The sequence below is a fragment of the Neomonachus schauinslandi genome, chromosome 4 (genome assembly GCF_002201575.2).
Source record: "Neomonachus schauinslandi chromosome 4, ASM220157v2, whole genome shotgun sequence".
Taxonomy (NCBI): Eukaryota; Metazoa; Chordata; class Mammalia; order Carnivora; family Phocidae; genus Neomonachus; species Neomonachus schauinslandi.
In genome coordinates this window covers 11,303,407-11,368,751 of record NC_058406.1, presented here as the reverse complement: position 1 = coordinate 11,368,751, position 65,345 = coordinate 11,303,407, and the positions used below count along the sequence as shown (strand labels likewise).

Here is a 65,345-nt window from a genome sequence, read left to right as displayed (position 1 = left end):
AAATTCTTTAAAAAAAGGTGAAGCAGCCACAGGCAACAGGTTAACAAATGAGCATGGATATGTTTCAATAAAACTTTATTTACAAAAACAGGCCGAGGGCCGGGTTTGGCCCAAGGATCAGTTTGCTGACAACCACTCTAATCCCCAAGACAGCTGAGACTTGTCTGATTACTCTCAACTGTATCCTGTTGTTTGGGCAGACAGCACATTGCAGGCACAGATTTTTTTTTTTTTTAAGATTTTTTATTTATTTGAGACAGAGAGAATGAGATACAGAGAGCATGAGAGGGAGGAGGGTCAGAGGCAGAAGCAGGCTCCCTGCCGAGCAGGGAGCCCGATGCGGGACTCGATCCCGGGACTCCAGGATCACGACCTGAGCCGAAGGCAGTCGCTTAACCAACTGAGCCACCCAGGCGCCCTGTTGTTGCTGTTATTAACTCAAACACCTGAATCTGCCCCAAGCCCTCACCAATGGCCCCACCTGGGTCAGCAGGGCTCTCCCCCACTGAAGATGGGCCTGTGATGACCGCAAGAAAGCCTGTCCGTGGAGAAACTGGGGGATATCTGTCCAAGTGCTAAGGACACCTAAAACCACCTGTTTACTCACAGTCTGGAAGCTTCTCCAGGGCAGGGTTTGGTCTTGCCCCAGTCTCCCCCATGCCCAGCACAGTGGCTGTGTCCCCTCCATCAGACTGGAGGCTTACCTTTCTCTCTCCTTACCCCACCTAGTCCAGCTTGCTGGAGAGGTTGGGGTGACTCTGATCTGTCACCACACTCGAGTGGACATATTCTGAGGTCAGCCTGTGGCCTTCTTTCTTAGGCACAGCCTGGTCTCAGAGGTAGCACCTAGCACCTGAACCCTCCAGCCGGAGCACAGAGCCCCCCTGGCTGTGGGGTCCAGTCCTGGCTCTGCTCCCAACAAGCCTGGGTTCCTTTCCTGGGTCTCAGTCGCCGCATCTGCACAGTAGGGGTTAGGACCAGGTGATGTCTGAGCTCAGAAGTGTTGCTAGCCTATACCCCCGTATAAATCTGGGTGGATACAGCCCTGTAGTGCACAGCTTAGTAAGGAGATGACATCTTTGTGTTAAGAAAAAGGCACCCCATATAGGGGCAGACACAGCCCATGCCAGAGCTCAAGGCTTGCTGACCAGAGCATGGGAAGGATTTTAGTGCCCTCCCCCTCAGCTGGGCACCTTTGTGCAGGTCGCACGATGCATAACCTTCAACCGTGGCTGGGTCTGAGCTGCCAGCATGGTACTTTCTGGGTCAGTCGGCCAAGGGTGGGAGGAAAATGAAAGTAGTCAAGAATAATGCTGTCTCAGGCTGCCCCCTGGTGGCCACCTGCTGTATGACACTCACAGCTCAGAAACGGCATCTCCAGTGTCTTACCTGTCGTCTGTCTTGGTCCTAGCAGGGGGCCCTCCTACTTACCTGCAGAGATCCAACACCCAGGAGTCAGAGTACCACCCTCTGAACCCTGAGAAAGGATCCTGTCATGAAGCAGCCACTGCGGACCAAGCCCAGCACAGGCACTTTGGAGATGAATTTAGTGTACCTGTTTCCTCACCAGGCTGGAAGCTTCTCCAGGGTAGGGGCTGGTCTCTTCCCAGTGCCCCCGGTGTCTGGCACAGGGGTTGTGTCTCCTCTGTCAGACTCAGAGCTCCCTGAGGACTTTTTCTCCCCTATTGGACTTTCTCTCTCTCTCCCTATCCCACCTAGTTCAGCTTATTGCCTGGGGGTAAGGGATGTGGTGGGGAGGACTCGGGCCTATCACCCCACTCCAGCTAGAAACCCTCAGTCCCAAGCGTGGAGCTGAGAGTGGGCACATTCTGAGGTCAGCCTGTGGCCTTCTTTCTCAGGCTTCCTGGAAAGGCTCCAGCCCTGGGCTCCAGCCCCGTGGCCCTCTCTCCCTCCTGGGGAGGGAGTCTGTCCCTTGTCCTGCCTCCAGACTGTTCAGACTGTTGCCCATGCCCTTCTGGCTGCCGGGCCAAGTCCCACTCCCCTTTTAGCTGTGGATTCAGTCACTGTCACTTCTGCTGGACGTTCCCTCCGCGCCTGAGGCTGGATATGGCCCTTCTCTTCCACACCGTCGACAGCTCTTTCCTAGCGCTTCTCAGGGGTGGGATTCTCAGGTCACCCGGGTCATTACTAGATCAATGCCCACCTCCCCCCAGCTCTCCTCCCTCCCCCAGGGAACAGGAACCTGGTCTGTCTCGTTTATGCTTAGAAAGTGCCACACAGAGCTGGGCACACAGCACGTGCTCAATAAACGTTTGTCAGATGAAGGAAAGGTTGCATCAGTCGGCCCTAGCTGTAATCAGTTTCTAGATATGTGACCTTGAAGAGGTCTCACTTTCTGGGATGCAGTCAACAAATACTTACTGAGCATTTACTATGTCCTATTCTGGGCAGAGGAGTCAAACTCAGATCTGCTGGGCTTCCAGTTCTGTTCTTTCTGCTTATCCAGCTCTGCCTTTCCTGAGAAACCAAAGCCGAGGAGCTGTTGGAGGCCTGGAGATGGGCAACCGCAGCCAGAAGTCTTGTCCTCTCCTGCTTGGCCCCCCAGACATCAGATGCTCTGGTCCCCTGTACGCCCCCCAGCACCCCTGCCTCCATAGCTTTGTGCACACAGAGCGCTCCTCCTTGTCTGCCTGCCAATGTCCCACTCACCCTTCACATTCCCAGGGTCACCAACGCCTCGAAGCCATCCCCATGACCCTTGGCAGAAGCAACTCTGCTCTTACAATGCTCAGCTGGCATGGGATGCACCACAGTCCACACTGACCCAAGCTATTTACGCACATGGCTCCCCCAAGCCACGCCAGCCCCCCTTCCAGGAGCGCCTGGGCTTAGACTGAGTCTAATTCGTCCCTGTAAGGCTCCGGGTGATTGATCTTTCTCCCATCAGGCCCCGCAGCGTCTGCTTTCCACGCTCCAGGGCCCAGCCCAGGTCCAGGGACTCAGGGTTGTGAGTCTAGCCAGACTAGTGAATGTCTGCGGCTGCCTAGGAACAGTGGGGGCAGGCCACAGGAGCGGGGGCTCTGGCTGGATCCCCAAAGTCAGAATGGGAGAATGGGATTCAGGGCACTGCCTGGGCACTCCCTCCCCTTCTCTTCCTCCTCCCCCATAGATGGGTAGAGCCAGGAGGGCATTGGGGGAGGGTAATAGAAGGTCACAGGGCAGATGGATGGTGCGCTGATCTAGGAAAGGACAGCCTGCCCCCGGGGAAGGACAACCACACATCTTAGAGCTGTCTGGGAATCTGGGAATCGTCAGCTTCAGCAGAATTTCAAGGACTGGGAAGGTGAGTGTGGGCATGCAAGGGGGAGCTGCCCACCCCTGCAAGGCCCAGTCTTCAGTCAGTGCCAAGTTGGGCTGACAGGCAGGACACCTGGGTTTGATTCCCTACCCATTTGCTGTGTGACCTTGGACAAGCCCTTGCCCCTCTCTGAGCACCAGTCTGTACAATGAGAGGATTGAGTCAGTGTGGAGCTGCTCAGCATGAATACCAGAGGCGGGGAGAGCCAGAGCCCCCTCACCCCACCCTGGTCCCTTCTCTGGGATGGTGAGCAGGGGACTGTGGGTGGGGCCACTGCCCAGCCTCATCCACCTGTCCCTGTCTTAGGCTGAAGGGGACACAGTGGGCTCCCCAGGCGTCCTCTCCTCTGTGAACTGCCCTGTTCTCTGCTGGGGTCCCCCTCCCAGTCTCCCCTGCCCCCAGAGCTGCCAGGCTGCCAGCTGGGAACATCAGCAGCTGTGACCAGTGTCCTGCGTCATGGTGAGTCAGAGCCATCCCTCCAAGCCAAGTCCAGTCACCCCACCACAGGAAGAAGAGAAAGGACACAAGGGTTGGCACATCTCTCTTGTTCATTCCAGCGCATAGTAGGTGCTTCACACACAGTCATCGAATGGAGACTCTTCAGGCTTCCCGTGGGTGTAGGGAAGCTTGGTGAGGTAATAATGCAACATATCTGTGTTCCCCGTCACTGGTATTTATTTTCAGCCCTGAGTTAAGTACCTACTATGTGCCAGTCGTTTTTGCATATATTTCTCATTAATCCTTACAGCAATCCTGTGAGGTGAGATTTTTTTTTTTACTCCCAGTTAATAGATGAAAAAAACTGAGGCTCAGAGAGGTGAGGCACCTTGCCCAAGGTCACACAGCTCTGTGCGAGCTGAGCCAGCTCTCACACCGGTCTGCGGGCATCGGGGTGGCTGGAGCCACTCCCTACCTGACCCCTACTTCAGAGAGGGCACCGGGCCTGGGGGAAGAGAACCAGGTCAGCACCCGCCCCCAGCCCCTGGCAGTGCCACCAGGCCCAGATCCTTGCCCTGCTGGAGGCCTCCAGCTCCATGCCAGCCTCCTGCCTCAAACCTTATTCATCCCTCAAAACCCTGCCCAGGCCATCACCAGGGTTTTGAGGGGAGCCAGTGAACCTGGCTTCCTCACCTGTAAGAGGTGCACAGGTAGGTGTAGGTGTAAAGAGGGAGATGTGTTGGTGCATGGGAAGGTCTGCTCGAGAGCTGAGTGTGTGCGTGCCTGTGTGTCAGTGTGAATGCAGATGACACATCCGCGTTTGGGGGAACCCATCACCCCCAAAATTTAGTGTGTGCACTAGTGTCTATGAGTGTGTACGAGTGCGTGGGGGCACGAGTGAGAGCGTGCTTGCAGGTGTGTGCCTGATGGAGCCGCTGTTGCCCAGGAGACAGGAGACCCGCGGCTGAGAAGAGGCGCTGGGCCTCCGTTCTCTTCACCCTGGCTGAGCCCAGGGAGCCAAGGGGTGATTGATTCTTGTCCAGCAGTGAGGCCGCTGTTACGGCCCCTCTGTACCTCCCTCTGTACCCCCACCCTTAGCCAGCGGGCCCGAAGCAGGAGCTGACCGTCAGAAGCCGCTGTCCCTCACAGCCAAGGGACCTCAGGCAAGGCATTGGCATCTGTGAGCCTCAGTTTCTTCTCCTGCAAAATGGGCGTAATGGAATTAGTGTTACTGCGCTCCGCCAGGTGTCTGGTCCAGGTTGTTAAACTAAGGTTGTGTGCTTTGTGCTCCAAATGCTGGAATCTCCGCGCCTCCCCCCCTCCGCCCCCTTCCCCGACCTTCAGCCCGGGTCACCAGGTGGCGAGAAGGGAGGGCCAGAGGGTCCCTCCCCTCTCCCCCGCTCCCGCCCCCCTTCGCTCCTGCCCCCCCCGCCCTCCTCACCCCGCCCCCGCCAGCCGTCACCCGCGCCCCCCCTCGGCCCTCCCGCATCCTCCTCCTCGCCCCGCCCCCCGCCCACTGACCCCGCCCCCCAGCCCGGGCTGCGGCCCCAGGTGCGCGCGGCTCGGGCTCCCCGACTTGGGGCGAGCGCTCCCCCGGGCCCCCCCCGCCCGCTCGCCCGCCGTGCTCCCCGCGGCTGGCAGGAGCGGGCGCTGAGCGGGAGGCGACGGCGGCGGCGGCGGGGACGACCCGGCGGGAGCCGTGGGGAGCCGAGCGGAGGGAGCCCCAGCCCCAGCCCCTGCCCAACCGCCCGCCCGCCCGCCGCGCCGGCGCCGCTCGTGAGCCCCGGGCCCGCGGAGACATGAACGCCCGGCGGCCCGACGCACCCGAGGCGCAGCGGCCCGGCCCCGCGGCCCCGTGATGGGCTCCTGCGTGTCGCGAGGTGAGGGGGCCGCCGGCCGGGTGGGGGTCGGGGCCCGGGGCCGCCCCGGAGGAGCCTGGGGGGGTGGGGGTGGAGGGGCGACCCGGCCTTCCCCGACCGACAGCACCCCACCCCGTCCCCCACCGAGCCCCAGGGGACACGGTGCCCCCCCCCACCCCGGGAGGACGGGGGGTGGGGGTGACAGCGCAGAGAGAGAGCAGGGGGAGGTCGCCGCAGCTCCAGCCGGGCTTGGAACCACACCCAGGCAGGTGGCGCGAAGCAGGGTCGCTTCCAGCCCAACAGCCACACGCCCCCTGTCGCGTGCTCTGGAGACGAGGGAGGCTTCTGGCTGCTCTTGGCTTCTCTGGAGGGCCGGTGGCGGCCCCGGGAGAACAAGCCGACTCTCCTTCCCACACTTCCCCAAGACACAGGCCTGACTTGCTCAGCGCCCCCACTTCTGTCCCCTTACCCCATGCGCTGTCTTCAGAGTCTCTGAACCCCCATGGACAGCAGTGAGTTAATGGAGATGAACAGGTTATATGGAAGGTATCCCTTCCCCCACTCTCATCCCTAACTCCCCACCCCACCCCCATCCTCAGTCAGGGGACCGGAAGGGACAGAGAAAGCTGATGTTTCTGGGAACTCCTGGGCCTTTCTTCTGTCTTGTGCAGGCGCCCTCTGCTCTCCTCTTGCACTTCCCAAGGTGGTACCCCAGGAGTTGGCGGGAGGTGCCCTGGGGGAATGGCAGTGGAGTCCTACACAGAGCAGGGGGGCTGGGGGTAGAGGTGATTGAGGCCTTGGCTGCAGCTCTGCAAACCCACTGACCCCCAACCCTGGGGGCTGCCACCCCACCCATCACCCCCAAAACTTGGGGTGTGAGCAGGCCTTGGGGAGGGGCTGCACAGGCCCTGGGTGGGGGGGCTTGTGCTGGGGGATGCTGGGCAAGGAACACAACACCCCCCCACCCACCCCTCTCTGGCCTCTAAGGGGCTCACCAGTCCATGTGGGACATTCAGGTAAGTGGCTTAGGATGTCTCAGGAGGGTGTCAGGGCTGGAATCATGGGTGGGAGTTAGGTTGTGTGAGGTTCATTCACTTATTCATTCATCAACCTGGTATTAGCCTGGTACTTACTGTGTGCCAGACACTGTGTATATGCTGGGCATCTAGTGGGGGTGAGTCCAGCACAGCCCCTGCCCTTGTGAGGCCGACAGCTTGCCAGAGGGGAAGTCAATTTTAAGAGGGAAGAGTATTTAGGGTTCTTCAGGACTAGCAGGCGCTCAGTGTGTCTCCAGAAACCCAAAGGCTCTGGGCAGGCTTTGGGTGTTGGGGATCTGGGATTGGGTGTTTCCTTGGCGACCGCGTCCCTTCCCTGTCACTTGGCCATCCCACACCCGGGGCCCAGCCTGTGAGCCACAGACCCACTGAACACAGTCCAAGGGCCAGGAGGAAGAGCTGCCTGCCAAGGTCAGGCTGGTGCTCCTGTCCCTGGACCCTCCACCGGGGCTGGCTCCCTCTGCTGTGCCTGCTTGAGGTCACACAGACTGAGGATGGACTTTCTTCGCCCTTCCTTCTGTGGCTTGAGCTCCCGAGTGCCACCTCCAGATCTAGTTGTGTATTCGAACCTTGTCCCCTTCCTGAGGGGGTGGCACTTACAGTCTCGACATGCAGCAGGCAAGCTGGATAAAGGTAAAGAAGGGACAAGATACTGGAGCAGAGGACAACCGTGGTCTCAGCGACTGAACCGCTAAGTGGAGGGCACACCCCCCTCCAGTTGTCACTAATACTCTCAGAGCGCTTCCGGCTTACCAGGTGCTGGTTGGAACATTTTAGGCACAACTAGCTAAGTTGGGGTAGGTACTGTCACAGTCCTCATTTTACAAATGGGGAAACGGAGCGGCGGGGGGGGGGGGTAGCTGAGTGCCCTGAACAAAGCTGGGCCTGTGTCCCGAGCCTCTGCACTGTACCCCCAGCCCACAGCCGGTTGCCTGATCTGCTCCTCTCCAGGGGCAGGCTTCCATGAGCTTCTGAGCCCTGGGCCTGCTCTCCACACCTGCACCCAATGCCAATAACCACCCCACTCTCCAAGCACTTCTCTGGGCCTGGTACGCAGTCCTGAAGCCAGGCCAGGGATTGCGAGGCTCATGCTGATACCGAGCCCAGAGCCTGCACCCAGCTAGGGCCGCCCAAGCCCCAGGTACAGGCCACACCTGGGAGAGCCTCCGCACGCCAGCATGGGGCGGCTGTTCGCTTCTCTGTGCCAGGCCTTAGAGGTTAGGGGTGCAGACTCTGGAGCCAGCCAGCCTAGGTTCCCATCCACCATTCCCTAGCTCTGTGACTTCAGCAAGTTACTTAACCTTGAATGTGTATCTCAGTGTTCTCATCTCTAAAATGGGACCAATACCAATGTGTATCTCAGTGTTCTCATCTCTAAAATGGGACCAATACCAATATTGAATGTGTATCTCAGTGTTCTCATCTCTAAAATGGGACCAATACCAACCTAGGGTTGCTGGGCAGGGATTAAATGACTTAATTCATGTAAAGCACTCAGACCGGTACCTGGTACGTTTAGCTATTTCTTTCATTTTAAATTTGTTGTTATTACCCTTCTGTGCAGACAGCTAAGCGAGACCCTCTTGGCTGAGAAAGGGGACACTATGGAGGCTTCCAGCCCCATCCTGCCGCATGGATGCCTCATGGCAGGCACTCAAGGTGCTGAGGACTTGGGGAAAGTGATGGGGACCAGAGTAAGGCAACACATGCTGTTTCCAGGAGCTGTTTTGTGTTGTCATCTACTTTTTTTTTTTTTTTTAAAGATTTTATTTATTTGAGAGAGAGAGAGAGCAGGGGGAGGGGCAGAGGGGCGAGGGAGAGGGCTAAGCAGGCTCCATGCTGAGTGCAGAGCCTGATGCAGGGCTCGATTTCATGACCCTGAGATCATGACCTGAGCCGACATCAAGAGTCAGACCCTTAACAAACTGAACCACCCAAGTGCCCCGTTCATCATCTACCTTTAAGCTACTGTTTGCCAGGAGCTTCTCCTAAGCCAGGCTGAGCCTTTTTACTCTTCTGACCTTCTCATTCAACCCTGGTAGGGCTCAGAGACGGGAAGAGTCTTACCTTAGGTCACACAGCCAGGACACAGAAAGGCAAGATTTGGATTCAGGTCTGAGTTAGCCCAGCGCCTGAGCAGGGAGCCGCTGCCCTTTGCTTTCTGATGCACCTCCTGGAGACAGGTCCTGAGTGCATGGCCAGTGCTTAAAAAAAGCAACCCTCTGGAATAACTCTTGTGGTTGGTATTTGCTTGGGGCTTTGCTGCCCCAAGGGAGCAACATGTGTAGGGAGCAGGGGGAGTTAATATCTATTCCCCTCTCTCTAGCTCCAGGGTCTCTCGGGGCCCGCCCCATGCCCCTGGCACTGGAACCTCTCCACCTGCCCCAGCCTTGTCCTCCAACCAACCCATCAGCCTCCTGGCCTCACCGTGGGGGTCTCAGTGCCCTGGGCCCTGGGGCTTGTGAGGACAGAAATTGGGGACTGAAGTCTTTCTTCTGGAAGGTCAGACATCTCTTATGTCTGGGAGAAGACTCCAGCTCTGTAGGGGCTGGCAGAGCACCCCACAGTACCCAGGGCCAACCAGTACCCCTCCCAGCCTCCTAGCGCTGTCTCACTTTGGCCCCTGCAGAACCAGTGAGCCGTCTGACACTGAAGAAGGAGTAGATGGGGCCTTCCCCCATCACAAGGGAGCTCAGTGTCTGAGGAGAGAGATATAACCTTGCCCTAGGGGTAGTCTAATGGGGGAGGCAGGACACGGACATGGACACACCCACAGAAAAATAGCCTGAAGAGATCAACACTGGCTAGTGGTTTGAGCACAAGCTTTGGAATTTCAGACTGGCTTAGGTTTGAACCCCATCTCTGACACTTATTAGCTAGTGACTTTGGAGAAGTGATTTAATTTTTTCTGAGCCTCAGTTTCTCCATCTGTAAAAACGGGCATAATGATACCTACTTCGCAGGGTTTTAGAGTTAAACAGAGATAATGGATGAAAAGGCCTAAGACAGTATCCCACACATAGTAGGTGTTCAATAAATAGTGGCAGCAAATCATTGCCAGCCAGACTTTGCTTATTAAGGCTGTTGGTGGCCTATTACAGCTGAGGCCAATCTAGGCAGGCTGCCTGGAGGAGGTGAGGTTAGAGCAGGACGGGCTCTAGGATAGCTTGTCAAAGAGACTGAGCCCCGGGATGGCAGAGGAAGTAGAAAGGAGCTGAGGTGTGTGGAACGTCCTGGAGAAGAGCCTGTTGTCTCCCTCTATCCTTGGTTGGGGATAGAAACGGACCCCCTTGTGCTGCATCAGCTCCCTGATGAAGTTACCACTGTGAGCCTGGTGACCTATAAACAAATGTCCTAGGGAGCAGGAGGGCACTTTGTCCACTCGAAGCCAGGCCTCTGCCAAGCTCAGAGGGACGGCCTGCTGTCATGGCAGTGACTCACCAGGCAGAGAGGCCAAGGGCTCACTCTTGGTGGCCTCCCTCTGCAGAGCCCCCAGGGTGAGCACCAGTCTGAGGGGCAGGACCAGAGGTCGGCAAGGGGCACTGAGATCTGTCCTGTGGCCCAGAAAGAGGACCAGGTCCGGGAGCTGAGCGGGACAGAGCAGATGCTGTGGCAGGTGCTTCATCCTCTGGTAGCCCTTCCCCAGGGAGCGCGGGCGTCCTCATGTCACAGGTGAGAGCCCTCGGCTCGCAGGGTCTGTGCCACACGCCCACAGCCCTGGCTGGCAGTGACAAGCTGGGATGAGACCCGGGGCAGGGACTACGAAAGGAACACTGGGCCCGCTGGGTTCTCCTCGGAGGCAGGGACAGGGCCTGGACCTCGGTGGGCCGGCAGCACACACGGGGGTGGGCGGGGGGGGGGGGCAGCTGGCTGGAGGACTGTGTGGTGCACTCAGGGGTCCTGAGAAGCTTAGAGGGGAGGCCTACAGCTGTCCAGGGAGGGGAGGGTGAGGGGCTTCGGACCCAGGCTACTGCTCTGTTACTGTGTGCTTTCAAGAAGAAGTTTACCCTCTCTGGGCTACTGGGAAAGAACAGGGTTAACCTTGGGCCCTCCCTACCCTCCTGGGGTGCAGAGCCCTGGGAGACACTCTGGGGGCAGATGGCAACCCCAGTGTCTAACGGGCTGGGACTCGAGCACCAAAGAACAGCTAAAGGGGCTAGATGGCTCGGAGACAGGGGAGAGGAGACTGAGCTGCAGACTCACCCAAGGAACAAGCAGAGAAAGCCAGGGTGGATGCTTTGCAGCAAGGGGGGTTTAGGTTAGACATCAGGAGGTACTGTCTGGGTGGTTGGACTTGACAGCAGAAGGAGGGGCTGGGGTGAGAAGGCAGGAAGCATCCCTGGTAGGCAGAAGAGCGCTCTGCTGGAAGGCAGAGGGAAGGAGGAGACAGGAGACAGGAGACAGGAGACGTCTGGATGACACTCCTCTCCTTGAAGGGCCGAGATGGCCCCCTCCAAGTTGCCAGGGCAACCGGAGACTTGTCACTGCTGTGGCCAGGGGAGGTGGGGGAGGGAGCAGGTCTGAGAAGGGGCCTCAGACCTTGAGGTCAGAGGAGTAGGGTGTGGACTAGGGAGGAAGGGGGCACCCACAGGAGCCGTGGCCAGGGGTCCCCTCAGGCTACCCCCAGTCCCCACCCCACATGAAACACTGTGTTTTTCCAGCTGCTGCTGGTGACGTGGCCGCCGGTCCCAGCTGGGCGAAGAGCAGCCTGTGATTTCACCCTGGGCTGCTCCATTACCTGACGTCTCCATGGCAACCAGCCCGTGACATCACAGGGCCAAAGTCCTCAGGGGGAGAAGGCGGCTTTGGCGGAGGCTCCTGCACCCCAACCGAGGCCGGGGAGGGGTGGCGGCCAGGAAAGCTAGAGAGGGGCTCAGAGCCAGGAATCCTCCAAGCCAACCTTGACCAATGACCTTGTTCAAGTCATGTGTGCTCCAGGCCTTTGACACTGCCTACCACCTTCCTCGGTGCTCAGCTCCCCTTACTCCCCGGCCGGCAGTCCACAGTTTTAAAACAGCTTCAGGGACGGCCAGGGGCCCTAGAAATATTCCACACCTCGCAGAGTTCCCAGGGACAGCCTGGAGCCAGCACCCCTCTGCCCGCACCCCGGCGGGCCCCTGCTTATGTGTGCTGGAGTCTCAGGAGTGGTGACTTTTCAAACGTTTTTGACTAGAACCCGGAGGAATGCATATATTTTGCATCACGACCCGGCACCCTTAGAACATTCTTACCACAGGTGTGTGTGTGTGCACACATTCATGTGGGTGCATGGGGGCCTGTGCAATTTAAAACCGAAGTTTCATGAAACAATACTTAACCTGACTCCTCAATAGGTTCTGGTATTTTCTGTTCAATTCTATTTTATTTTTTACACATATGACCTAGTCAGTGGCTTGCATGGCCCACTGAAGGATGTGCCCCCATCAGCTTGGACACTGCCTTTGAGGGGACTGGAGCCTAGTGTTTGTACACATGGAGACTCTGAAGCTCAGGGAGGGGCAGGCCTACCTCAGGGGCACACAGCCCGGACTTGGGATAAAGAGCAGATGTGCCGAATGCTCTGGTGCGTAAGCACATGGCTCAGCCCACACCGCTCTTGGCTCCTGGGTTACTGAGCTCTGAGTTCAGGGGTGGGGGCGTCAGTCCTAGCTCTACCTGCCTTTTCTTGCCCTGTTTCAGACAAGCTCATTCAGACCTCCTTCACTTGCCCGCCGGTAACAGTCTCCAGGTCAATCTCACAATTCTCTGATCCCTTAGGGATCCTAAGTCCAGTCCAGTGTGGACGGAGACTTCCACCTCATGTCCTTTTTTTTTTTTTTTTAAAGATTTTATTTATTTATTTGACAGAGAGAGAGAGCACAAGCAGGGGGAGGGGCAGAGGGAGAGGGAGAAGCAGGCTCCCCGCTGAGCAGGGAGCCCGATGCGGGACTCGATCCCAGGACCCCGGGATCATGACCTGAGCCGAAGGCAGACGGTTAACGACTGAGCCACCCAGGCGCCCCTCCACCTCATATCCTGTTCAGTGTTCGCTTCGGCCCTCCAGCCAGGACTGGCCGCACCTTCTTCTGCTGGCCTCCCTCCTCTCTGGGTCCCGTACTCTGACACGCTGGGGTCTGGCATGAGGAACTTGAGAAAAAGTGGTCAAGAAATTTTTATTTATCTGGAGCTCTGGTGGTTCGTCTTGGCTGCCACTGGCTCCCTGTTGAGGCAGAGTTTGATGAGCAACGGGCCAGGCCCTGCGGCAGGTGCTAGAGCTATGGTGGTGAATAAAGCTGACGAGGACCAGCAATCAGAGAGCTCATGGTCTAGTGAGAGACGGTGAACAAGGAAACGGACACATAAAGAAGGAATGTCACCATGAAGAAGGACAGAAAATCAGGAGATAGGAAAGGATGGGTGCCATTAAACAAGGTGGCTGGAGGCCTCCCTGAGGTTCTAACATTTGAGCAGAGGCCTGAATATGGTGAGGGAGTGAACCTGCAGCTGTGTGGGAGGAGAGTGTTCCAGCTGGAGGAAAGGTGCAGCCAGTGCAAAGGCCCTGAGGCAGGAGTGTGCTTGGCGTGTCTGAGCGACCAGTGTGGCTGAGTGCAAGAGGGAGAGTGGTGGAAGAGGAGGTGGCAGGGGGGCCACGGGCCCCAGGTTAGCATGTGTGAGTTCTCCCAGGGGCTGTTTTGGGGGGGGCCTGCCCGCAGCAGAACCCCTGTCATGAGAGATCTGACCTGGTTTGACCTTTTCCCTTCCCTGCCCAACTCCCTTGCCCACCCTCCAGCCTCTGGGGGCTGGGGTCCCCCTGCCCTGCAAGCGACCCTCCTAGGGGGCACCAGCAAAACTCAAACATGGCCCCGTCCTCAGTGTCCTATTGACCCTTGAGAAACTCACAGTTCTTGCTGTGCAGGGGAAGGGAAGGCAGGCCGCTCCACCGCCCCTTCCCGTCTCAGCTGTGCAGACATCCGGCCCGGGGTGGGGCGGGTGGGTAGGATGCTGGCCTCTCCTTTGCAGGCATCCCGGATCTCTGCAGGGGAGTGTCTGAGAGCCCCTCACTTCACTTGTGGGGAGCAATAGGTGGTCAGAGTCCAAGGGATGGTGGGTGGCTGGAGTAACAGAGCCTGTTTGAACCACCTTGAAGAGGGTGTCTGCTCCCCCACCCTTGACAGTGGCTTTCTTCCAAAGTGGGGCACACAGTGCCCCCTTTGTTCTGGTTCGGATGCTAGTAGGCAGTACCTGAAGAACAAGACCAGTCAACTGCCCATTTTACAGATGAAGAAATGGAGGATCCGAGCGGTAAAATCAAGGTCCAACAGGTAGTAGAGGGCCCAGCTGGGATTTGAACGGGCCCATCTGGCACCAGAACCTCACCCAGTCTCTGGAGCAGCGACTCAGGAGCAGACCCTGAAATGAGGATTTGGGTACAACTGGTATGTGAGGGAGATCCTCCAGAGGAAGGAGTGGAGAGAGGAGACAGGCCACAAAAGCATCTATCGCCCTGCAGGGGTGGCCACAGCCCGATCCCACGGGCTCAGAGTTTTCCAACCCCCAAACCAAGGATCCCGGGGTCCTGCACCTCCCGACACTGCTGGAGGGCAACATAAATTCAGCTCCAGTTGCTGGAGGGCGGCAAAGCCCATGGGACAGGGCCGTGGGTTCGCAAAAACAGAGAAGGCGATCTGAGGGCATGTGGGGGGTCAGTGGGGCACCCTCGCTGTCCTCTAGCGCTCCGTCCTCCCCTCCATGCTAACACCTTCCCAAGACTTCTAGTTGGTGCGTCAGCCCACTGCCCACGCCCCATGAGCGCCCAGCTCTGCCTCTGGGGGCACCTGACACCTCCCACCTCCAGCCTGCAGACGCTCCCTGGTCTCCGCTTCCTCCAGGAAGCCCTGCGTGCTTCCATGCTGTCAACTTCTGCAGCTCTGCCCATGGGTTGTCAAAGCCAGGGAAGGGTGGTGGGAGCCTGTGTCCAGCGCAGGACAGGCTGCAGGCCAGGACCAGTGTCCTGCAGAGGCCTCACCTCCCTGCCACGGCCCAGACACCCCTGCGCCTCACATCTCCCAGACCTCACGATTTTGTGCAAGCTGCACACCCCACCCTCCCCTGCCTGCAACACCCCTCTCCTGGCACCCTCTCCTGGCTAGCTCCCCCATCAGCTCTCCCTTGCAGCCCCTGACCCCCACAGAACTCATCAAAACTCCTTTTGTGCTTTGGAAGAGAGTGAGCCTCGGCATCAGAATAACAGGGCTCAGACCCTGACTGCCCTCTACGGGCTGTGTGCCTCGGGCTAGTGAATCTAGAAAGCTGAGCTATGGATTCCTTCCTCTTTAGGTCGATGTGAGGAATCGGTGCCATCACACCAGGAGAGGGGGTGCTACTGTCCCCCCGGGGTCAGCCTTGTGTTTGAATGAGGGGCTTTGGGGCTGGTTTCCATCAGACTGGGAGCTCCCAGAGGGCAGGGATGGAGTCTTAATCCCACCTCGGCCCCCATACGCTTGCACGGTATGGACAGTACATGGATGCCCATGGGGTGAAGGAATGAACAGATGTTTAGGAGAATGAATGAACTAGAATGTCTCTCCCACTAGAATGTCAGCTCCGTGAGGGCAGAAACCATCTCTGTCTTGTTTGCCACGGTGTTCCTCGTGCCCAGGACAGTGCCTGGCACATAGTGCTCAGCGAATACTTCTGAATGCGTCAGAAATAGATGCTTACTCCTCTGGCTGTGGTCTCTGTTCCCATGGCCTCACATTCACCATGCGGGGAGGGACTGGACACTTCACGAAAGCTTGACTGTGATGGGGAGTGACTGGTGCCCGCTGTGGGGACAGGGAGGGCCTGTCTGAGGAGGTGACCTTGAGCTGAGACCTGAATGACACGGTTCAGGAAGATCTGGGGATGGTGTTCCAGGTTAAGGGGATAGCAAGGACAAAGAACAAGTGGGCTGTTTGAGGAGCAGCAGGGAGGCCAGCGTGGCCTGAATAGCGGGCAGCCTGGCGTGCAGGCCCCTGAAGGCCCTGGTGAGAGGCTGGCTCTCCTCAAGTGCAGTGGAAGGAAGCCAGGGGCAGGTTTTCAGCAAAGATGCAGTCTGACCTGTAGCATCCCTGTGCGGCGGGGTGGAGAGTGAGCTGTAGGCCAGGAAAGGAAGCAGAAGGCTGTGGTCGGTGGCCTCCAGGTGAGAGAGGGTGGTATCCCCAGGTGGGGAGCGGCGGTGGGGATGGAGAGGGCTCAGTCTGGAATGGAGGTTGGAGAGAGAGCCAGTAGGACTTGCTGGTTGGGGGAAGGCAGCACTCAAAGAAAACTGGATATTTGGTTGGTACAGTTGGGTGGGCTGTTGCATCATTTTCTAAAATCGGGGAAGTGGAGATGGACCTGGGTTTCCCTGAGCCGGCTGTTGGCTGTCGGGCATCCAGGAGGAGAGTTCAGTCGGGGGCTCAAGCAGTCAGGGCTGCAGGTGTAAATGCGGGCATCAGCCGTACATGGAGATGTCCTGGGAGAGACCCCCCTCCCAGGTGAGAAGGTGAGATGCCAGGCTGGAGAAGAGAAGGGGGACCAAGTGGGGGGGAAGCCCCAGATCTGAGATGGGCGTGGCTTGAGGGGGAGGGAGGGAGCGATGGGAGGTGTCCCAGTGCAGCTTGAAGCCAGTGAGAAGACAACGGAAGTCCCTGCTGGACTGTCTCAGGAAAGGCTGCCTGAAGAGGGTGGAGGAGAAAATGGGGGGAGGAAGTAGAGGTCATGCACAGCTCTCTAAGTGTGGCCAGGAAGGACGCGGAGGAGTGGGCAGGGAGCTGAGGGGAAGCAGGGGTCGAGAGGTCTTTTTTTTTTTTTTTTAAGATTTTATTTATTTATTTATTTGAGAGAGAGAGAGAGAGAAACAGCACGAGAGGGGATAGGGTCAGAGGGAGAAGCAGGCTCCCCGCCGAGCCGGGAGCCCGATGTGGGACTCGATCCCGGGACTCCGGGATCATGACCTGAGCCGAAGGCAGTCGCTTAACCAACTGAGCCACCCAGGCGCCCCGAGAGGTCTTTAAAGGATGGGAGATGCTGGGTTGCTTTGGTGGGTGGGGGGCTGACCCAGGGGTGAGGGTGGGGGGCAGGGATGCAGGTGAGAGTCCGGACTGGAGAGGCACTGCAGCACCTGCTGCGCTGGTGGCCAGGAGGGAGACAAGAGCAGACGACCAGAAGAGAGAGTGCAGGGCCCCTGGTGGGGGGCGGTTCAGGCTGGGGGGTCCCCAGGGTGGGGGGCTGGTCTTGGATGGAGTAGGGACAGTTCTTCCTTTGTCACAGGAGGGAAAGCAGATGGTGTGGGCAAAATGCGGACACGGCAATGATTTGAGGTAGAAAAATGGGGCGATGCCCGCTGAGGGCTTCTGGACCTCCATGAGGGATGGGGTGGCAGCCAGCAGCGGGGTGTGGGGAGGGGGCTGCCCGGGCTGCAGGTTTGAGAAGGAAAGCCGCATGAGGTGGTCAGCCTGGTGGGAAGCAAACTTAGCGGGAACTGGAGACCTGTAGAAAGTTCCCTGGACAGTGTCCTGTGTGAGGCCGGGGACTTTCTCCAGCAACATGCTGGAGAAGGGTCCTGGTGTGGAGCAGGCGGAGGGTGAGACTGGACAGGGTTGGGAGTTGAGGGCGTCTGTGAAGGAGACCTCCTAGGCTGTGCCAGGGAGTGGGTGCTAGAATTTACGAAAATGGAGGAACAGGCAGATGGGCAAGAATTCCCAGTCTGGCTGGACTCCTCACCTTCTGTGGGCTTGGGTCTTTGTTTTCAACAAAATGACATCGGGTGGCAATAAAGTAGTGCCCATCCCTCGGGGCTAGCTTGAACAAGCCCCGTAAGTAGGAGAGTGTAGGGGGTGGGGGGATGGGGTTTCTAAGTTCCTCCTGTTGTCATATTTCCAGATCTGTTCACAAGTGCCCACAAGGACTGCCCCATGCCCCAGGGCACGGAACCCCTGAACCCGGACTTGACCTCCAGCCACCCCCCCACTGTTGCTCCAGACCATGTCACTGGCAAGGTAACTGGTCCCACTTGATCCTCACCTTCACCTGCCTAGGCCCTGGTTCCTGGGATGTCCCCTACAGCGTTCCACAGGGAGCTGAAACTGTTCCAATCTTCCCTCCTTGGATCAGAGCCCCTAAGGCTTGGTATGCATTTGGATGAAGGTCTGAATCGGGCTGGGCATCCAGGGACTTGGACCAGGACCAGAAAAGAGAGTCCTGCCATGGAGGTCTTTTCACGCAAATTACCCCAGCCTTGCAGATAACAAGTTCCCTGACCAGCCCACCACCCCTTAGCAGCCTGCCCTGCCTTCTGGAGGGTAAAGGAGTGGCTTTTTTTTTTTTAAGTTTAGTTATTTAAGCAATCTCTACACCCAACATGGGACTCAAACTCACAACCCTGAGATCAAGAGCCACCTGCTCTGCCGACTGAGCCAGCCAGGTACCCCAAGAGTGGCATTCTTAGTCTGCTGCATTAGGAAGAGCTTGCTGGGGGCCTCAAATCTTGGTGCATAATTTCCACTCCACCCCCAGAGCTTGTGGCTTGAACCTATCGATTGATATAATTACTTTTTTTTTTAGCACATACCACATGCTAAGCGTTATGCTAGACACTGTCGACGTCATGTCATTTGCGTCCCCACAACCCAAGATAAATGGCATTTATCACCATTTTACAGAGGAAGAAACTGATTTTCTGAGCTCTTAAGGCCCTAGTCTAAGGATACCCAGGTAGAAAGGGCAGAGTCAAAGCTCGAACCCAGGTCCGATCGACGCCCTGTGCCTGCTGCTTTCCTGGCAGAGCTACCACGGCCCCCCCACCCCCGCCCCATGTCTTTCTCTGCATGGCGGTGAGGGAACCCCAGGGGGGCCCGACCCAGGAGTAGGCAGAGGGAATAGCAGAAGGCTGACCCGCACCACCACCCGGGGCTCGAGGACTCGTGCCATCTGCTGGCACCATCTGCCAGGCCCTGCCTGACCCTCTTGCTCCTCTCGTTTTAGGACAAACAGATGGATTTCTGTTGGGATCCTTGGCAGGTCAGTGCGCTTTGCCCATCCCCTGGTCTAGCCAGCCACCGCGGACACCGTCCCCCTCGCTCTGCGGCGCCAGCCTGGGCCCACAGCCCTGCCAGCCCTGGGGGAGGGGGCCTCACAGGGATGGTAGTGGCCGGGAGATGTCCTCTGGCTGGCAGGTCTGCCCCACTCTACTCACCCCTCCTGTCCTTCCAGCAGAGGTGCTTCCAGACCACCAACGGCTACCTGTCTGACTCCAGGTCCTGCTCCAGCAACTACAACGTGGCGGCTCTGGCCACCTCGTCCCTTGTGGGTAGGCTCTGACGGCCCTGTCCTGCCCTGGGGTTAGCGCGGCCCAGCCCTCACCCCTTGCTGCAGGCAGGGCAAAACAGAACTGCAGCTGGAAGGCGTGCAGCCCGTCGGAGCCAACATTTCCTGGATCCACATTCCACGCCGGGTTCTGCAGGGACGAGTGACTTAGGGTTCCCGTCCCCCCACCCCCTGTTAAGTTGTTGGGGGTTCCCGAAGCTGTGAGGGAATGGCCCCAGTCTTTCAGATGTCGGCCTCCCCGGCTTCTGCGGCAGGTGCAGTCTGCCCATCACCCCGCCGTGGGTCGGGTTCCCCAGAAGCAGAGCCCCAGACGGGAATTGTGTGAGCGATTTATGGAGGTATTGTTCTCAAGGGCAAATTGTAGGAGTGAGGGCATCGGGACCGGGCAAGGGAAGGAGCTCGGCAAAGATGGGGCTGCGGGAGGAATCTGTCCCAGCCCAATCCCTGGGGAGCTCAGGAGCCCAGATCGAACCACAGAACTTAGGCTGGTGGCTGCTTGGGTATCAGTCCCCCGTTGGTCGGTGGTGGCCCCTGGGAAGGCTCTCCCTGGGTGGGGCTGCTCCCATCAGCTAAGGGCAAGTCTCTGGAGAGGGCTGCCGGTGGGAAGCAGCAGCAGCTGGGAGGTAGGTACGCAGGCCAGCAGAGGGGTCTCCGGGGGCCGCCTCTGCCTCTGCCCCCGTCACCCACAGCACACCTTCCGGGCCATTCTCAGCTGGCCAGCTCTTTGCCCACCACTCTGTTCCCTGTACCTCAGGCTCACGTCTCATTAAATCCCTCACAGCTCCTCAGAGTGCCCGTGCTCCCCTCCCTCCCATTTGCCTCGACTCTTCCCCCACCCCTTCCCTCTGCCTCACCTGCCCTGCAGGGGCCACTTGAACCACCTCCTCTAACCACCTCCTCCAGAACTTTCTCTGGTTGCCCGCACTCCTAGCTTGGGAGGAAGGTCGGGGGGGTTCTCCCCCTTCTTCCTCACCTCCATCTTTCCCATTTTCTCAGTATTGTGTCTCTAGCTTCCTTTGTGGGTCCCCCATCTTGCTTAAATATTGCCAATCCTCACGTCACAGCTCTGAGACCCAGTGTCTGTATGCTCAGCCTTGGTTCAGAGAGATGCTGAATCATTCCTGACAGCCCTGTCTGTCCACTTCCACATTGAGGTGGTCTACTCCTGAGAGCCCCTCAGGCCCTCCTCCCCACTGCCCAGCCCCTGTCCTGTCTCTTGCTGGATCCCTTCAATGGCTCCTGATGGTGCCTGGTCTCCACCCTTGGCCCCATCCTCTAATTGGGATGCTCTTCCTAAACAACAGATCTAACCTGTCACTCTCTTGCCTATTACCCTGTTGTGGCTCCCCATTGCTAGAAGGAAAACTCTGGAGTCTTTAGCTTGGCTCTCTCAGCCCTAAGTCTTGCCCCTGATGGGCTCCCCAGCCTTTTCTGCCATCCCAGTCTTAGTATTGCCCCCCTATCTCACCCCTGGCAGTCCCGGAATCATGCCAGATTCTGCCATGCCTTCCTCCTCATCTCATCTCTGAAATAGCCTCCAGTCTTGCCTCCATCTGTCCAACGCACCTACAAACCTACCGATTTACATGTAAAGTTCAACCCCGGTCCACCTCTTCCAGGAAGCCTTCCCGGTCTGCTGCATCCCACACAGGTCTCCCTCTCAGCAGAGCTGGCACTGGCCTTGGCATAGGGGGTGCTCTCTCAGAACTGGCTAGTGAATGGATAAAGGGAGAGGGCTGGGCGGATCTTGAGTGGATCCTTGAGTGGATCTTCTAGGACAGAAGGGTCTGAACCCGGTCAAAGGGAATGAGGGATGTGGCAGGTCTGGGGGAGAAGCACCAGGTGGAGGGGAACATTGCCTGGGAGTGGGATGTTGGGAGGGCATGGGGCCCCTGCATGGGTGGGGATCTAAGTAAGGTGGGGCCTTGGGGCTCGGGGAGGGTGTGGGGTGCAGAGTGGACATAGGCACTGGTCGGGTAGGAGCACTTGCGGAGATAGATTCAGGGCTTTGTGGGTTTGGGGCTGTGAGGATCCGGCATGGGGCGAGTACAGAGCACTGAATGGTTGTGGGGTGCAAGCCACTGGCTGGGCCTGCGGTAGCGGGGGTGGGCCCCTGGGCAGGGTTTTGGGTCAGAGCAGCCTCCCAGCTGCCCTCAATGCTCCCAGGGGTGGTGCAGAGCATCAAGGACCACATCACAAAGCCCACGGCCATGGCACGTGGCCGCGTGGCCCACCTCATCGAGTGGAAGGGCTGGTGTGCTCAGCGGTCACGCTGGGAGCTGTCCCCCGCTGAGGATGAGCATTACTGCTGCCTGCCCGATGCGCTGCGTGAGGCCCGATTTGCTGCAGGTCAGTGGCTGGGGGCGGGGGAGCCTGGGGACGGGGACTGGTTGGGGCTCTGGTCCTTAGGGGACCGAGGGTCGCCACATGGGCCTTGTCGAGGCAGGGCAAAACAATGCCATGAGGTGGACAGGGCGTTCGGGGGGCCATCTGATCACCGGGGCCCGGATGGTCAGCCCAGCAAACCGCTAGGCTGTTGGGTGCCAGGCCATCCTGGCGCTGTGCTGTCCACCCCCCCGCCGTGTCCCTGCTGAGCTGGGTCTCGCTGTCCCCCCCCCCTCAGGGGTTGCCGAGCAGTTTGCTATCACAGAGGCCACACTGAGCGCCTGGTCCTCGCTGGACGACGAGGAGCTGCACCTCGAGAACGGCCCTCAGGACATGGTCCAGCTCCAGGGTACTGCCTGGGTGGGCGCCCGGTCGGGGTGGGTGGAGCAGAGCAGGGGCTGGGTGCCTGCCACCAAATGCACGGTGACCTTGGACGAGCCCCTCCTTCCCTCAGCCTGGGTTTCTGCATCCGTGGGCTGGAGCGGGGGATCCTTGCCCTGCCCACTGCCCACCGGGCGCCGTAAGCGTAAAGGAAAGAACGAGTGTGGTCACGGGCCAGGGAATGAAGTGCTTACCGAGTTCGGCGTTTTCCTGGCCACTTCACATCATCCTCACCACACATGCAAGGAGGAGGCCCTGTTATTATCTCCATTTTACAAATAAGGGAACCTGAGGCACCAGGAAACTCACCCTGGGTTACAGCTCGAGTCATCAGAGCCAGGATCTGAACCTTAATACCAAGCACAGCCAACCACCTTTCCAGAACCCCAGGTCATTACTGAGGGCCTGGGTCCTGGGTGACCTGCAGGCCCATTATCTTAATCCTCCCCGCCGGCGCAGCCTGCTGTTAACTCCTCCAACTCGCTCCACCAGCCCTGTAACCCCCAGGGAGAAACTGGGGCTCAGAGAGGCTTGCCCGAGGTCACACAGCTCGGCAGTGACCAAGCAGGATTTGGAGGCCAGTCTTCTGCCCCTCACCTTCCCTCACACACCAGGAGAGGGTGAGGAGCAGGGTCTGGGACTCCGTTCCTCACGCTCCCTACCCCTCCTGTTGGTTTTCCAGACCTGGAGAGCGTCTACCTGCAGGACAGTCTTCTGAGTGACCCCTCACAGGATGACAGTCTTCTGGCCTTCTCCTCCCCTGGCCTCTCTCCCGACGGCTGGCCCTCACCTGACGAGCCCCCCATCACAGCTGTCGGCCCCCAGCCCCCCAGCCCTGAACAACAGCATCAGCTGCAGCTGCCTCGGGGCCTGGGGCCTGAGGGTGGGGCCCATCTGCAGGGTTCCCTCCCCTCGGTGGACAGCATCTCCCTCCCGGAGGAGGAGGACGAGGTGTTCTATAACTGAGGTGGGGGCTGTGTGCCTCGGAGCCTCCTCATACTGTGACCTTGCCTGGTGGGCAGCCCAGGCAATCAGGATGTTGGGGTCTGGGCTGGGCATTTCTTGACCCCTCAGGGCAGGCAGAGGGTGTGTGCAGCAGGGATGGGGGCCAGCACTCCCTGTGGACCATTCTGTGCCTCCATGGACCTGCCCCAGCAGTGGGAGCCATAATCCCCCTTCTCCTTTCTTTACTTGGCTCAAGTGGGCACCTTCCCCTGTGGGGTTTCCGCCATCCGTGAGCTCGAGGACTCTCAGCAGGCACCAGGCCCAGCTGCCCAGAGGAGCCGGCCGCTGGGCCCCCGGGCAGACAGCCACAGAAGGACCTGGGAGACCCCCTTGGAGTGGGGCCTGGGGACCCTGCCTTGACCCTGGGGCTCAGTACTCCCCCCTCCCTCTGTGTTTGTGCCCCCCATCAGAGGCGGGACAGCCTCTTGGGTAGCTAAGCATCTGCTCCTCGGCTCCCTTCACGAGGATCTCTGTCTTTGGAGTGTCTGTCTGTCCCTTACTCTCTGAACCTGTCCCTGGTGCCCCTGCCCCCTTCCTTGCACCCTCCTCCCACCTCCCGGAAGGTTCTCTGCAGACATTAAAGTGTGGGATTCACCCTGGATGAACCTGGCCTAGTCTCTGGGGGAAGGGGTGTCCGCGAGCCCCTGGGGTAAGGGGGTTCTAGAGGGATTTAGGGGAGGGCCCCTACCCCCCCAGCAGACATACAGGTGGTCAATCTGTGCCACCCAGCCAGGAGAGGACCATGGAAGATGCCCAGGGTTGTGTGGGGCCCCTGGAACCACACTTAGGGACGCTGCTTTATCAGCCCTGGCTCAGCCAACAAGGAAGCTGGGGTGACGGTGACTGGGCCACAGGGTCCTTCTTATACCTGAGGACAAGCATCATAAGACCTGATGGGGGACCTGCTCACCTGCCCTATCTCCCTGCCAGGAAGGGGGCGCAGGAGGAGCGGTGGGAGGCCAGGGACCCGGGCCCGCGAGGCCCACGTGGCCACGAGGGGGCGCCAAGAGCTCACGCAGGGCCAGCACAGGTCTGTCCACACCCTTGTTGCTGAGAGAGAGTCTACAGCTCTGGGAACCAGCTTTATTTTTCTCAGGAGCCTCTGGTTGGGAGTCCTACAACCCCAGAGGGCATCTGTGCCTGCCCTTGCTGAAAGCCATATGCTAATGTCTTCCTTGTGAATTTGGTGAATTTTCAGTAAGCCACCCACTGTCCACTGGTTTTCCGCGGTCTCGAATCCTGCTCGGTCCAGGGTGGGATTTGTCTTTTACGGTATGGAGCGCTTGTTCCACCCAGGATGGAACATGGTGAATGTGGGGCCCCCTTCGGGGCTAGGTTAGAGCTGCCTGCTTCACCGAGGAGTTGAGCTGGGCTGCAGGGGTGTGTTGTGATGGGGAAGAGAGGCAGGGTCTCCTTCACTTGTTTCATCTTGCCAGGCTGGTTCACTTTGGGGCTGGTGGGTTTGTCAGGTTGGAAATTGCTTTCTTCAACTAGAACAGAGAAAGAGGGATTTGGGGGAGGGAGGGTGTAGAGGAGGCTGAGAGTGGGGATTCCAGGGTTGTCTGGCTGCCCTAAGGGTTGATTCCGGGGTAAATGCTAAAGCCAGTGCCTCCCCACAGCACAGATGGCATCATTTAGGCCCAGAGAATGGCAGGCACAAAACAGTGGCCAGGCACTCTGGGCCAAAAAGTGGGGCTCAGCAGAATCCAATGAGTCCTCTCTAAATTTGGATGGGATGATACTGTGCCCCCCGTCTCCCAGTCTGCTCAAGCCTGGCTCTTCTGCCTTGCTCTGCCCCGGGACCCTCGTACCTCCACCCAAGACACGGAGCCCACAGCTCTGCCCAGGGACGTCACGGGGAGGGACTGAAGGTTCAACAGCTCGAAGAGGTTGTGTGCCTAGAGGGCGGGGGTTGTTAGGAAACATTGGAGGATAGATGGTGTTCAGCCCATCGGGCTTCAATCTCTCCCTAGCCTGGGGGCTGTGAGCTGGGGTGGAGGCTCTGGCCAGGGCTCTGTCCCAGGGGTGCCCACCCGCCTGTCTCAAAGCCTGGGAAAGGGGTGGGGCACAGTAACAGTGGGTGGGACACCAGGACCTGGGCCTGCAATGTCCACTGTGACCACCAGGGGTCTCCAGAGTCCACACAAGGGACCAATGGAAACGACCAGTTTATTTAGCATGATCCAGCATCATCCAGCAGCACAGAGGGGCTGAGGCCACCTCCACGTCCCCAACCTGCTTCTGTCCCTCTCCGACCCCATGTGCCAAAGCCCCTGTTTTGCAGGGTGGGAAGGGGTCAGCATTCAGAGTGATTAAGTAATTTGCCCAAGATCACACAGGGAGAATGTGGTAGACCTGAAATTGAGACCCATGTGTGCCTTGATGCAAAGACATATTCTCAACTACTGTCTCCACCCTGAGGCTTCTGCTCCCCCAAGCTCTCCCTCTTCCCTAGTCTTTGCATCATCCCAAGAACCCTAGAAATGAGGGACGGGGAGAGGACAAGGACTACTATGCTCATTCTACAGATGAGGAAGCCGACCCAGGAGGAGCAGAGAGCCACAGGGTACCAAGAAAGCTGGAGCCTAAGTTCCCCTCTTGGGCTCTTCCCTTCTATCCCACAGTCCTCGTCTGCCTGCATGCCCGAACCTTCCCCACTACCTGGTGAAGGGAGGTCTCCGGAGACAGCTGCAGGGTCACTGGCTCCATGGGACAGCCCCCAGCCAAGAGGTCCCGGAGATGCTGACAGTGATGGGGGGAGGATCATGGAGGGCTGGGCCAGCCTCCGCCTCCTCCAGGCTGTCCCTCTCAAACCCCCTTTCCCCGAGGTGCCCCCCTCACTCCCCTGCTGACCACTCCCCACCCTGACACCCCACAGGAGTACTCACCCGGTGCCCTGGAGCCCAGGAAGGTGGCTCAGCCTGGAGTGCCTGCACCAAGTGTGCCCTTCCCACAGTGCCCACCAGTATCTGAGACTCTGCACACGTGGAGAGGGAGAGAGCCACATGACATTTACTGGGCAGCTACTATGTGCCAAGAACTGTACTGGGTGTTCTCATGTCAGGACCCTACAGCAGCCAGTGGGCCAGGAGCTATTACCACCGATTTTATACAGGAGGAAGCTGAGGCCCAGAGGCACAGAGAGGTTAATTATCTTGCCCGAGGTCACTGAGCTTCTGATGTGGAGGTGTGGTAATGGAAGGCAGCTGGGTAAGGCTGCGCATCCTGATTCCCCCTGTGGCAGGCTCTCCAGGCAGGAGCAGCTTTGGGACACCTGCATGAAGATGTCTGTGGGTCAGGGCTAGGCTTTGCCCCTCATTTCCCACAGGAAGTTCCACACCTGGCTCAGCCCAGTGAAAGTGTGAACCCAGAAGGCCCCCATGTCCTGAGGTCCTAGTGTGGGCTGAGGGCTTGGCATGCCTCACTCTGGGCTATCACTGGAGTTGGCAGGTGTTGGGGTTTGAGGGGGCAACCTGGCATTTTTCCTTCTTGTCAAGTAAAATCAAGACTTTACAACTAGACATATAAATGCTCTCCCTTTAAACAACAACAACAGTTAAAGCTATTTCTTGGGTGCGCAGCAGGGTCCCACAGCCTGGGCCTGTGCTGGCTGGGGGCTCTTTGCTTTCTGTGGCTCCAAGGGTAGAAGTGGTCTTTGTCTTGGAGGCCAATTTTGTCTTCATTCCAGGAGGTGAAGCCTCTTGGAGGAGTCACCCCTATGCAAATATTTCCAAATGGCGTATTTGGTGTAGTCTGTGGGATCATGTTAAAGGTATCCCAATTTGAGTGGGGAGAGGGCATGGCATTTGGGATGAGAACCTCTGACAACTCCACGTTGGTCCCTATTTTCCAGGCGGGGAAACTGCAGTTCATAGAGCTTAAGGGGTTTGCCCGTGGTTCTGCTGCTTGTATGGCTTTATGGGCTCTTGGGTGGGTATGGGGGTAACCCATAGGGTTTTGCAGGTTGCTCACTAAACAAGGTACCTGCCCAAAGGATGAGTAGGAATCAAACTCCTGCTGTGCTATGCTTGACAAGTGTGTACCTTGTCTCGTTTGCATATGTGGGCTGACAATGGCCCTGAGTGGACATGGCTACCTTCCCCCCCGCAAATCTTTCCTACTCTTACTGTACTTGTGTCCCAGTGGGAAATGATGCTCTAGCTAGATCCTTCCCCAAGATGCAGCTTATGTATCTTTTCACAAGGGCATCCATTCATTTTTCTTTAAAAAGACATTTTTCTTGTGGCAACAGGGTTTCAGGAGAGTTGAGTTAGCTGGGCAATGAAGGGGAGGCCCAGGTAAGGAGTCTTCTGAGACCTTACAGTGTTGCCATCATTTACCCCCACTCCCAAGCACACCAGGCCTGGCTTCTAGAATTCCTAAAGCTATCCATAGAATGCCTTACAAGACTCCTCACGTCTCATTTAAACGTGTCAACCACCCCAAGCTAGGGAGGTCCTTGTCTCCATTTTACCAGTGAGGAAACTGAGGCTCAAGGGGAGGAAGTGACCTGCCCAAGGTCACACAGTTGCAGAGACAAGAGTCAGATTGAGGTGACTGAGAGGTCCAATGCCCTGCTTCCCCTTTCCTGGACCCGACCCTCCAAGGCCGAAGACAAAGGTAGAGCGAAGGCCCCCTCCCCACCTATGCTCCCCCACTCCTGCTGGGTACCTGTGCTCTCCACCAGGAAATACTTGGCCAGGTCTGTGGAGGTCACGACCCTGGCCACTTCCTCCAGAGGTGTGTCCTTGGCCAGTGTGGTGATAGTACAGTTCATGAAGTGCCCCACGATCACACGCTGAGAGCTGGAGGCAGAAGGGTGCTCCCCTCAGGTCCTGGAGTGAGGTGACCTCCAGACCCCAGGTCAAGGCAGGGGTACCTGGGGGGAGCTGGTTCTTGGGTGTGGGCAGGTGCTGAGAGATTCCTAGGTTCTAGCTTCTAGAACCCCAAGGTGGGGAGGAGCTTTAGCACAGCTCACCTATGGCCTAGCTCTGGATTCCCAGCCCCTGAACTCCTATCTCCTCCCCCTTACCCCCCACCTCCAGACCGGCTCCATTTTGCTCTGTTTTACTCAGAAGCCTTCCCCGGAGAATTTCATTTGAAGGAAAGTTTTATGGCAAAAGAAAAATAAAAAAAGCTTTCAAGTTTGAAAATCACTGGAGTAGCCACCCCCATTTACAGATGGAGAAACTGAGGTCTGGACCAAGGTGACGGCTTGCACATGTTTGGAGCTGGACCTTGGACCCGAGACTCTCAGAGCCTCTTAGTCCTGCTTCTCTGGGAACAGAGGCTGCTCTGGTCCTGCCTGGCCAAGGGAGATTCCAGCTCCCAACGTGCCAGCAAGGACAGCAGGGCAGGAGTGGGAGAGAGGAGGGGACCTCCCGGATCTGGCGCTGCCTCTTTGTGTGATGGGGAGCAAACCACGGCACCTCTATGAGCCCCGGTTTCCAGCAAATGGGCAACATCTGTCCTCCTGTCATGCAGACAGACAACTAATAAGACACTGGAGCCCGGGAGGCCAGGCATTTGCCCAGGGTCGTGCAGGGAGCTGGAGAGAGTGGAGACGAGATGGCTGTGTGTGGGCCCCTTCCACACTACCCACGTCCAAGGTCAGCCACAATGAGGGTCTTTTTTGGGGGCCTTCACCCCAGCCCACCCAGACCCATCACCTGCATCAGCCAGCCCAACGTGGGCACCACTCACCTGATTTTTCGGCCTCGGATCCATGGAAGGTATGGCAGCTTTTTGACGATGATGGTGCCGTCATAGAAGGAGGGCTGGCAGCTCTGGGCGATGGCGTTGGCTGCCAGAACAGCCATCAACACGGGCAGGGCGTGCACTATCTGGCCAGTCAGCTCGAAGGCCAGCAGCGCCGTGGAGATGGTGTGGGTCACGGCCCCTGAGAAGGCTGCAGCCCCTGCAGGGGGCAGAGCCAGGCAGGGGCAGGGGTGGCTCAGGCCAGGGGCCAGCCTCATGTGGACGGCAAAGCTGCCATGGCCGTGGCCATGTGCTAGGTGGGAACTGTCCAGAGGCCACGTGCTGGCCACTGCTGGAAGCGCCCCGGAGCCTGGGCTCGGTGAGGGGCAGCGTGTAAGGGAGAGGATGGGGTATCAGGGACAAGACGGGAGCTAGAGACGGGGGCTCGGGGGGCGGGGCTCAGGGAGGGGTCTCATTGGGAGGCTCAGTGATCTCTCCATGCCCCGATCCTCTGGGTCCAGCCAGCCCCCCGACAAGGTCTGCCTCTCCCGTGGGGACCCAGCCCACTCACCTGCCAGGGCATACCCCCCAGGCATGATGGGGTTGGTGACTCCTCCAGCCACAATGCCCTCGGGGAAGGCAAGAGCGAGGGCCTCCCCTATGAGACGCCCGATGGCAGCTCCTGGCCACAGACAGGGTGAGGAGGGGAAGGCAGGCTGACGCGGCCCCCACAGCCCTCCATCCCTGGGGACCAACCTCAGCACCGTCTGAGGAGGGAGGGAGAGAGCCAGGAGCCGTGGCCCTGCCCCAATAACCCTGAAACTCTCAGGCCCTGGGAACCCCAGACTCACCAAAGATGAATATGGGCATGAAGTACCCTGCAGGGATGGGGATGGTGGTAGCCAGAATCAGCATCCAGAACTGGAGGGGGGTAGGGGGGAACCCGGAGGAGCCGAGGTTAGAGGCAACTGGACAAGAGTGGGCAGGAGAGGGAATGGGCAGGGGACAGGGGAGCTTCCCGGGGAGAAGGAGGCCGCCCAGGCACAGGCCCATTGCCAGCGTCTGGTGTTAGGAGGGCACCGACCAAGGGAAGGAAACCCACCCCGACAAAGAGCCTACTATGTGCCTGGCATCGCGCCAAGGGCTTTCCTTTCTTCCTGCTCAACCTCCCCTTGGAGGTAGACACAGCAACGGCCCCATTTTAAAGATGAGGAAACCGAGGCTCAGAACTGAAGCAACTTGGCTGGGGGTCACACAGCGGGCAAGAGTGAGATCAGACAGCCTGGGTGGAAGGCCCGAGCGCTGTGCTACACTCAGTGGGAAGCATTGCTCCCCATCCCATCCAAGGCCGGTCTCCACTCTGTGCACGACTCTGGTGGGGGGGGCCCCTGGCACCCACCTTCATAACCAGAAAGAAGGCGAGGGTCCCAAAAATGGTGAACCGCGGGTGGTACCATTCAAACCACAGGTTCTGAGGGTCGAGCTCCTCGGGCCAGGGAGGGGACGAGTTCCGGGTCATCAATGCCCACGAGTGGTTGTCAAACAGTGAGTCCAGATGCTCCTTCATGGACAACTGGCTCAGGGGACAGGGGACACATCACTGCAGGAGGGGGCTGGGCAGCAGTTGCTGCCACCCCTTCACCCTGACCCCACCTCAAGTCCTCCTCTGCCACTTCCCACCTTGGGAAGGGCTCTGACCTCCCAGGCCTGCAGTGTCCTCATCTGGAACATGAGGATGACCCACAGGCTTCCCCTTACAGGTATTGTGGGGATTAAATGAGATGACAGGCACAAATGTGGGTGACAAATGGGGGTTCTCCACTCCCACCCCACCCCAGCTCAGCGCCCCTTACCCGAGAAGCTAGGAAGTGGCCCACGCCAGGGGGGTAGGTGATGGAGGCGAGAACCAAGGCCGCCAGGGCGGAATACAGAGGCTTGCTGTGGGGCGTGGGGGTGGGGGGTAAGCTCCAGTGCTGGTCCTCCTCTTCCCCCACCACACGGAGGGGGAGACGGGCAAGAGCAGGCTCCACCACCCCGAGGGTCGGCACTGAGGCAGAAACTGGAGGAGTGGGGGCCATAGGCCAGCCCCCCTCCAGGGGAGGAAACCTGTGGTGAGAGTTGGGGACAGAGCTCCACCAGGCCAGGGTGGGCCATGCATGGCCGGCCTGGGGCAGGTGCCAATGCCAGGGGGCAGGCAAGGTTTGGGGAGGAGAGGGGCTTGGTTAGGGCTTCTGGCTCTGTGGGAAAGTAGGGCTTCGGTGGCGGGGGGGGGGGTGCAAGCTCCGTGATAGAGTGAAGACTCAGGAGGAGTGGGGAGAACATGGAAGGGTTGGTAGCCCAGCAAACTGGGGGTGGGGGTGTGGAGCAGTGACTGTGGGGAGCTGGAGAGGGGTGTTAGGAGGGAATAGGGGTTCCTTAAGTGGAGTGTGGGCTAGGAAGTTTTGGGGGGCTCAGTAGGAGGATGACAGTGCAGTCAGAGGGTGGGGCTCTCTATCAAAGGGAGCTATGGGCTCAGGAGGCTGAGGAAGGGAGGGGGGTTGTCCTCCCTGAGAGGTCCCCAGTCCCTGTCCAGAGCCCACCTGGTGGCCAGCAGTTTGGAGATGACCCGGTTGGTCTTGACAAAACCAAGGAATGTTCGTTGACAGAAGAGGTAAGCGCAGCTCAGGATGCCGCAGATGGCCCTGGGGAGGGAAGGTAAGGCCAGAGCCCCGCCCCAGAAACAAGGGCAGTGGCTCAGGCCTGGGCGAGGCCCCCAGTTGGGCTCTCAAGGGACCCGAGGTGCTCACTCACCCCAGTGCCACAAAAAAGAAGATCTCCGGCAGGTCGAACGGGACATCCACCCTGAAACTGGTCTTGTAGAGGGAGGTGATGGTCTCTGGGGCAGGAGGGGAAAGATCAGGGACCATACCCTGACCCCAGCCAAACCCAAGTCCCAGACTTGACAAACAGCAGTGGAGGTGGCGCTAAGTCAGGTCAGGAAGGAGAGGAGAGAGGGAGAAAAGATGGGGGGGGGGACGGGGAGGGAGCCAGGGCTGGGGTCTGGCGGTCTAACGGGGACTCACCCTGCTCGCTGTTGAAGACCGCCAGGAGGCGGAACATGAAGGCTCCGCATGTGGCAGCGAAGAAACCCCTCCAGTAATCCCAGACAGAGAAGTGGGAAGACATGACCTCAATGCTGAACAGGACGCCTGAAGGTGATGCTGAGCTTAGGCGGAGCCCCACCTCCATCCATCCCAGAGCCCTGACCCCTCCCGTCCTGCTCTCCTACAGCCCCCGCAGACAGGCTCCCCCCTCTCTTTGGGCCTGAGCTGGAGCAAGGGAGGCCAGGCAGGAGCCCAGGGAGTGTACCCGCCTGTGCCCTCCTGGGCCATCTCAATCCCTACAACAGCCCTATGGCGTGGGGCGATTAGCCCCATTTTACAGACGAGGAAACGAGGCTCAGAGAGCTGAAAGCTGAACTCACTGGCCCAGGGTCACACAGGGGAGCGGGATCTCCAACCCAAGTCTATGGGATGTGACCCTGAGGCGTCTTGACACCCACCTCCACCCCACCCTGGGGTGGATGTGCCCCCAAAGGACTGCAGTAAGCCCGCACCCCTCCTCTGGGGCCCTCAGCAGGACAGAGGAGTGAGCGGCGAGGTCGGCAGCGCTGGGGGACAGGAGTGGTGTGGGGGGCCCCAGGGTGCAAGGGAGGGGCAGGATCTCACCACTGAAGGGTGCTGCAAACACCGTGGCCACGCCCACAGCTGCTGCCGCCACCAGCATCTCGTTCTGCTTGCTCTTGTTCTGGGGGGGACCCCGAGTTGGGGGCTCGGAGTCAGCCGCCACCCTGCCCTCCCTCTCGTTCCCCCAAGGGGGGCCCTCCCTGACCCCCTTACCTCAGATTCCCCAATGGCCTTGGTGTGCACCCGGCCCAGGTAGGCTGCGATCATCACAGACAGGTGCACGAAGGGGCCCTGCCAGGGAGGGGGCGGAGTTCAGAGCCCTTACTCCTCCCCCTTGGGGCCCAGGGCTGGGGGGCAGAGAGAGCCTCATCCAGACCTACATGGCTGCCCATCCGCACCCTCGTCCTCCGTCTCCCCAGCTCTTTTGTCACACTCTGGGGACCTAGCCTGCCCCTCCCCAGGCCTGAAGCCCTGAAGGCAGGCACTGGCCTGAGTCGCCACTGATCCAGCTTCTGTGGGGCAAGAGGGAACAGGCAGAGGGGCGGGGTGGGGCGTTCTCACGCCTGCCGTACCACTTTGCCCAGGAAGACGGTGCTGCCGGCGGCCAGGGTGCAGGTGAGGCCTGCCACCTTGGCCCCGAAGTTCTTGATATCCAGGTAGTCCTTCAACACCACGCCTGACAAGATAGTCTTCAGCTCTGGGATTCCAGAACCTTGGCAGGGGATGGACAGGGGGCAAGAGGAGGGACGGTCTCTAGATTACACTCTCAACACTTCACCCTGCCCAAAATGTTTCACATCATGATCTTGTCAGGTCCTCCAAAACCCTGAGTTAGGATCTGTAAACTCATTTGCAGATGAGGAAGCTGCAGGTCAGAGAGGGGACGGGATTGTCCGTGTTATTCCAGCTGAACCTGAGCTACGGCAAATGTGGGGGACCCAGGATAGAATCTCAGGCCACCCCTGGCTGCACCCCTGGAGCTCCCCAGTGCTGGCCTGGAGCTGGATGCAGAGCTGAGAGGCCTGGGGGAGCTGTGCCCCTCCCTCAGCCCCTCCCTGGGGACCCTGCCGCCAGGGCTCCCCGTCATCAGCCAGAAGCACCCTCAGAAAGGAAGCGGAGCCAGCAGTGACCCCAGAGTCCTTCTCACGGTGTGACTTTGGGGCAAGCGACACGACACTTCTGAGCCTGGCTTCTCTGGCTGTGAAATGGGGTCACTGCCTCCTGCCTGCCCCCACCAGAAGCCCCGAGGGATACGGAAAGACTTTGGTGCCAGGCACACAGGCACATGGCTCACCTCCAGAGAAGGGCGTGATGCTCTGGGAGAAGCCGGAGGAGAAGGAGACCAGGGCCACAGGGTACACGGTCCAGGAGAGATACCGGAGCAGGTGGCTGTCCCCAATCTCCCGGTATAACCACTTGTGTGCTGGGGACACCCCGGGAGTCAGGGAGCCATCATAGCCTTGGCAGCCCTCAGGTGTCCGCTGACTGGAAATGGAGGCTCGACGAGGGGAGGCCCAGGGCCACCCAGTGAATGTCAGATGCCCAAACAGAGGCAGGACTGGGACCCTGGATCCACAGCCCAGTGTTGCTACTACCCACTGAATGATCTTGGGCAAGTGACTTAACCTCTGTGAGCCTCCATTTCCCCATCTGTCAAATGGGCTAGTGATGGCAGCTCCCTCATGGGGTCATTGCGAGAAAGCACTCAAATGATGTCCAGTGCATGATGCATAGCAGGTCCTCAGGATGGCACCTGAGCAAGTCTACCAGGGGGGTTTTAGAACCTTCTTGCCCATGCCCCCTGTTCCTGGGAGAGCTCAGGGTGGAGAGAGCCTGCTGAAGCATGGGGAAAGAAAGTTCTATGTCTGGTGGTCTAAGCAAGTGCCCTCCCCTGTTACTGAACTGAAAGCAAGGAGGGAGGGAGGAGAAGGAACAGGGGCAGCAGGAAGAGGTGGGCATAGAGCTCAGAGGAAGAAGGGCTCTTGGGAACATTCAGGTCTCTCTTGCTCATTGTGCAGATGAGGAGACTGAGGCCCAGAGAGGGGCAGGAGCCTACCCAGGGTCACACAGCAAGTCAAGAGCAAAGCCTGGACCAGACCCAGGCCTCCTCCCTTACCCCGAGCCCTCCTCCACCCGCGATGCACCTGGCGGCCCATCTGGCATCCCAAGAGCGTGCATGGAAGCCTGTGTTCAGAGTAGGTGTGCGTGCCAGGGAGGGGTTACCTCGGACCACACGCCCGATAGCGAAGTTCATGGTGTAACTGATCAGGGCCATGAGCACCCCGAGGGTCATCAGGAAGTACCAGTCCTCCCCCACGCGGAACAGCTTCTGCTTCAGCCACTCCAGGCCACCTGGGGCAGGGGCACTGGGTCATAGCCCAGGGCCGGGGGTGGGGCATGGACAACCCCTTCCCTGGAGGCCTGCCCGGGCCAGGGCAGGGAGGGCAGGGGCAGTGTGGGGCTGGGGCCATGGGGTCAAGTCCAAGGTGGCTCAGAAGGGGTTCTGCGCATGAGGGGCAAAGCAGGAATTGTGGCAAGTGGAGGCAGCAACACAGTGGGTGCCAGGCCTGTGGGCCCTGCTAGGGGACCTTTGACCTGTGCACCCTCCCCACCCCACCCCACACTGGGTACTCATGGAAGATTGATGGAGCCGGCAGGGGCTGGGGAGGGTGTGCTGAGAGCTACGGCTTTCTCCAGTGTCTCCACAGGGCACAGCACAGAGAACACAAGTCTAGCAGGAACCCCCTTGTCTCCAGACCTGTGGGCCTATCCTACAGGCCGCGCTGAGGTCAGGCCAGGCAGCACACACTGGGCCCCGAGCAAGGCCCCTAGCACGGCCATCAGGCTTGGGGGCTGCTTTCCCCGAAGGCAGAGAGCAGACCTCTAGACCTACAGGCAGATGGACTGGCAGACAGGTCCCTCCCCTCTCTGCCACCCGGAGATTGTGGGCACATGAAGGCCGGGCAGCTCTTGGGTTTCAAGGTGGGTGGGGGAGGTGGAGTCCGGGTAGGGGCGATGTCCTGAGGGGTCTTCGACAGGGAGAGGAAGGGGGCCTAGCTCTCACCTCGAATGCCTCGGCGGACGCGGGGACACGGGCCCCATAGCTCCCGAAGACTCACAGGGCTCCCCGAGGAGCCCTCACGCAGCCCCACCAGCTCTTCCATTGGGTCCCTGAGCAGACAGACAGATAGACCCTTGGTAAGCTGCTCCCATACCCTTACCCAGCCACCTGGCCCTCCCAATACCGCTACTTCCCAGATAAAAAGGAACAGAGGTGTTTTCCTGTGCACACATGTGCGTGCATGTGCGAGTGTATGTGAAGCTATCCGGAGGGGACAGAGGTCTGATGTGTCCTCATCACAGAGGGGGTGTCGCCGAGGGTGCGCATATCTGTGTTAGGGTGTGGGGTGGGGACTGGGGTTCCTGTGTCCTCTGTGTCCAGCCCCAGATTGGTCAAGGTGGGACCCCGGTCCTCAGAACTCCCTTCCCCCTGCTGTGGGCACCGATCCTACCCTCAACGCTTGGCTGCCTCCACTGCACAGAGTGATCTCCTTTCCCAGCAGTCACTCACACTGTGGGGCCCCCCATGCCCGTCCCTGAGCCCCCTCTCCTCTGCTCAGGCCACAGAGGCAGGTAAACGGCAGGCCCAGAAGGACAGCCCAGGAGGGTTGTAATGAGGTGCCGGCTCCCTGCCGCCCAGCCTCCTCCTGCCCCGCCTGCCCTGGCCCTGGCAGGTTCTACCCAAGTCCAGGGCCCCGCTCCACACCCAGCAGCCCCTCACCTCTATCCGTCGGCCCTGCTGTGGCCCCAGCCGGCCCTCCTCTAACAGAGACTCCTTTGCCTGCAGCCCAGGTGCTCCTGGACAGGTCTGTGCTCCACCAATCCACATCCTGGGCGCCCCCCCCTCCGTCGGGGTTTACCCTGGCCATTAAGAATGTCCTTGACAAACCATCCAGAACTGCCCAGGCCGGTTGAGCCATGCAGGCCAGAACAGCCAAGGGGGGCCAGGAGCTGGAGCTCCCTAGAACCCAGGAGAGCCATGCAGAGAGTGGCGTTCGACCACGCTGGGGCTCCCTGCTGCAGGCTGGGGGACATGGGGGGAGCAGAAGCTCCTGCACACAGCAGCACAGTGAGGGGTCCTCTGCAGGGGCTGGATTCTCAGAGCTGGACACGGAAAGGGTTTGAGGAAGCAGAGAAGGGAGAGGGGAGAAAGCCGACGGAGCTGGAGGAAGAGCTTGGGCAAAGGCGAGGGGCCCCATCACTACCGCGCCTCACTGTGGGCCAGGCACTGTGCTCAGCCATCCCCAGAATCAGTGAGTGCTCACAGAAACCCAACAAGGTGGGAGGTACTATCCCATGTTAAAGAAATTGGAGTCTCTGAGGGGTGATGCTGCTTGTCCAAGGTCACAGAGACCGAGGGGCAGAGCCGGAATTCCCAGCCAGGTTTGCCAGACCTCAAAGCCTGCACACGGCTCCGCCGCCCACCTTGCTCAGGGGTGGGGAGGAGACCGACAAGCCGGAGCAGGGGCGGTGATGTGGGGCCCTGCAGGCCTCTGAGGCCTGGGGAGGAACTTGAACTTGATCCTCAGGTCCAGTCCCTCTAGCCTCAGAGAACTACCCCTCAAACCACAGTGCTTCCCAGTATATGCCACAGACGGTCCTGCCCCAGCAGAGGGTAGGGACGAGGACATGAGGGGGAGGGAATGAGCACAGGTTATGTGCCAGCCACACACCGGGCCCTTTATGTCTGCAACACAGTTCATCCTCCCGCATCCTTGTGAGTCAAGGGCAGCATCACCATTTGGCAGATGATAGTGGATCAGAGAGGTGTAGTGACTTCTCTAAAGTCACACAGCAGAGGCTGAACCCAGACCTAGACTGTCCGGCTTTTCCCCTCCCCAGAGCTCCTCCAGCCCCCGTGGCTTTCATCAGTCAGGCCAAGGGTTTGGGCACAAAGCAGAGGATTTGGGTCTGATGTCACTTTTGGAAAGATTTGGGCAAGAGATTTGGGATAACTCCTCTCTCTCCCTCCCCCGGACAAATCTCCTCTCTGAAAATCATGATGGCCCTTCGGGGACTTGTTAAAATCCTGGGACCCTGAGCCACCCTCTGCCCCTGGGTGCCTGGCCGCGCCCATCCAAAATAGGAGCGCGTGTGTATGTGGTGGGAGGCGGGACGGGGCTTGCAGCTCTGCATGGGCTGGGCCCACTGTTACCTTGCCACACCCAGCTGGTGACTGCGTACAGTAACAGGATACCTGGCTGCCCTGTTGACATCCCAAACCCCAGTATAATCCCACAGCCAGCATCAGCTGCCCAGCAGGTGCTGCATGTCCACGCCCTCACCTCCCAGCCCTGGGAACACCAGGAAACTGGGGAGAGGGGAGCAGAGCCCCTCCCAAAGCCACTTTCCTGCATCAAGCCCCAGCAGCTGTGGAGGGTAAGAGCAGGCTGGATGCTAGAACAGCTCTGTCACCCCAACGGGTCCTCCACCACTCAGAACCTTGGTGTCCTCTTCTGTCCCATGAGGAGAGCTGGGGAGTCATGCACGCATTCCTCATTCATCATGACTCCCCCAGAACCTAGAACAGGGCCCCCCCCACAGAGCAGGTGTTCCGTAAATATCTGCCGAGTGATGAGCAGTTTCCAAACGCTGGCCTGCCGGCTGGCTGTGTACAAACCTGATGGAAAGAGATGCCTGCTCGCTTCCCAAGACCGTAAATCAGAATCTTGGGGTGCAGAGGGAAGAGTCTGTGTGTGTTAAAAGTTCTCCCAGGTGATTGGGATTCAAGGCATTGGATCATCTCGGAAGTTCCTTCTATCCCTGTGATCTGGAGGGAGAGCATGCCCAGAGACAGGGGGAGTGGCCTTGATGACCTTTTGAGGTCCCTCCTGGCCCCTGAAGTCAGTAGATCCAGTACATTTATGGGCGATGCCTCAGGGATAGGAGGAAGGGGAGGAGGAATGGTGGGCGGAGGTGGGTAACGGGATCTGACGTCCAGGAGCAGTGACTCAGGCCCTCAGCACCATGACAGTGTGTCTGCATTTAGCCACCAGCTCCTGTTTCCCTGGCGGGCGGGAGGCCTGTGGGCCCCCCCACCCCCACCCCTACCCTCTTTCCATCTTGCCTCGTGCTGGTCACTTCCTGGCAGCCCCACTGGAAGCCCTCAGCCAGTGTGGGTGACACGGGCCCAGCAGAAACCTCCACTAGAATGACAGACCCCTCTTGCCCCAACCACCCCCCAGCTCCCAGCTCCACGCTGCCCCCACCCACGGACCACCAGCACCAGTGATTACCTCTAGATGGAGCCCCACAAGGATGGTGTTCTGTGGGAGCCAAAGAAAGACAGTCCCCACCTTCAGGAGCCCCCAATCTAACAGGGAGACAGGCGGACCCCTGCACCAGGGGAACCACCAGTCTGATGGGGGAGTGAGGACACGACAGAGAAGTCACGGACCCAGGAAGACATGTCAGAGTGCCAGGTGCTGGGGTGGGCCTCTGGGCAGGGGCCCCTGTGTGGCTGCAGCAATCACAGAGGCCTTCATGGCGGGGCGGGGGGCGGAATCAGAGCAGGTCTGGGCAGGAAGGGCAGGATTTGGAGAGAAGAACAGAAACCCCACACCGTGGCCTGGGCAGCACCCACCGCCCAGAATAGCCTCTCCTGCTTCACCCCCTGGCCCCGCAGGATGTCAGTCCTGGCTCTGCGGAGCCGTGGGTGGCTAGAGAGGGGCTTCTGGGCCAGTCTGTCTCCATACACGTATGGTCAGGTCACCCCAGCCTCCTGGAGGGTTTTTTCTTTTTTTTAAGATTTTATTTATTTGAGAGAGAGAGAATAAGCAGGGAGCAGGGGAGGGGCAGAGGGAGAAGCAGACTCCCCCCGAGTCTGAGCAGGGAGCCCTGTGTGGGGCTCGATCCCAAGACCCTGGGATCATGACCTGAGCCGAAGGCAGCCGCTTAACTGACTGAGCTACCCAGGCGCTCCTCCTGGAGGGGCTCTGAATCAGACCCACCTGGGTCCGAATCCCAGCTCTGCCACTTACCCACGTGCAAGGCCCGCCCCCTCGGTGAGGCTCCGCGTTCCCGCCTATAAAATGGGAACAACACCTCTTTCCCAAGCCGAGCTGTGTGGAGATCATGTGGGGTGGTGCTGGAAAGCTCACAGCCAGGAGGCACTCCAGAATTCAGAGCTAAAATAGCGTCTTCCGGAATTCTCCTTTACCTCTCCCTGAAATCCAGCCCACCGGAGTCCTGAGCATCTCCATTGAGCTGGAGGTCAAGCAGACAGTTCCCAGCAACATAACCCTCTAGACCTTTAAGGACACTTACCACCAAATAATCTGCCCCCCTCCCCTGAGTCCTGGCCCAACCCCCACCCTGGCCAAGGGCCGCCAGCTTCCTCCTCTTGGGGCCCCAAAATGTTCTGAGAGTGGGGGGAGGGCAAGCACAGAATCTGGGTCCCCGTGGGAGTGGGCAGGGGGACAGCTGCACATTCCCCCCTCCCCCTCCAGGGCTCTCAGTCCTTCCTAAGAGATGGCTGTAAACATTATCTGCCCTGAGGGAAGGAGTCTCTCACCTCACGCAGGGGTCCAACAGGTGGAGGTCCTCCACCAACCCCTACCTTCTGATCTTGCATCTCCTGCTCTCCCCAGAGCCAGGTGCTTGGGCCTCTGCTGACCTGACTGCCCATCACCTAGATCCCCTCTTACCAAGGACTGGAACTTTGGGGGAGAGGGGACAGGAAACAGAAAACTCTATCCTCAAGAAGCTTGCAATCTGATGGGGGAGGCACAGTCCTTAAACCCCTCCCCCTGGCCAGGCTGAGGGGGGAGACAGGGACACAGAAACACCACACACACACACACACAAGGTCCTGTGGCGGGCATGGGGGGTCTGAGTGGCGAGAGGACAGGTTGCCCCCGGCCCCGCCGCTGCGGAGGCCCCGGGCTGGACTTATCGCCCTGGAATGCCGGGCTGTGAGCTCAGCCTGGGCCTGCGTGTGCTGGACTGTCAGCGGTGCGGCCTCACCAGAGAGGATTTCCAGCCCCCTCCGGGCCGAGGCGAGGCCTAAATTTAGCTGGGAGACAAGGGGCTGGCCCCAAGCCCAGGGACGGTCGGGCCCTTATAAAGCGCCGGCAATCAGGGCCGGGCACGCTCCCCCAGAGCCTGCTGCCCACACGCTCTCCTGTCCCCCTGCCCGCCTGGCCAGGGCCCGGCCGCTGGCCCGTGGATGAGCCACAGGACCTCCTCCACCTTCAGAGCGGAGAGAAGCTTCCATTCCTCCTCGTCCTCATCCTCGTCCTCATCCTCGTCCTCCTCAGCCTCCCGTGCCCTCCCAGCCCAGGACCCGCCCATGGAGAAAGCCCTGAGCATGTTTTCCGAGGATTTTGGCAGCTTCATGCGGCCCCACTCGGAGCCCCTGGCCTTCCCAGGCAAGTTGTTAGGGCTCGGAGGGGAGATGCTCAGGGAGGGAACCCCTGCTCCAGGGCACCTGTGAACGCGGCCGCCGAGCTGCCCAGAATGCGGTGCCGCCCGACTGGAGCCACGTGTGGCTACCAGGACAGATGTGGCCACAGAGACAGATGTGGCCCCAAGAACAGGCCGACCTCCGAGAACAGCTGGGGCCCCAGGGGTCAGCTCTGATGCCAGTGGCTACACAGGGCCTGTGGCCAGGTCCTCGCTGGAGCTCTGGAGGACTAGATGGGGTTGAGGGGTGGGAGACATCCCCCAGCCTCCAGGCCTGGGTGGGCTGCCCCACACAGTGTCACTCAGCCCACCACGGAAAAGGTGGGCTGCAGGAGGTGAGGGGAGGTGGGCAGGGGGGTTAGGAACAACAGCTGAGGGGGAGTCAGGCCTGGGGGCCTGCCCCTTTCCCCAAGAGGAGCCAAAAACCCGGGTTCTAGAGGCAGGCCTGCCCGGGGCTCAGCTCACAACAGCCTTCCCCTCATAGCCCGTCCCGGGGGGCCGGGCAACATCAAGACCCTCGGGGATGCCTACGAGTTTGCAGTGGATGTGAGTGACTTCTCACCTGAAGACATCATTGTGACCACCTCCAACAACCACATCGAGGTGCGGGCTGAGAAGGTGAGACTGCCCATCCTGCCCGGTTCCACATCTGTACTCTCTGCCCGGCGTCCCCACTCCCATGCCCCTGCCGGGGCCCCAGACGCTGACTAGTGCCCCCCACAACCTCCCAGGGCAAACTGGAGACCTTGCTCCTGTTGCTTGTAGGCCGAGGGACCCCCACCGCCCCGCCCCCCCACCACTGCCTCTCCCTGCTCCAAGGCGTTGAGGTCCTTTGTTCAGGAGCCAAAGGGCAGCTGAGGGAGTCACAGGGGAATGGGAGAGGGCTGGAGGGATGCAGGCAGGGGGCACCTGAGGAGGTGAGGTGAGGGGGGAGCCGAGAGAATGCAGATGGTAGCTGAGTGGGGACACCTTTTCTGGCAGGCTTGTGGGTAGGTGGGGGGCTCCCCTGGGAAGCTGGGGGGAAGTGTTCCCCCACTTCAAGCCCCTTCAAGCCCCTCTTTCCTCCCCCCTACCCGGAGGTTCAGGCCCCATCCTGGGATCCTTGAACGGGGCCCAAGGCTGGGCAGAGGCCCTGCCGTTCAGGGTCAGACGCACTCCACACCCCACAGTCCCTGCACTCACGGGTCTCAGGGTCACTGGGTCACTAGGGTCTCAGAGTCCCAGCTCCCAGGAGGCCTCTACTGGGGAGGAGGGTGTGGCCCGGCCTGACCAAGGGTGCTGCCCCGGAGGGTCTGTCCGAGGCTTCCTGCGGATCCTCCAAGGCCTGGCTTCCTCTGCTGAGCACAAGAGGCTAGCTGCCGTGGCACCTCTACCAGAGAAGCTGAGGACAGTGGGCACCAGGACCAGCGGGCAGCACGTGCCAGCCTGCATCTCCCCCCCGCCCCAGTGACTCAGCCACCCCAGGCTCCTCTGGACACTGCATGCGGGCCAAGCCATGGGGGGAGGGGCGGCCCGACCGCCCGGGCTGCTGACACCCCGATGTGTCTGGGCCTCCCCGAGGGCACGGCCCTGCTCCCCCCTGCTCCGGGCTGTCTTCTCTTTGCTGCTCCGGAGCTCCTCCCTCTCTGAGCTAGCCACCCCCCCCCCCCCCCCGCCGTGGAAGCACTGGGGCTCCTCTGAGCCCCTCTGTCGCTGTCCCTGCCACCGCCACCCGGGCCAGCCCCTCAGCACGGGCGCGTGGGGGCCTGGCTGGCGTGACACAAGGGAGAAGGGACTGCGGCTTGACCCGAGCGGGACGGGCGGGGTGGGGCACCCTGCGCTGACCCGTCACCCCTCCCCAGCTGGCAGCTGACGGCACGGTCATGAACACCTTCGCTCACAAGTGCCAGCTGCCCGAGGACGTGGATCCCACCTCGGTGACCTCCGCCCTGAGGGAGGACGGCAGCCTCACCGTCCGGGCCCGGCGCCACCTGCACACGGAGCACGGCCAGCAGACCTTCCGGACAGAGATCAAAATCTGAGGGCCTCCCCGTCCCTGTCCCCTCCTGCTCCCCCCTTCTCCCCACACTGGCCTGCCAGAGAAGTTTGCCTCACCCCTCATGACAGCTTGCAGCACTTCCCAGCTCAAGCTCCAGGCCCTGAGGTGGCTCATCCCCCCCCTAAACTGAGGCCTTCTGCTCCCCAGGGCAGGCCAGGGAAACTTTTGCCTCACCTACGCACGGCCCCCAGATTCCAGATGTGGCCTCTTTCACTGAATCCAGGATAAAGGGATTGAGATGGGAAAGGAAGTTCCCAGAGAACCCACTTTGGGAAAGGGGGACTGGGACAGGCAGGATCTCCAGGCAAATAATCTGCAGGACAGACAGACGGACAAATCCTTTGATCTCTGGAGTCTCTGCAGGGCAGGGGCGGAGGGGACAGGGACCTGGGACCCCCTTGACCGAGGGGAGCGGGGGGGAGGCAGAGGTGCTGATCCAAGTGGAACGGCACAGGGAAGCCAGAGGGGACAGCCCTGGCGGGGAACCTCCCCTCTGCCACGCCCCAAGCCCCAAGCCCTAAGCCCAGAGCCAGGCTGCCTGCCTACCTGGTGCCCCCACCAGCCTGCTGGGCCGGGGCGGGGCCACACAATGTCTGTATATAGATGGGGTTCTTCCAATACACCTGGTTCATGATAAACTGTACAGCACCCCTGCCCACCCCCCGCTGCTTGTGTCCCCAGGCAAGGCCTCGCTGAGGGGTGGGGCTGGTCCTTCCTCCCACCCTGAGACTGGGGCTCCTGCGGCTGCCTCCCCTGCAGACAGGTCACCCAGCTGAGGTGGGAGAGACAGCATGGATGGGGCCTTGGGTCTTCAAGGTTGGACCCCAGCTTCTTGTCAACCTTCCCCTATGGCCAGTCACCTCCCCCATCCTTGCCCCTCTTTAATCGATGAATCTATAGGCTTGGTGTGTGTATATACCACACACACACGTGCCCATAGTCACGTCCTTCAAATACTGAACAATACCATTAGCTGAGGCTGAATTCAGCATATTCGAAAATCAGATTTTACGATCTCTATTTTTATCAATGGGGAAACTGAGCAGTTGAAAGCCTGGCTCATTCATTAAAGGCTGGATTTGAACCCAGGCTGTGAAAGCTGCTCTCAAACTGACCCCCTCCCCTCTGAGCACTGGGGAGTAGTGCCCCTCCTTCTGCCTCTTGTGACCTCTGCATCCTGCCCCACATCTTCAAGCTGGAGAGTGCCGGATTGTAGGAAGAGCCCCCAACCCAGTTCCCTCCTAGTCTCCTGTCCAGGGCAGGGGACCTCCAGGGAGGTCATCCTTCATCCTAGGGAGCCTCAGATAACCCCAGTGACACTGGCTCTGTCTCCAAAATACAGAAGCAGTGGTGGGGGGGACGGGGTGGTTCACAGTAGTTGAGGCCCTCTGGGGGCAGGAGGCGAGGCCAGCTTCTCCCTTCTGCACCTCTTGGGTCAGTGTTCTCTAGGGTGGCCTCTAACCCCTGCCATTCTGGGGCCCTTAGGGGACGGCTGGGGGAGGGTGGTGGAAGGGGGCATGGGAAGACCCTAGCATTGTACCCTGCACACACAATAAACAACGGAATCACAGACTTCTGGAAATCACCTGCCTAAGTTCTCAAACTTGGGATGGGGCTGGAGGCAGCCAGGGGGAGAAACCCCAGAATAAACTGACATGCCTTCCTTGAGATTTGGGGCCAGGGGTGGCAACTCAAGTACATTTCAAGGACCTCACAGAAATGTGGGTGTCCTTTGGCCTCCTCCCTCGGCTCCCAGACCCACCTGAGCAGGAACCCCAGAATCATGTCCCTGAAAAACCTTGCAGTGCCTTCTCTCCCAACTGCCAGGCACTGTCCCAGGCACAGGGACACCAAAGGCAGGCCAGCTGTCCTGAGTCACCTGCCCTCTTGAAGCCCAGCTTGTGTGAGGGCTAGACTGGCGGAGTGACTGGCTCAGGGTCGCACAGACCCAGCGGCAGGGCAGGGCTGGACCCTGGCTGGAGGGCTGGCTGGTTCGGGGAGTCTGGGTGCGCTCTGGAGGGACCCCACCCCACCCCCAACACCACGAGGCGCCACTGAAACCCGAGCGCCAGGCGCTCCCCAGCACAGCGCGGGCTGCAGGCGGGAGGAGGGGAGGAGAGGGAAGAGGGGGTGCGGTATTTCCAGCCTCTGTGACTCACTGATTCCACTGGGCTATTTGCAGCCCCGAAACTCATCGGCGCGGGGCTTGGGGGTGGAGCCGGGCCAGCTTCCCCGTCTCCCTCGACCCCCACCCAGGGTCAGGCTCACCTTGGCTTCCCGACACCCTGGGTCGCGAAGGGGGCGGGGCTGGGCGGCGGGCAGCCCCGGGCTGGGAAAAGGGGCAGCTACCCCCTCATGGTCGGTGGGGCCCAATACACCCACCCGCCGGCCCCAGCAGCTCTCTCCCCAGACCGAGGTTTGGGGAGATGAAGATTTCGTAGGGGACAGAGCAGAAGCTGTGTCTGAGAGAGTCCTCCCACCAAGGTGACCCTGCGGAGGAGGAGGAGGGCGGGGAGATGGGGACGGCAGGCCCTCTTTCATCGGCTCCGCCCCCTGGGCGCCTGGGCTGGCTCTGGCGCTTTGTCTCCCCGGGGGGCCCCCCACCCTTTCCAGGCTAAATATAGGCCTGGCTGCCGGCCCTGCGCCCCACCCCCACCCCCACCCCCACCCCGTGAGGAATAATTTTAGCAGCCCCATTCATCGAGCGCCTAGTGTGTGCCAAGCATACTGCTCATCCCCACAATAATTCTGCAAGATAGGTACCAAGGAGGTTCAGAGAGGTCAAGCAACTGGCCCGAGGTCACCCAGCTTGGAAGTGGCATGGCTGGGATTTGAATCCTTGTCTATGACTCTAGAAAGTTCTCTGCTGAGTCTAGAAAGCCCAAATCAATCCCTCCTCCTCCCCCTCCGCCCACAACATCCGAGGGTTAAGTGAACTCCCCTGCCCCTATCCTGGCATCCTGTACAGGGAATGCAAACTTGTACATTTTATATAGTTTTTGGAGTGGGCCTGGGCAGGAGGGCAGGGGAAGTTGAAAAGATGCAGCCTTCCAGGGCTGGAGACCTGAGAGTAGGTCCAGGTCACATGATGCCACAGACCCCCGAAGGGTGCCAAGGACCTAGAAAGTTCCCTCTCGTTCAGGTCCAAAGCCGCCTCTTCCAGAAAGCCTTCTAGAGCTACCAGCTCAGGGGCACAGACAAGTCCAAAGAAGCCTAGGCCCAAACTTTGTGTTCAAAAGAAACTGAAACTCAGATGATAGGGCCGCTTGCCTGAGGGTGAGGGCAGACCCTGAGGCCCACCCACTTGTTTGGCCAGCCCTGTCCCCTTAGGGAGTCACTCCAAACTCCTCTTGGTGTGGTGGGGAAACTGAGGCCCAGGGAGGGCTAGAGCCTTGCCCAGGGTCACACAGAAGTTGGTGGCAGAGGTGAGATGAAGACCTGGCCCTCCAGAACCTCAGGCCGGGGCATGTCTTCCAGACCAACCCCCCTCATGCCCATGGCCACCTTTCCATGGCCCAGAGGTAACTCCCTTCTCCCACAGTGTGCCCCCCAACCCCCCGTCCTCCCCAGTCTCCTCCGATCCTAGTTCTGCAGTAGCGGAAGATGCCTTATTCTGCCCTCTTGCTCCCAAGCCTGGCATGGGAAGGGAGCTAAGTGCGTGTTTGTAGGATGTTTTGAAAAGCTAGCAAGCCTCAGTAAATAGTGGAGGGTCAGCACAGACTCTGGAGCTATACCCCTGGGTTCGAATCTTGGCTCTCTCTGCTGCTTCTGAGCTGTGCGATGCTGAGTAAGTAACATAACCCCTCTGTGCCTCAGCTGGCCCATCTGTAAGTGGTGCTGATGGAATCCATTGCCAGGGTTGTTTTGTGATGCGTGTAAAGGGCTTGGCACGTGGTAGCTGACTGGAGCTCACGTATGCCATGCTCTGAAAATGCCCAGTAGGGCTCAGCTACTGTGACTTCGTTTAGATTTGGATCCCAACATCTCCAGCTTCACGCACACCGTGGCTCCCTCGAGGCCAAGACTCAGGCTGGAGGGGCAGGAGAGCCCTGGTGGCTGCTGTCTCCTCTCCATCAAAAGCAGGTAGGCAGAGCTACAAGGTCCCCTGGCCGTCTCAGACGATCCCGTCTGGGCCCTGGAGGTGGAGGTGGGGGGAGAGAAGCCTCCGGAAGCTTTAGTTTCCTTCATCCCATAAACAAAGATCAGGCACCACCCTCCCAGGGCTCCTATGAGGAACCAGAGAGAGATGGTGTTTTAGTATAAGCTTAATAAATGCTAAACTCTTGTTAAAACTGTGCTTGTTTTCTGAACAAGGAAAGCCAAGCTTCTACCCATGGGGCGCTGCCCTCAGACAGCAGAGGGTCCTGAGGGGCATGGTGCCTGAAGTCTGCAGGGATGGTGCCCAAGGCAGGAGGCTCCGCGCAGAGTGGGGAGTGATATTTACAGTCAGCACAGCTGGGCCGGTCCCCAGCTCTGAGGCCCTCCACGGCCGGGACCCGGGGACAATCTTTCATGGGAGTCTGGGGGCTACTAGACTGGGTGTGAGACCTCTGGGCACAAAGCAGGGCTGCGGGTCCTAGGAGCCCCAGAGGAGAGGACAAGACAGCAAATCTGTACCTTCCTTCCATCCTTCCTTGTCCTTCCCTCCCTCCCCTCCTTTTTTAAAAATGTAGTTTATTTATTTATTTTTTTAAAGATTTATTTAGGGGCACCTGGTGGCTCAGTCAGTTGTGTCTGCCTTCAGCTTGGGTCCTGATCTCAGGGTCCTGGGATTGAGTCCTTCATCGGGCTCCCTGCTCAGTGAGGAGTCTGCTTCTCCCTCTTCCTCTGCCCCTCCCCCTATAAAAAAATAGACTTATTTATTTATTTTGCAGGGGAGAGAGAGAGAGAATGAGACGGAGAGAGGCAGAGGGAGAGGGAGAGAGAATCCCAAGCAGACTCCCTGCTGAAAGCAGATCTGGAGCTTGGTCTCACAACCCTGAGATCATGACCTGAGCCGCAACCAAGAGCCGGATGCTCAACTGACTGAGCCACCCAGGCGCCCATCTCCCCTCCTTCTCACACAATTCTTGACCACATGCTATCATGTATAGACATTTTTTTAAAAGATTTATTTATTTATTTATTTGAGAGAGAGAATGAGATAGAGAGCATGAGAGGGGGGAGGGTCAGAGAGAGAGGCAGACTCCCTGCTGAGCAGGGAGCCCGACGTGGGACTCGATCCCGGGACTCCAGGATCATGACCTGAGCCGAAGGCAGTCGCTTAACCAACTGAGCCACCCAGGCACCCCATGTATAGACATTTTAAGGCACTGGGGACACAGTCCTGATGAAGCATGTCTGCCAAGCTGGAAACACATTCACTTACTCACACTTTAACTCACTGGTTCAATAAAGTCTTTCATTTATTTATTGATTCATTCCCTTAACAGAATTTTGTTGAGTTCCTTCACTGTGGACGGTAGGCAAAGCTCTGAAGTCAAACTACCTTAATTTCAACCCTGGTTCTGCCACTTGCTAGCTGTGTGACCTTGGGCCAGTTGCTTTCCCTACCTGAGCCCCTGGTTTCCACATCTGTAAAATGGGATAGTGCCTCACAGGATTGTGGGTAGAGAGACTAATTGAGCTCTTTCCTCCACCTGTGAGCTCCATCTCAATGAGGGCCCTGCTCACCTGTTTAGCCCCACACACCCTCTGCACACTGTCAGGCCCTAGGCTGGTTCCTCGTAAAACCATTTGCCCATTGAAAAAATGTGAACACAGTGCCAGCCACATGGCTCAGGGTCATGATGCCGTGGCTTACAGGTGTGTATTCACGCTGCCTGGGGTTTGGATTTGGGCTCCGCCTCTTTCCTCATCTGCAAAATGGCAGGAAAAGTCGTACCCATCTCTCTGGTCTGGTATGAGAGGAACAGAGGTGGTGTGTGGTGCATATGAAAATATACATAGTCTTGGGGCGCCTGGCTGGCTCTGTCAGAGAGCAGGTGACTCTTGATCTCAGGATTGTGAGTTCGAGCCCCATGCTGGGTGTAGAGTACTAAAAAATAAATAAATAAATAAATAAAATATATATATATACACACACATATATACATGTAGTCATTATCGGGACGAAGGGGGTGTTGGTTAGAATGAAGTTTGGCTTCTGGAAACATGGACCCCACTGGGTGGCCGGCTCAGGACTCTGGCTTCTTGTCCAGCTGTTGCCTACCCTCCCAGCTGGCCCGGACAATGTGCCCTCCAGTCTGATGATGGGGCGACACCTGCTGTTACAAAGCTGGATGTGCAGCCACAGGCCCACCCTCTTCCTTGAGGGCCTCCAACTCCCTTTGCAGCTGTGTCTTTGGGCTCTTCCAGTCCAGGGATTCTCAACCGGCGAAGGGGGGAGGAGGGGCAGATATTATCCAGATTACTCCGTCACTACCTCTCTAGACCAAGTCGCCACCCCTCTTTGTCTGGATTAGGGCGCAGCCTCCTAAGCTTCCCACCCCCCTCCTGCGCCCCCACCCATGACTTCTGGTCCCAGCACAAGAGCTAGGGAAAGTTTTGTTTTGTTTTTAAGTAGGCTCTATGCCCACCTGGGGCTTGAACTCACAACCCCAAGATCAAGAGTCACATGCTCAGGGCGCTCGGCTGGCTCAGTAGAAAGAACATACAACTCTTGATCTCGGGGTCTTGAGTTCAAGCCCCGTGATGGGTGTGGAGATTACTTAAATAAATAAACAAATAAATAAATAAATTTTTAAAAAGTCACATGCTCTACTCACTGAGCCAGCCAGGCGCCCCCTACAAGAACTTTTTTTAAAGGTAGGTCTGGGCATGTCACTGCTCACAATTTCCAACAGAACCTATCTTAAAATAAAATCTAAAGGCCTCACATGATGAGGTCCCTGCCACTCCTCTGGCCACTGTTCCGTGTACACATGCACGTGTTGTCTTCCTCCAGCTGGAGAATAAGCTCCTTTAGGGCAGAGCCTTGTCTGTCTTATCACTGCTCCAGCTGAGGGTCTAGCCCAGAGCCTGTCACACAGTGGGTGCCCAATAAATACTGAGTGAGTGAATGAATACTCCAGCCAGACTGAATGATGCTGGTCCTTCTTCCTGGAACACTCCCCACCCCCGTTCCCTTGCCTTTGTGTGGCTCACTCACTGGTCACACCTTAGTCTAGACATCACTTCCTGTGGGAAGCCCTCCCTGATCTCCTCTCCCCAGAGTGGGCTGGACACCCTCCTCCAGCCCCAGCATTATTCTGTACGTCCTTACTGTTGCACTTATCAGATGCTGTGGTAATAGTCATCTTCCTTTCTTGTCTCCCCCACCAGGCTGTGAGCTCCCGGAGGACTGAGTTATGGCTATTCTCTCTGGATCCCCTCTGCCTAGGAGAGATTCTGCTGGGAAGAGAAGCCACCGGCCCTAGGATTGGGAGCAACCTCCCAATCTGAGCACCTGAGCACCAGGCTTGCCTGGGGTCTGATTGGATCTGTACCAGTCTGGGGGACCTGAGTGCATCCCTCAGCTCCGTGTACCTCAGTTCCCTAATCTGAGCTTCCTCACCCAGGCACATCCTCACAGGATGTCTCTTCCCTGGCACAGAACAAACGGCCAACACACCTTAGCTACTAGGGTTTGTAGGAAACTAGTTGAATAGTCATTGAATAAATATGTGAACATTCGGCAATTTTGGTTTTTAGAGAGGGAATGGGGCAGAGGCAGAGGGAGAGAGAGAATCTGAAGCAGACTCCCCGCTGAGCATGGAGCCTGAAGACACGGGGTTCAATCTCAAGACCCTGAGATCGTGACCTGAACCGAAATCGAGAGTCAGACACTTAACTGACTGAGCCACCCAGGCGCTCCGAACATTCAGCAATTTTAACGAGAAAGCCTTGAGACACACTTCCTCAGCTGAGTTGATGTAGCATTCTGCACAACGCCGTGCATCTTAGACCTGCACACACCCTCATACGCACTCCAGGGACCCCCTTCCCGCTGGGTAACATGACTGCCCCGGGAGGCAGGGACCACCTTGTCTCCCTAGGGGTGCATGAGCCTGGTATGTAGTAGCTGCTCAGGAAATAAGAGCTCTTATTTGTATCTGTTCAAACATGATTCCCCATTACCTTCCTGAGCACACCCCCCACCCCACGCCCAGGCCCTCTTGAGAAGCAGTTCCCCTTATTTCCTATTTTGGATCGCCAGGCCCCACCTGGGCCCCCGGAATTTCCCCATCCCGTGTCTGGACCTCCCAGGGACCCGCACAATTGCACGAAAGCCAGGATGGCAGCAGACAACTCGCTGGCCCTGCCCGTTGCACTGGGGCATCCTCATCCTGCTCGGGTTGGCCCCTGATTTTCACAGTGCTGGCTCCTTCTCGTCTTCGAGATCATACTTTGTTACCCACTCAGAGGCCTTTCCCACCCACCGTATCAGAAAAGCTCTTTGCCCCCCATCACCCCCCATCCCGGCACCCCATTTCAGTTCCTACACGGCACTCATTCCATCATTGTTCAAAATCATCTTTATTTATTTGTTTACTTATTTAACCCTTCCCCTCACCCCCACCCACTGCTCCGAGGATAAGCTCCAAGAATGCTGTGGTCTCTTCCCTAGTACTTTGCAGAGCCTGGAATGCAGAAGATGCTCCGTTAGGATTTGCTGTAGGAATGAATTAGTCTCTTTCCATGCATAGGTACCTTATCCTGCTTCTAGTGAAAGGTGAACAAAGATAAGGAGGAGGAAGGAGAAGACCTTTGAGTGTGTACTTAGTGGCTGTTTCAGATGTCCTTGATCTGATCCAATGCTCTTCCTTGGCTCAGGCACAAAGACTTCTGCTTGGTGGGGAAAGAGGGCTGGGCTTTGGGAACTGCAGCCCCCAACCCCCATCCCGAGCTCTCGAGCCTGCTGTGCCAACCCCCTCCTCCAGGGCCAGGCTCTTCCTGTTACTCTGCCTGCCCACAGACACAGGAGGAGAGGGCTTTGAGCGAGCCGATGACCGTGCCCCAAGCTGAAGACCTTGAGGGCACAGTCTTCAAGGGGTTCCCCTTGGCTTCAGGAGCCTCCTGGGGGACACGTGGACCGACTGGGGAGGAAGCTGGGGCCACCGTCCCACTGCGGGGTGGCAGGGTCCCCCCGGCGTGGGCCAGGTGTCCCCCCCCCAGAGGGGCCCCCTGAGTCAGGTGGGGCCGGTTTTCTCCACAGAACAAGATATAGGTCTTCATTGGAGGAGTGACAGGTCCTAGATGGGGACCGGGGGCTCGGGGCGGCACTGGGGGTGCCACCAGGGAGAGCTGTTTGCCACGAGCACAGTCAATGACAAAAGTGAGGTGAGCGGTGGGGATGGCCTTCTGATGGCAGGCCGGCTTCCCACCTGGAAGGAAGGAGAAGACCAAAGGTTTGCATTAGCACAGTCAGGTGTGGTTCCATTCACTCACTTCTTCCTTCCCTCCGCGAGGGTCTCACTGCCCAATTGGTTGACACACAAAGACCAGAAGAGTGGAGTCTAAGAGCATGGATTTCAGCATCAGGGAGACATGAGTTGAAATCCTGGCTTTTGGGGTGCCTGGGTGCTCAGTCGTTAAGTGTCTGCCTTCAGCTCGGGTCGGGATCCCAGAGTCCTGGGATCGAGCCCTGTGTCGGGCTCCCTGCTCCATGGGAAGCCTGCTTCTCCCTCTCCCACTCCCCCTGCTTGTGTTCCCTCTCTCACTGTGTCTCTCTCCATCAAATAAATAAATAAAATCTTAAAAAAAATTAAATTGAAATTCTTATTTAAAAAAAAAGAAATCCTGGCTTTCCCCTACTCAGGCGTCTGCCTTCTGGAGCAGAGCCCCGGGCCTCAGAGCTTCTGTGCGTAGGAACCTCCCCTGCAGACTCTGGTGCGCCAGTGGGGTGGGGGGTGAGGCTCTGCATTGTTAACAAGCTCCCAGGGAATGCTCGTGCTGCTGGTCCACGGACACACTGTTGAAGTAATGAGGTCCTCGAACAAGGGGAAGGTCCTGCCACCTTTTACAGACGAGGACACTGAGACCCAGCTTGTGCAAATGGTGGTTCTCAGGGAGCACCATGATGCTCTCCCCTACCCCCCACAACCTCGTCCCTAGCCTTGGAGCCCACCAGTAGTGCCCGGGGCTGTCTGTCCTGGGCATCCCTGCGGTCTTACTTTTGTACCCTCCCGACCCAGCTCATGGAGAAGCCATGAGCCAATTGACTTATCAGTGAAGCGGCTCCATGTGAATCCAGAGCCTGGACTCTTAAACAGTGAACTTCTTGAGTTACCCAGATAGCAAATTCTCTTCACTGTGGGCTCTTCCTCATGACACAGGCTCAGAAGGAAGGTCGTGTTCTGGTAGGTTTGTTAACACAGGGAATCAGCAAAGCCCACCACCCATGGCTTGAGAATCCCGGCAGCTCCGGGGAGGGTGTGTGCCCTCCCCAGGCCCACCTCGGCTGGTCTTTCTGTGGTGCTGAGGCCCCTCTGCCACCTCTTACCCGAGCTGGTCTCCAGATCTGTCTCAAGGCCCATGACTCTGGGGCTGGCTTGTTGGTCGCTGGGGTCTTCTGAGTGGGGCGGGGGTCACAGCTGCTGCCACAGTGGAGAACTTCTAGCTCTGGGAGGAGGAGAACTTCTCAGCAGCCTCTTCCAGGATGTAGCTCCCCACCCAAGGACCAGACCTTTTATATTTACTGGACCAGATCCAGATCTGCTGAGTGAATTCCACCAGGAGCCACAGGAACTGGCCCGGGGCAGCTAGCGGATTGCTTTGATCCACAGGGTTATGTCAACAGAATTGTTGTCAGGTCACTGGGAGGCTGTTCTACCAAACAGACCCTATTTCTTTCCACTGCAGCCACTTCCTACCTGTTCTTTGCCTTAGCCTGTCCAGACTTCAACAAGAAAATGGATTTCTCAAAGTCCTGGATGCTGGGAAGTTCAAATTAAGATGTCCACAGATTCCGTGTTTGGTGAGGAGTCACTTACGGGTTCAGAGATGGCTGTCTTTCTGGCAGGGTCTTCATGCGGCAGAATGGGCAGGGGCTCTGTCTGGAGTCTCTTATCTGGGCACTAGCCTCATCATGAGGACTCCACCCTCATGATCTAATCACCCCCCAAAGACTCCACCTCCAAATCCCATCACCCCCGGGATTCAGTTTCAGAATATGAATTTGGGGAGGACACATTCAGTCGACAGCATCCTTTAAATCAACTGATTGTTTTTATTGGAAAAAACATATATACTTTATTATCATTTTTTAAGGGGAATATAGTTGACGTACAGTATTATATTAGTTTCAGGTGTATGACATAGACATAATGATTTGACATTTACACATAGTAGGAAATGCTCACCATGGCAAGTGTAGTTACCATCTGTCACCATACAAAAATATTACAGTATTATCAACTACATTCCCCATTCCCATACTGTAGTTTTCATCTTTATGACTTCTTCATTTTGTTTTAAAATTATTATTTTAAGATTTTGTTTATTTATTTTAGCAAGAGAGAGCATGCGAGTGGGGGGAGGAGCAGACGGAGAGGGACAAGCAGCCTCTGCACTGAGCACAGAGTCTGATGCAGGGCTCCATCTCACCACCCTGAGATCACGACCTGAGCTGAAATCAAGAGTCAGCCGCTCAACCAACTGAGCCACCCAGACGCCCTGACTTACTCATTTTAAAACTGGAAGTTTGTACCTCCTTTGTTTTAAATTAAAGATTTTATTTTTGGGGTGCCTGGGTGGCTCAGTCGGTTAAGCGTCTGCCTTCGGCTCAGGTCATGATCCCAGGTCCTGGGACGGAGTCCCGCATCCGGCTTCTTGCTCAGCGGGGAGCCTGCTTCTCCCTGTCCCTCTGCCTGCCGCTCCCCGTTTGTGCTTGCTGTCTATCTCTGTGTCAAATATGTAAGTAAAATCTTTAACAAATAGGGGCGCCTGGGTGGCTCAGCCGTTAAGCGTCTGCCTTCGGCTCAGGTCATGATCCCAGGGTCCTGGGATCGAGCCCCGCATCGGGCTCCCGGTTCGGCGGGAAGCCTGCTTCTCCTTCTCCCTCTCCCACTCCCCCTGCTTGTGTTCCCTCTCTCGCTGTGTCTCTCTCTGTCAAATAAATCAATAAAATCTTAAAAAAAAAAAATCTTTAACAAATATATTTTATTTTTGAAGTGATTTCTACACCCAATGTGAGGCTCAAATTCACAACCCCAATACCAAAACTCACAACTCTGAGATCAAGAGTCACATGCTCTAGGAACTGAGTCAGCCAGGCGCCCCTATTTTGTAACTGGAAATTTGTACCTCTTAATCCCCATCACCTATTTTGCCTATTCCCCCACCCCCACCCCTCTGATAACCACCTGTTCTCTGTATTTATGAGTCTGTTTCTGTTTGTTTGCAAATTTGTTGGAAATACACTTTAAAATGAAAATTGGTACTGTTTCATTAAATGTAACATATCACTTCTGTACATTACAAGTAACTCTGTATGGTATAAGAATAATGGTCCCCCAAAATATCCATGCCCTAGTCCCCAGAACCTGTGAACATGTTTCCTGACACAGCAAAAACGACTTTGCAGTGGGGTATTTCACTTCTAACATCAATTCTGATGTGTGTGTTTGTTTTTTTCTCACACCAGCAAGCAATTAACTCTGTTCCGACACCACCTACCTGGAGATAGAAAGATTCCACTGATTAAGGGCTCATTCCCACATGACTGCCAATCCCCGCATTGCTCATGCTAATTGTTAATTCCACATTGTTATCTGTGATTCGGATTTCTAGATCAGAGCGTCCCATGACCCCCCTTATTTGCTAGAGTGGCACAAAGAAGTCAGAGAAACATTTTATTTACTAGATTACCAGGGTTTTTTTTTTTTTTAGGTTTTATTTATTTATTTGAGATAGAATGAGAGCAAGAAAGATCATAGAGGGAGAGGGAGAAGCAGACTTGCCACTTGCCGCATTGGGAGAGCCCAATGCGGGGCTCGATCCCATGACCCTGAGATCATGACTCGAGCTGAAGGCAGACGCTTAACTGACTGAGCCCCCCAGATGCCTCTAGATTACCAGTTTATTATAAAAGGGTATAACTCAGGAACAGCCAGATGGAAGAGATGCACAGGGCAAAGGATGGAGAAAGAGGCGGAGCTTCTAATAGTCTCTGAGCCGCCACTCTTCCTGAATCTCCTCCACTATGTTCACAATTGATTAAATCATTGGCCATTAGAGACTGAACTCAATCTCCAGCCCCTCAACCCTCCCTGACGTTGGTGGGTGGGGCTGAAATTTCCAACTCTCTAATCACATTTTTTTGGTTCCCCTGGCCACCAAGCCCATCCTTAGGTGACCTAGGGTCTTTCTAAAAGTCACCTCTGGGGCACCTAGGTGGCTCGGTCAGTTGAGCATCTGGCTCTTGATTTCAATTTGGGTCATGATCTCCAGGTACTGGGATCGGGCCCCGCCTGGGGCTCCGTGCTCGGTGCGGAGTCTGCTTGTCCCTTTCCCTCTGCTCCTCCCCCTGCTCACGCTCTCTTTCTGCCTCAAATTAATAAATAAAAACAAAATCTTTTAAAAAATTTAAAAAATAAAAGTTACCTTGTTCATATAACAAAAGACACTTAAAAAAATGATTTCATTTATTCATTGGACAGAGAGCACAAGCAAGGGCAGCGGCAAGCAGAGGGAGAGGGAGAAGCAGGCTCTCCGCTGAGCAGGGAGCCCGATGCGAGACTCGATCCCAGGACCCTGGGATCATGACCTGAGCTGAAGGCAGATGCTTAACCGACTGAGCCACTCAGGCGCCCCCAAAAGGACAACTTTCTTGCTCTCAACACTTGGGCAATTCCAAAGGGTGTGAGGAGCCCTGTGCCAGGAATTGGACAAAGACCAGATATATATATATGTTATTATAACATATATATGTTACTATAAATCACAGTATCACAAGTATGGACTTTGAGAGGGGGAGATTATGCCAAATTATCTGAGTGAGCACAATTTAATCCCACTAGTCTTCAAAACTGGCGAACATTTCCCACCTGGGTTAGGAAGAGATGTGCTGATGGAAAAAGGCCAGAGACAGGACGTGAGACTCACCCGTCATTGCTGGCTTTGAAGATGGTGTAAGGGGGCCATGAGCCAAGAAATCCGGGCAGCCTCTGTAAACTGGAAAAGGCATGAAAAGGGTTTTTTTCCCCTAGGACCTGCATGGAGGAACCTCCCTGGCAACATCTTAATTTCCGCACCGTGAAACCCATGTCGGGCTTCTAGACCAACTGATACAAACTTGTGCGGCTTTAAGCCACTAGATCGTGGTACTTTGGCACAGCAGCGACAGAAAACTGATAGGCTGTGCAAAAGTCAAAGAAAATAAAATTAAATTCTAGCTGGATATTGTTGCTTGTGTGATTTGACTTAAAAGTGACTGGGCACCTGTGGACACCTGTACTCCTGAGATCATGTGATGAGAAGGGCATGTCTCATCTGTGGCCTCCTTCCCCCCAAACCCATAACCTGGGTCTAACCATGAGAAAAATATAGGGAAAACCAAACCAAGGGACATTCTGCAAAATACCTGCCTGGTACTTTGAGAGAAACCATCACAGAAGGGAGGAGACTAAGAGGACATGGTGATGAAAGGCATTGTGGGATCCTGGATTGGATCCTGGAATCAAGAAAGGATATTAGTGGGGCGCCTGGGTGGCTCAGTGGATTAAGCATCTACCTTCAGCTCAGGTCATGATCCTGGGGTCCTGGGATTGAGCCCCCGTCAGGCTCCCTGCTCTGCAGGGAGTCTGCTTCTCCCTTTGCTTGCTGTTCCCCCTGCTTGTGCTCACACACGCTCTCTCTCTCTGAAATAAATAAATAAAATCTTTAAAAAAAGACCCCATGTTGTGCAATTCCATTTATATCAAATGTTCCAAATAGGTAAAGCCATAGACACAAAGTGGATTAGTGGTTGCCAGGGGGCTGGGGCAGGGGATGGGTGAATGACTGCTAATAGGTATAAGGGTTTCTTTCTGGCATGATGAAAATGTTCTGAAATTAGAGAGTAGTGATGGTTGCACAACTGTGTGAATATAGTAAAACCGATCAAAGTAGACACACACTTGCAAAGGGTGAATTGTATGGTATGTGAATTATATCTCAATTAAAGCTCTTATTTATTTTTTTTAAGGAAATGAGCTCTATCCTACTTCTCTGAATGAACTATATTTCCAGGTAACTATGGTCCTAATTGATGAGTTTACACAAGAATTCCAGGTGTACCTGGGTGGCTCAGTCAGTTAAGTGTCTGTCTTTGGCTCAGGTCATGATCTCAGGTCATGGGATCCAGCCTTGCATCAGGCCCCCTGCTCAGCGGCGGGGGCAGGGGGGGTCTGCGTCTCTCTCTCCTTCTGCCTCTCCCCCCACCCCCTGCGTGTGCTCTCACTAGCTCTGTCTCTCTCTCTCTCAAATAAATAAATCTTAAAAAAAAAAAAAAGCGGGGCGCCTGGGTGGCTCAGTTGGTTAAGCGACTGCCTTCGGCTCAGGTCATGATCCTGGAGTCCCTGGATCGAGTCCCGCATCGGGCTCCCTGCTTGGCAGGGAGTCTGCTTCTCCCTCTGACCCTCTCCCCTCTCATGTGCTCTCTCTCATTCTCTCTTTCTCAAATAAATAAATAAAATCTTTAAAAAAAAAAAAAAAAGAATTCCAGCTGGGGAGTCTGGCTGGCTCAGTCGGAAGAGCATGTTACTCTTGATCTCGGGGTTCTGAATTTGAACCCCATGTTGGGAGTAGAGGTTATTTAAATAAATAAGTAAAAACTTAAAAAAAAAAGAACTCCATCTAATAAGTGTGGAAAGAATGATAGCATCAGAAATGCATCATTTTACAACTTCTAATGAAATCATTGAATCAGGGAAGGATCTTCAAAGGAAGAAACTGTTACACGGGCAGTTGATGGGGAACTTTCCAAAGAAGGAATCGGGCTGCTCCCACCCAGACCCACCATTGATCTTAGCACCACTGAAGGGGTCCCTGATGTGACTCAGCAGCATCTAGAACATGTTCTTACTGAAAATGTTGGACCTGAACCTACTTATCCCTCTCCAGCTAATTTACAGGAAATGGAGAGAAGAGCTACTCAGATGACAGCACGAGGAAGCAGAGAAATCCAGAATGTGGGATGTTCTACAGTACATTCTCTGTAATTTGACTTAAGATTCTCTCCAAAGAATATTCTTTAAAAAAAAAAGATTTTATTAAAAAAAGATTTTATTTTTAAAATCTTACATCATGGAAACGTAAGACAATTTTTTAAGAGTTGCACACTGAATGATATGAGGGTTGAATGACATATCTGGGGTTTGCTTTAAAATACTTCAGTGAGGGGCACCTGGGTGGCTCAGTCATTTGGGCATCTGACTCTTGATCTCAGCTCGGGTCTAGATATCAGGGTGGTGAGGTCAAGTCCCATGTTGGGCTCCATGCTGGGAGTGGCGCCTACTTAAAAAAGTAAGAAAGAAAAAGGAAAGGAAGGATATATTAAGTACTTGTAGTAAAGCAACTGTTGAATCTGGATGATGGGCATGCAGAAAATATTTTATTATTTTATCTAGTTTTAATATTTTATTATTTTATATAGTACTTTATTGTTTTTTCATTTCTTAAGAAATATTTATTTATTTATGTATGTATTTATTTTAGAGAGAGAGGGAGTGGGGTGGGGAGGGACAGTGGGAGAGGGAGAGAATCTTAAGCAGGCTCCACACCCAGCACAGAGCCCCACGTGGGGCTTGATCTCACAACCCTGAGATCATGACCTGAACTGAAATCAAGAGTCGGACACCTAACTGACTAAGCCACCCAGGCGCTCCTTCTTTCCTTTTTTTTCCTTAAGTAAACTCTAGGGCACCTAGAGTGTACTGCCTTTGGCTCAGGTCAAGCATCTGCCTTTGGCTCAGGTCATGATCCCAGGGTCCTGGGATCGAGTCCTGCATCGGGCTCCTAGCTCAGCAGGGAGCGTGCTTCTTCCTCTCCCTCTGCCTGCTTATCCCCCTGCTTGTGGTCTCTCTCTGTCAAATAAATAATCTTAAAAAAAAAACCAAAAGGGGCGCCTGGGTGGCTCAGTCAGTTAAGCGTCTGCCTTCGGCTCAGGTCATGATCCCGGGGTCCTGGGATAGAGCCCCGCACCGGGCTCCCTGCTCAGCGGGAAGCCTGCTTCTCCCTCTCCCACTCCCCCTGCTTGTGTTCCCTCTCTGGCTATGTCTCTCTCTGTCAAATAAATAAATAAAATCTTTAAAAAACAAAAAACCCAACTCTACACCCAACATGGGGCTCAAACTCACGACCCCGAGACTGAGTCACAGACTCCACCGACTGAGCCAGCCAGGCGTCCCTAATTTATCTAGTACTTTATAACATTTTCCATTTTCAAAATGGACGTGAATTAAAAAGTGTATGTCAAGGATGCCTGTGAAGAGTTAAGAAAACCGTTTCATGACAAATAAGCAGAGAAAACATCGTTGCATTTATAAATTATTATAGTGTTACATAATTCATGATTTTCAACGTGTGTGTAATCAAATTGATAAACTAAATTATATAAATAGACATTTGTCAGTTTATCTACAGCCCTTCAAGTTATAGCCACAAGTTAGCCAACCACTGAAGTGCTCCTTGTTGGGAAAAGGCCCACGTGTAAATAATAACCGAGCTTTGGGCGGCCATTAGGGTGGAGGGTGGATGAGGTTTTGGCTGGAGGCTCCAGAGATGGTGAGGGGCCCTGTGTGTCCCTGGGACAGCTAAGGGGAGAGGGCATTGGAGGGAAGAAGCCCCGGGGTGGAGGGAGTCAGTTAGCAATAGACTGCAGCAACACCCCCTAGTGAGAAACCAGGCAATCATCACCCTTCACTCATTCCAGCAGCAGGGGTATCCTTAGCTCCTGCTCTCAGCCACCTAGCCTGAATTTGTAGATTCCTCCTTCTGTATTGTTCTAAGGAATTTCTGGCATCTCAGCTTCATCTAATGAAGACCACTATTGGGTTTCAATTATCGATCAACCAACTGTGCTATTAGAACCATTCTCAGCTGTTGGAGCTGGGACATTAAAACCCCAAAGTCTCTTGGGGTTCACTTTATAAATTTATAAATTCAGCCAAGTTTAATGTTATGTTCCTTCCTCCCTGACTTAACATGTCTAAGTTACATGTATATTCTCTAGGTTTCAGCTCACTTATTAGCTAAGGCTTGCTTTTTTTTTCCTTTCCCTCCCTGCTTGCTTGCTTTCTTTCCTAAATCAGTAAATCACCTCTAGGGTCAGACCACGGGCTTGTTCCCTGGGGCACTTTGGACTGGGCCAGATCTGGAGACCAATAAAGGATAATGATCTCTGAGGGGAATCAGCATCTCTTTGCAAAGTAGCTTCCTCAGATAAGGCCATGACGTGCTTTCCAGGGAAAGCAGGGTCAGTCTCATTCAATGGGAGGAGGGGGCTGCATCGAATGCATCTAAGGCAAAAGAGTTTCACTGAATTTTGGATTAGGGAATTTAGTCATCTGCATCCACCCAAACACCTCCTTCTTGATTGCTAAGTGCCACTTGTTTCCATCCAATGCACCTGGCCAGCCTGTGAACACAACTTCTATTGCAATTATATTACAATTCAGCAACCCACAGTATCAGCTCTGTCCAATTTTTGGCAACATAAGCCCTGTAGCTACAAGAGAGGAGATAAATTTTTTAGAGTAGTCAGGAATGGCCCTTGCTTCTCTGGTCCTGTCTTGAGCTGAGAATTTAAACCCTAGATATTTCTTTTTTGAAAGTCTTCAGTGCAATTATAAATAGGCAGCCTACGTGACAGTCCTTACAGTCCTCACTCTCCTCTAATGGTCAGTGTGACAGCCACTCCATCCACCAAAGCCTATCTTTATTAGGCACTTTCCCCCAGGCAACAATACTTATTGTGATAAGTGATAACTTCTGTAACTACTTTTTCCCTGTGCAAAGTAGGCTAGATCTGCATCACCTTCAAATCTAATGCCTTGACCCCTTGGAGGTCAGTTTCCTGCAGAAATAGAAACCTTGCTGGGCATTCTCTTTAAACTTTTTATTGTGAAAAAAATGTAGGTTCACATGCAATTGTTTTTTTTTTTTTTAAGATTTTATTTATTTATTCGACAGAGAGAGAGAGAGAGACACAAGCAGGGGGAGCAGCAGGCAGAGGGAGAAGGAGAAGCAGGCTCCCTGCCGAGCAAGAAGCCCGATACGGGGCCCCATCCCAGGACCCTGGGATCACGACCTGCGCTGAAGGCAGACGCTTAACGGACTGAGCCACCCAGGTGCCCCTGTTTTTTGTGTTGTGTTTGTTTGTTTGTTTGTTTTAGAGAAAGAGAGAGCGCGACTCAGCGAGAGCAGGGGTGGGAGGCCGTGAGAGAGGGAGAGAATCTCAAGCAGATTCTGGGCTGAACTCAGAGCCCATGACCCTGAGATCATGACCTGAGCCGAAATCAAGAGTCATCAAGAGTCAGATGGTCAACCGACTGAACCACCCATGCGCCCCGGTTCATATGCAATTGTAAGAAACAATACAGAGCAATTCCACCACCACCCTTCTTTACCCAGTTTCCGCCATGCTCACATCTTGCAAAGCTAAGGTACCATCATATCACAACCAGGATATTTACATTGATACAGTCAAGGTACAGAACATTTCCATCCTACAAGGATCCCTCACGTTGTCTTCAGACTTCTTTTAAGCAGAAAGGGATTTCATACAGAAAATTAAGTGTTTATAACATTATTGGAGGGATTGAAAGAAGGGTCTCTAGACTGGTCCTCTAGTCATGGCTCCCAGAACACCATAGAACTCACCAACCAGAGGATATTACTTCTGCCACAATCAGGAAGATGAGGAATCAAGAAGTCATCACCGAGATTATTGCATTCAACATATTGCCAGCAAGAATCCAGGGATTTAGATTTGGGGCTAGAAGCTGGTTCCCAGGCACTAGAATGTTGAGTTTGGCTGTCAGCATCTCACAGATGCTTCTGAACACTCATGAAGCTGGAGACTAGCCAGCTGCTGAAAACCCTCACATCTGCATGACCTTGCTTGCCAGCAGCAATCAGCTAACATCGGTAGGACAATGGCTATTGCCTCACTTCTGCCTTCCATCCAATCTTACCAACTGGCAGAATCCATCTGTATCTGGAATTCTAACTGCCACTGAGTCCGGGAAATGGAATTTTAACTTTTTAGATTCTGGAAGGAATGGATGATGAGTCCCAGCTGACTACATCCAACACAGATCTACCTCTGTGTCCTTTGTATTGGGAGGACAAGAGGGGTCCTATCAGATTTGCTATGATTTTCCTGTAAAAGAAAGGGCGAAGTCAACTGCTGCTGAGCTGTTTAGTTTCCCTACTGACTGTGAAGGGAGGAGTAGTGACTTGGCCAGATGGACATTTTTTGACGTTCCTCTTCGGGCTAGTGGTCATGAATTTTGTCTCTTTGGGTATTTTGTCCAACTGTGCATGGCTGTTTGGGTGCAAGCAAAGAGAAAAGGTGCAGCTGGATTTCCTGAGGGTTGGAAAGCTTACCAAATCCATGTGACAAAAAGACAAGGGAGGAAAGGAGTTCAGGGTGGTGGCAAGAGTGCTATGAAAACCCAGGGGAGTGGGGCGCCTGGGTGGCTCAGTCATTAAGTGTCTGCCTTTGGCTCAGGTCATGATCCCAGGGTCCTAGGATTGAGCCCGCGGGACTCCCTGCTCAGCGGGGAGCCTGCTTCTCTCTCGCCCTCTGCCTCTGCACCCCCCACTCCCCGTTGTGCTCACTCGCTCTCTCTCAAATAGATAAATACAATCTTAAAAACAACAACAAAAAAAAAACCTCATGGGAAATAAACAGGATCAGAAGTGAAGAAAAGAGAAAGCCCACGAACTGTGAGGAAGTAGAGGTGCAGAAAAGTTGGAAAGAGGCCACAGAGGGACTGTTCAAGTGGGTAGACACGTTTGTTTCCAGCACCCTCGTTCACACCCAGGCTAATCCTAGATCTGCCCTAAATAGGAAATGGGGCAATGGTTGGCTCAGAAGGTAGAAAAACATAAGCGGGGATCTGCAACTTTGGAGCCACAACTAGGTTCACGTCTGTGCTCCTCCACTTGTAAGACGCGTGACAATGGGCAATTCATTTACTCTTCCTGAGCCTCCGTTTTCCCTTCTTCAAAAGGGGGGAGAAAAAGACTATCCTACCGTTAGCGAGAGGACTTAATGAGATCATGCACGTAAAGTGCTTAACACAGTGCCTGGCACACAGTAAGCGCTGAACGCGGGGAAGCTGTTACAGTTATGTTTGGAGTAAGTTATGTTTGGAACCAAGGAAGGGTTACAATGAAGACAATTCTAAGTGCAGAAGTACTGTCATACAGAACTTCTGGATAGGTAGGCGCATGCGCCTGTTGGCGGCCCTCGGCTAGCGCGGACGTTGCGCATGCGCCGGAAGTTGCAGCCGGGAAGCCAGCGAGGTCGGTTCCGCCCGACTCTAACATGGCGGCGCCCTTTGTCTGCTCTGAAGTGCCGTCCCCGGCCTTCTCGCGGCCGTGATGCACCTCCCTCTACGGTGGGGTCCGGGACATGGCAGGTGAGGGTCAGCAAGCGCCCGGGGCTGGCCGAGTCTCGGGAGCCGGGCGGAGGCGGCGAAAGATGGGGCGCGGCGGGACGCCGGGGACGGTTGTGTGGGGGAGGGGAGGGAAGTGGGATGAGAAGGGAACCCGGACTGAGGGGACCCCGCGGGGTAGGAGGGTGCGGGGCAGCTGGGGTGGGGGGCGCCTCCAGGCGAGCGGGCGCGGAAGGGGCAAGCGGACCGGCAGTTCCTGCGAGGGAGCGCGGGTCGCCTCCCGGGTTGGGTGACACCCCAGCTGGTAGCATCTCCGCCCCCGCCGCCCGGCTGTCACTGTCCCTTGACCCCGCGCGCCGCGCGGGGTCGTTCTGCGGCCGCTGGCTGGCGGGGTGCCGGGGCAGCTCACGTCGGCGGGTCGGGGCCGGAGGGCACGGGCCTGCCAGAACCAGGAGGTGCTTGCAGAGTGGGAGGTCGACACTGCCCCTGTATAAGATTATTTCACTCATTCATTCCTTCCGCAGACGGTGGCCCGGCATCTGATAGGTTGTGAGGATAGAGCAGGTGAACCGGACAGTCTTGCTCCTGGTGTAGTGGTTGGAAGTGTGAACTGTGGAGCCAGGCGGCCGGGGTTTGAATCCCGACTCTCTGCTTGCCCGTTGTGTTCTGAAGCACGTTAGGTTCTCGCTCTCAGTTTCCTCAAACTTAAAGCAGAGATAATAATAAAACCTGCCTCCTAAGGTTGTTCTAAAGATTTAATAAGGTGATAGGTGCAAAGTGCCAAGAACATTTCCTGGCACAAAGTAAATACTGTGTGTGTTTGTTGCTGCGATTATTTGTTTCATGAGACTCATGTGGGAGCCATAGAGATAAACAGCACCTCTGATACTGCTGTAATGGAAGAAAAGCAGAAAAGTTCTCCTTGCTCTGGAAAGAATAGAGGTGCCGAGGCACCTCACTCGCTCTAGGCGAATCCAGGGAGGCTTCTGCCCCCCCAAGAAGCGGAGACCTAAAGGATGCTTAGGAGAGTGGAGGCAAGAAAAGGGGGGAGTATTCTCAGTTGAAGATGGAGTTTGTGAGAAAGCTTAGGGGATAGTGTAATAATTAATTTTTCTGCCTAGAGACA

General features: G+C 56.6%; 5 protein-coding genes across 10 annotated transcripts in view; 3 read left to right on the top strand and 2 right to left on the bottom strand.

The window, feature by feature from the left end:
* Positions 1-5,291: 5,291 nt before the first annotated feature.
* FAM131C (family with sequence similarity 131 member C) lies at positions 5,292-23,370 on the top strand. The gene is made up of 7 exons (XM_021683478.2): positions 5,292-5,637; positions 17,556-17,671; positions 18,657-18,692; positions 18,888-18,981; positions 21,165-21,347; positions 21,622-21,732; positions 22,447-23,370. The coding sequence occupies exons 1-7, from the start codon at positions 5,616-5,618 to the stop codon at positions 22,728-22,730; spliced, it is 846 nt and encodes a 281-aa protein (XP_021539153.1). The 5' UTR covers positions 5,292-5,615; the 3' UTR covers positions 22,731-23,370.
* Positions 23,371-24,119: 749 nt separating this feature from the next.
* LOC110574697 (chloride channel protein ClC-Ka) lies at positions 24,120-35,936 on the bottom strand. The gene is made up of 20 exons (XM_021683477.2): positions 35,913-35,936; positions 35,196-35,302; positions 34,355-34,483; positions 33,426-33,554; positions 32,704-32,843; positions 32,345-32,422; positions 32,174-32,252; positions 31,529-31,654; positions 31,257-31,341; positions 31,046-31,147; positions 30,320-30,404; positions 29,866-30,039; positions 29,318-29,387; positions 29,038-29,148; positions 28,473-28,686; positions 27,441-27,574; positions 25,658-25,746; positions 25,431-25,511; positions 24,581-24,667; positions 24,120-24,259 (listed from the first exon to the last, which is right to left on the bottom strand). Exons 2-20 carry the CDS (start codon positions 35,293-35,295, stop codon positions 24,212-24,214), a joined length of 2,061 nt encoding a protein of 686 aa, XP_021539152.1. The 5' UTR covers positions 35,296-35,302; positions 35,913-35,936; the 3' UTR covers positions 24,120-24,211.
* Positions 35,937-40,295: 4,359 nt separating this feature from the next.
* Positions 40,296-42,615, top strand: HSPB7 (heat shock protein family B (small) member 7). 6 transcript variants are annotated; one of them, XM_021683475.2, is made up of 3 exons: positions 40,296-40,556; positions 41,093-41,212; positions 42,436-42,615. In XM_021683475.2, exons 1-3 carry the CDS (start codon positions 40,359-40,361, stop codon positions 42,613-42,615), a joined length of 498 nt encoding a protein of 165 aa, XP_021539150.1. In that variant the 5' UTR covers positions 40,296-40,358. The 6 variants fall into 6 exon arrangements, with proteins under 6 accessions (XP_021539150.1, XP_021539149.1, XP_021539151.1 ...); XM_021683474.2 differs by having other exon boundaries at positions 40,296-40,560; positions 41,079-41,197; XM_021683476.2 differs by having other exon boundaries at positions 40,296-40,560; positions 41,079-41,212; positions 42,478-42,615.
* Positions 42,616-51,569: 8,954 nt separating this feature from the next.
* On the bottom strand, positions 51,570-56,724 carry SRARP (steroid receptor associated and regulated protein). The gene is made up of 3 exons (XM_021684381.1): positions 56,718-56,724; positions 53,116-53,184; positions 51,570-51,997 (listed from the first exon to the last, which is right to left on the bottom strand). Exons 1-3 carry the CDS (start codon positions 56,722-56,724, stop codon positions 51,570-51,572), a joined length of 504 nt encoding a protein of 167 aa, XP_021540056.1.
* A 7,390-nt stretch (positions 56,725-64,114) lies between these two features.
* The window catches only part of ZBTB17 (zinc finger and BTB domain containing 17), a 30,799-nt gene continuing 29,568 nt past the window's right edge, over positions 64,115-65,345 (top strand). Inside the window, exon 1 of the mRNA XM_044913814.1 lies at positions 64,115-64,243. The gene's annotated coding sequence lies outside the window, so the exon portion shown is untranslated. The remainder of the gene's footprint in view (positions 64,244-65,345) is intronic.

Bases quoted from the DNA above. Each gene is read 5' to 3' on its own strand.
- LOC110574697 (XM_021683477.2), bottom strand. From the start codon at position 35,295: ATGGAAGAGCTGGTGGGGCTGCGTGAGGGCTCCTCGGGGAGCCCTGTG. The intron at 33,555-34,354 runs GTAACCCCTCCC...GGGTGTCCCCAG, and splicing joins TATCGGGCGTGTGGTCCGAG to CACACAAGTGGTTATACCGG. The intron at 29,388-29,865 runs GTGGGTGCCAGG...ACCCCCCTCCAG, and splicing joins CCTTCTTTCTGGTTATGAAG to TTCTGGATGCTGATTCTGGC.
- FAM131C (XM_021683478.2), top strand. From the start codon at position 5,616: ATGGGCTCCTGCGTGTCGCGAG. The intron at 17,672-18,656 runs GTAACTGGTCCC...CTCTCGTTTTAG, and splicing joins CAGACCATGTCACTGGCAAG to GACAAACAGATGGATTTCTG. The intron at 21,348-21,621 runs GTCAGTGGCTGG...CCCCCCCCTCAG, and splicing joins TGAGGCCCGATTTGCTGCAG to GGGTTGCCGAGCAGTTTGCT.
- SRARP (XM_021684381.1), bottom strand. The intron at 51,998-53,115 runs GTAAGAGGTGGC...CCTTCCTTCCAG, and splicing joins AGATCTGGAGACCAGCTCGG to GTGGGAAGCCGGCCTGCCAT.
- HSPB7 (XM_021683471.2), top strand. From the start codon at position 40,359: ATGAGCCACAGGACCTCCTCCACCTTCAGAGCGGAGAGAAGCTTCCAT. The intron at 40,561-41,054 runs GCAAGTTGTTAG...CCCGGGGCTCAG, and splicing joins GGAGCCCCTGGCCTTCCCAG to CTCACAACAGCCTTCCCCTC. The intron at 41,213-42,435 runs GTGAGACTGCCC...ACCCCTCCCCAG, and splicing joins TCGAGGTGCGGGCTGAGAAG to CTGGCAGCTGACGGCACGGT.